Raw genomic sequence first — 61,142 nt, 5'->3', positions numbered from 1 at the left:
TTTTTTTTTTTTTCCCCAAGCCTATGCTTGTGTTGTGTTGTGTCTGTTTTCATTGCGTTATGCCCACAGAATACTGGAAGAGATTTTTCCAGGCTGGTATTTTTAATTGTGGGTTCTGTAATAAAAAGTTGCATGAAAAGGAAGGCTGTAAAATAAGGAAGGTCTGTGGTACACTTGGCATGAATGGGTTGTTTGTGACTTCACTGCAGTGCTGCATCTTGGAAAGGACCTGAAATTTTTTTCCTCATAACAACCAGGAGTACGACAGTCATCTGGAAAAAGGTTAGTTCAGTTAATTGCTTTAAGCAGATACAGTTTGACGCTTGAAAGTGAAAATATGAATTAATTTGATCCTGGCTGCCAGACTATTATTATGAGGTATAGCCAATAGATGAGTATGTCCTTGAGTTGAAAATTTGGGAGAGGGGAGCTGTTCCCTCATTCTGCTGTGCATGTAGATAGTCAAAGTCTTAAAGAAAGGCATCCTAAAGGATGTTTAGAATTCCACCTGCACTGCTTTCAGGAAGAGTTACCCAGCAGAGTCATATTAGGTGCTCCCCCACTTATTTTCTTAGGCTGCCAGTCAGCTTGGTTCAGTTCTTATTGTCTGTAGTGAACCAAATGTAAAGGTATTAGTCTGTGCTTGGTAATTACAGGCTATTATGCAATATATAGAGGCTAAGAACTGTATGAAAAGTACTCAGGTTAGGTATAAGGATAAAGTAAGCTAGGGAAATAACCTGGTTGCTACTGTTTTGGATTTAATGTCCCAGATGGTAAATCTGCCTCCTCTTAGCAGTGCTGGGGTCCCAGCTCTTGCAGAGAACGGCCTGCACCCCAGCTCACGCTCGCTCTGTTACTAGTGTTTGTTTCCTGAGGCTGGCACAAGTCCTTAACGCTACCTAGTGCCACCGAGCTCCTCCCGCCCAAACTCCTTGTTACTACAAGAGCTGCTCCTTAGTTGTGATTGTGCTGTGTTAGAGGGGACAGTGTCCACCCTGCACAACCACTTGTAATAACTCCAAAAGATTTTTAAAGGGAAATAAGCAAATAAAGACCCATCCTGTCCCAGCTACTGCCTGCAGGTGGCAGGATGCTCCCAGCAAACAGCCAGCTGCCTCCAAGCAAGGGAAGTGAAGGATGCAGAGCTGGCTGCATAGTCCTCAAAGAATAAGGAAAAATGGTTTGCGATAAATGAACTTACCTATACCCAGTGCGTACGTTATTTCACCACCATGTCTGCCTTACGCTAGTCAATAAAGATTAGGGTAAAAAAAAATGCTTGTTTTTGCTCAGTTGCATCCCAATAGCAAGGAAAAGCATTAAAGTAAGATAGAAGCCAAGTTACCTACTAGATTTATTTACATGTTCCAACACCTCAGTATATCTGAGGTGGTGAAGAGAGAGTCACTAGTGACAGGTAGCACTGTTAGTTAGAAAAGTGCTTTCTCAGGTTATCTCCAGACAGTGAGTTATTGTCTTCTCTAGCAAGAAAATAGGACAACTCTGGATCATTTTTGAAAATACTTAAGGTTAGCACCTTCACTACAGTTTATACTTTCCCTTTAAGCAGCTCATGTTGTGGCACTTTTTTGTTAAAAATGTTTCTATTCAGCATATCTCAAACTGCCTCAACTGTCAAGGGCATGGGCCAAAAGAGAGGGAACGTTGCTGTGAGCGCTGGGCTGCCCAGGGGAGCTCAGGAAGCAGCTGGTAGCTCTCTGGGCCCCAGGGCACTACAAATGTTCAGCAGAACCATCTTCCCGTAGGTCTCATGAAGGGAAGTGAGCCCTGCCTGCTAATTAGTGGAAATTACAACTTCATTCTGATAACATCTGTCCCTGGAGCAGAGGCAGTGAAGTTGGGCTGCTGGCTGCTTGGGGTTCCCCTAGCCCGCTCCCCGCTTCCTTGTGAGCTAACAAAAACATCTAGTGGCATGAGGGAAGTAACAGAGAGCCCTGTGAAGGTTAAAGGTGGGTCCCACCTTTTCCCTTATCAAGCACTCATTTCTCATAGTAAAAACCACAGTATTCATTTTTTGAGTTTTAAAAAAAAATCGTTTTGATGTGTTTTACTGATAAGAATCTCTCTTCTCCTGCCTTAATGTCTGATCAGTACATATAAACTCACGAGATTCTTTCTTGCAGCTAATACTGCTCTGTTTTTGGCTCAAAAAATACCACCTAGGGCAATATATGAATATTTAAAGTTCTATGGCTAATTACATATACTTTAATAAGTCACATTTTCGTGAAGCACTTGGAACTGCTCAGTGTGTAAGGGACAACTTTAATGAACTGTGAGAACTTCCATCATTTCCAGCTGTAGATTTTTGTTTGCAAAACATGCTCAATAAGATAATGCCACTTTCAGGCTGAGAAACCTGAACAAACTTTATGCAGGGGGTAGGGAGGAAGAATACCTCTCATGAATTGTGCACCCTGAACCATATTGAATGTGGTGCCCCACGAGAACTGTGGTCCCCCAGGCAGGCCCCACAGCTTCGGGCTCAGCCTGTCCATTACTTGGAGCTGTCTCACCCACCTCACACGCCTTGACGTTGTCCTTGACCCAGCAGAAGGGTGGTGCAGTAAATCCAAACATGGAAACAGTATAGACACAGAGAATGGTATCTTCTGAGCCGTGGATAGAAATCTTCTGCCCACTTTTCCTTGGTGTACTGCCATCTACACTTCCAAGCATTGCATTTAGCAGTCTATCCCAGTTGGTCCAAATGCTACAGGCACATGAAAAAGAGCAAGTGTCATTGAGAGCGCAGTCACTGCAGAATTACTCGTGATACACGAGTATACCAGGACAAAATGTGCATAGAGACTGTCTTTGCTAGAAATAGAAGTTTCTTTGCTGTACATGAGCTTTTTCTATTTGGGGCCTTTAGCACTTTGACTTGCAACAGTTAAACATCCTAATGTTGAGAAAAACTCTTCCATTTCCCTCTGCAGAAGCTGATTTCTCTTCTCAGCATCTTCACGAGCACGTTCAGAATTCCTCAGCTTTATTTCCAGCATTGTGTATTTCTTTCGTTCTTGGTCCAGTTCTTCTTCTAGCCTAATCACTTTTTTTCTCAGGTCCGCACTTGTTTCCTCAATTCTTAAAACCAGAGAGGAGAGAGAGGGAGGAAAAAAAAAAGAGCGCTTTAGTGGCTGGATAGAGACTACAGTGATGGCTATACCAAATAACATATGTTGTTCAACTTCTTAAAGCTAAAATATCATTGACATAATACAGGGAAGTCTCCTGAGGGAGGAGCCACACACAGACTCCTTCACTCACTCAGAGTGAAGGACACTCAAGAATTGCACGCCCAGGCCCTGGCTCCAGCAGCCACGAAGCTGACGTGTGTCTCAGCAGGGCCTTGGGGCCCATCTCTGCTCTGCGACCAGGCAGGGTGGGCCCTGCAGCCTCCTTCCCGGGCAGCCACCTCCCACACGATCGCCACTGCCACCCATTCCCCAACAATATTCCCGAGCTCATGCAGTTTTCCTCCCCTGAAAGACAGATACCAAATACTTCTGCTGCTGGGTAGGGACCAGAATTAGCATCACCCCAAATTCAGCAGCACTAATGGGCAGACAGACATGTGCAGCAGTTTGGAAAAGACAGCTCCTCTCTGACAAGGCAGGCTCTTATCACGCACTTGGCTGTCTGCAGTAACACAGCAGGACCCTTTGGAGGTCCACATGCCCCTCACTGCCTTCCTAATTTTTTTTTTAACTGCCTGCATATGTGAGCTACCCATTAAATGTTTTTACCACTAAATTTTAGGGGTCAGCTTCAGCAGGCTCTACTAGCTTTCCACTTCCTGCATTGCATATGTTTACAGTATTTACTGACTTTCTACATACAAAATATAATGGTTCTCTCCAAGATAGCTGCAGTTTCTTAAGAGGCCTAGGTAGTAAACTTGAATTACTGAAATTCAAGAGAAAATGCCTGGTAATTATACTAACCTTGAGGGAGAAATGCTCTGGAACAGACTGGTTACAGGAAGGCCATAAAACTTGCCTCCCTCTGACTAAGAGAGAAAAAATGGGCACTTGATAATGATAAATAACAGCTTTTCCATCAGCAAGTGCTCTTTACCTCTGCCCCAGGCAGGTACTGACTTTGCTTTCCCTCTGCTTCTTTATATGCCAACAAAAAGCTCACACATGCCCTGCTACGCAGATTGAGTTCTGCAAACCACACAAGCACATGTACAATTGTAAAGGAACTACTTATTACTTTGGGGGAATAAATTATCTTCAATAAAATAAAAGTAGGGAGGCAGCCCAACGTTTTCCTACCAAGCTGCCTCCCTTCTTTACTAGACTGAGCTCCTGTCTTTCCACAGGAGCAGACTTTCATGCTGCCTCAAAAGGAACATATTTCTGCACCTATAAATGACTGCACATGTACTAAAGACATTGTAAATTTCTGTGAGCTAAAAAACTTGGCTTGAAATGCTTAGGCTTGACAGGAAGCTCCTTAGGGCTGTAATCCTGAACAGCTGGAATCATCCTGTTCAATACAAAAGGCCAGTGATTGCATCTCACCGGCTTGTTCATGAAATATTCCTCCATGAGGTGTTTTAGCTGTTTTGCAGTGTAAGGCCTGGCCGGTTCGCGGGCTGCCGTGTCCCTTCCCAGCTGGCTGCCGACAGGGCTGGGCTGCTCCAGGGCAGGAGCGGAGGTCGGGGCCGCTGGCGCAGCCTGGTCGGCAGGAGGGCGGAAGCGGCTCCCGGCGCATTCCTACAGATTGTCCTGTCTCCCTGAGCCGAGGCCTGACCCGGGTGCTGGGCAGATCCGGCAGCAGCGCTGGACACACTCGGCTCCCCTCTCCCTCCCGCTCTGCAGCGCTTAACAAAGCGGGCCCCGTAGGGCCATCCTCGTTCTGTGGCTTTTCCAAGACTCCCTAGGCTAAACAGCTGGGGCTGCCCCTCCCTTCTCCAGCCTCGAACATACAAGGCTGGGGAGAGCTGCTCTCCCTCTCCATGAAGCCTGGTGGGAACCGAAGTTGCTCCGTGGCCTGGGTCTCCTTCCAGCCTCACATACCACAGCAGTGCAAGGCAGGAAAGTGGCAGAGCCTAGTGAGCCACCACCACAAGAAATCATAAAAAGTAGAGCAGGAAAGTAATCATAGGAATTGCTACCTTCACCGTTGGCCCACTGCAAGAGATCACAATTCAGACTAGCGCATTCCCACACAGATTTTGAGAAATTACTTTAACAAGAAAAAAGCGGTAACAAACTTAGCCTAAAGCTGTGCTACGCAGTCCCTGCAAACACTGGTATGAACTCTGGACACTGTGCTGGGGAGCCTTCTTGGACGTGGAGGTACATAAATGCTACCACACCGTTACTAATATAAGAAATAAATAAAACATGAACACCTTACTGCACAAAAAATATCCAAAACTCAACTATTCATAAGGAATGGGAATATGGGCCTTCTCCAATGCTAAGTACCAGGATGGTAGGCCCAGGTCAATGATTATTCTGTATTGTAACACACAAAATTGCATGGCATGTGTTGTATGCCTGTATAGTGATGCATATCTAATTCTTTTAAGCAATTAGCTTTATAATATGACTCATGAGAGTCATTCTGTTAAGCACTGAAACACAAAAAACCTACAGCAAATAAACACGACTGTTACTATTAATCTTGGCTGCTTCCTCCAGCCTTGCCCCCTGGTTATTTAGCAAATCAGCTCACTCTCTCGTGAAAACTGCAAGGACTTTTTTGAGTGCAAATTCCAAGTGCAGCATCAGCAGTTACAATTGTGCAAGTACCAAGCGGGGAAAGAACTGCTCAGTTCAGTTATGTGCTGTACAAGCAGCACCCTGAACTAGTGGCTAGCTGTAAGTGTAAGCAGACAAATGCTGCAAGCATGTCTGGAAACCTTGCTTTTGCTTTCCAGAGCTCCGTGCAAAATGGCTATTTGTAGCGTTACAGCTGACCTGCATTCCCACCAGAATAAAGGTGAATAAAATCAGTTTCCTCGAAGAAAGTTTCCCTTGGAAAAGCACCATGAAACCCTCTATTTAAGACTGATTTGAGACAACTTTTGTTCCTGCATGAGCCAACAGCATTGCTTGTTAAGGCCCAATCCACCCTGGGCCCCCTATTTCCGCCTTCCACAGCAGATATTATTTGCTGCACTGCTTCTCTCAGGAGAATGGCAAAGAGCAGCCTTTGGACCCATCTCAGCTGTTCCTATTTCCATTGAAAACATAGAATGTGAAATAATGGAATTTCTCCCTTTTTCCATCGTCTCTGTGATGGAAATTCCATTTTTGGATACTCTCTTTTGGCAAAGAGAAGAAAGTTGGATTCACAGAGCCATGGGGAAAGTACAGACCAAGACCTGCAGTCACGTAAACCCCAACTCTGGCTCTTAGCACTTCAAACACTCGGTGGCCCACACTACGGTCAAACTGGGGTAAGGTGAAGGAAGACGCCGTATCCCTGCAGATGACGTTACCTTTTGATACTAGTCTCATACTCAGTCCTCTGTTTGTTCAGTTCTGTCTTTAGCTCCACCACCAAGCTCTGTAAGGCCCTAGAGCACTTGATAGTGTCTCTGGAGGCAGCAGTGGGGTTGCTCTGGTCACTGCTGCTGCTGCAAGCTTCGAACCTGTCGATGCTGGTTTCTAGATCTGCAGTTTTGACCTCGCTGTGAGACAGCGAGCCCTGAGTTACCCACTCGGTTTTCAGAGAGCTTAAGGCAGAAGAGTCACTGGCCCGACAGGCCGGGCAGCTGCTGACTGAGTCCACCACAGAGATCTCACACGACGACGTGGACCACGTGGTGCTGGCCATGCTGTGCGTGCTAAGGGAGAGGCTGGAAGAAGGGACATTGTCATAAGTGGAGAGTCTCTGGGAAGAGCAGGAGTCTTTAACTCGCTCCCCAGAGGCTGTCCTGCGGTGGCCTCGCAGCGAGTACAGTCCATTCATCAACCAATTCCCACTGGAGGAGAGGTTGGGGATGTCTAAGGATGAGCTGCCCAGCTTTGGACTCACAGAGCGCGCTCCTTGCTGGCGAAGGGAGTATTTCCAGGGGGGCAGTGTCTGCATTCTCTTGCTGGGGCTGCTAGCAGGTTGAGTCAACTTGCTGCTGCGTTCGGGAGGAGTGGTGTTCCCCACAGGTCCAGGAGCGGCCTCTGCTGCCACAGCGTTGCTCGAAGGCAAATCCATGGGGTTGGGAACACCGCTCTCCGACCTGCCGTCCTCCCCGTCCTCCTCGGAGATCCACTCCACCGTACTGCGCTGACGCACGGGGCGGATTTCCAGCTGGCTCCCTGGCACATCTGCCTGAGGAACAGCGAAGATGCGCCCTTGTTCGCTTATCAGCACTGTCATCAGGTGCTGAACTAGTGAGGTGCCTGTGGGGAGGAAAGAGCAGCAAGAATTCCATGAGACATGAGAGACCTCAGACACTCATTTCCCGCTTGGGATGTCACAGGAGCTCCCTGTGAAGCTAGCGGTGGGTACCACAGTCCCTGCAAACGCAACCTCTCGGGGCCTGTCCAGTCAGGGCTGCAGGAGACAGGATGGTGCCCACCGCTGCGCATGGACAGCAGGAAGGAGGCAGGCAAGCAGGAATGGTTAGCAGCAGAGATAATAATTGGCCTATTTCAGGACTCTGTAGGTGGACACTGGGAAACACCCTGTTTCATGGTCTCAGGGCCCAGAGCTAGTGTTTGCTAAATAACCAGAAATTTTAGCTTAGACTTTTTGCTGCAGTCTTGATGATATAGAGAAACTTGGAGAGAGTATGACATCTGTGTGACACATGCTGCTTTGTGCAAGGAGAAAAAGAGGCCTTTTGTACCATCAATTTGTGGACTGCTATTCAATTCCAGTTCTAGTAAAACACTGCAGTTTGAAATGAAACAGAACTCAGGAGGGTCTGATGAAATATGGTCCAAGATGGAAAATCACAGATTTCAAATACCTATTACTGAGTCTCATGTAAATGCAGTCACCCAGACACCTCCTGGGTGGGAAAGGAGAACAGCAGGGCACCAAGCGCATCCCTCACAAGCTCATGGACACACTGGTCCATATCTCCTTTGCTGATGTGGAATTGAGACCAGCCAGGAAAGTTCCTGTGTGCTTCATTTAGAAGAAACTCAAGGGAAAATAGGGAGTTTTAGTATGGAAGCTGGCTTAGGTCACGGAAGCACAAAATGACTGAGCACAAGCCCTTTAAGAGCAGATGACAGAACAAAAACTGGGTTGCAGGAACAGAGATTTCAATAAACTTTAAAATCAGTTCGCAGAGTGCTGTAAGGGCCTGGTCTACTGGAATCATAGATTAAAAAAAAAAGACTTATCAGTTTCTCTAAAGAATCAACGTTAAGAGTGTAGCTGTGACTACCTCACTGTAGAGCATAACTAGAAGATTCACAAGTTGAGCAAGTGGGTTAACAAGGAGCTTCTCATTGCATTCACATGTAAGAAGCAAACACAGAGTGCACTTACTGCTATGTACAGCCAGAGAAATGAGCTGTCAGTTTTTCAGCAGTAAAGTAGACCATTATAGACTAACAGACAATGCCATTTATCAAACCTAATACAAAGTATTTTCTACAGACAAGAAAAAAAAACCTTAAAAAGGATTTTTTTTTTTAACACTGTGCGATAACACCTAAAATTAACAGTGATTTTCAGCTTATTCCTTGAGTTCTGTGAATTTCTGTCCCCTATAAAGTCTGCATGGAATACAACTCTTTTTAGACAGTTGCAGCCTGTGTAGCCCTGAGGGGAAAAAACAAACAAACAAAAAAACACTAAAATCTTTCACTGTGGACTGGATTTCTTTCACGGGAAGTTGTTAACTGTACCCAAATGCACTAATATTAAATAAAAGTAGTAGTTTGGTATTTGGATTTGATCCTTCTGAAGAGCATTTCAGTTTTCCTTTCAAAATCAGTAGGTTCATGGAGGATTTCATATAACTAACAAGAAGCCAAAAGCATCTCCATGTAGCAGAGAGATGCTCCTTAGATCCATGGTGAGAGGGGGTGACAATCACATGATACAGCTGCCAATGGCTACTTTCAACATGAGATATTCCTGTGGCTTCAAAGAAGCTTCAGCTCTGCCATCTCACAACAGGAGCAGTACCTACCTTCCATCATGGTTACTGGATCTTCCATTTTGGGTCGTAATATATTAGGTCCAAATACTGTAGCGAGATTCTGGACGCTCATCTTGTTAACACTGGAGTGAGCCTGAACTTCATCAAGGAACCTTGAAAAGCCCCCCCAGGAAAAACAAAGAAAGACAAGAATAAGTAAGCAGGCTCGGCATACCAGACTGCAGGCTTTTGGGGGCAGGAATACTTTTTGCCCAGTGTTTACACAACCCCAAATTCATCCTGATACCCTAAAGGTTGCGAGGAACTGCTGCAGGTCACCTGCTCAGGAATAGCCACTAATCCCTCCTCGTGCATGAACAAGAGAAGACATGATGGTTTCTGCCAAAGAGTCCCATCTATGGGATATCTAACTGCCTGCTGGGTATGAAAATACAACTTTTCACCTTTCAGTAGGAATTCTGCAGTTATACAGGGTGGTTTCTGACAGTTTTCACTCGCAGGTGGAACAGAAGAAAAAAAATTCAATTCATCATCTCATCCTAGAAGCAGCCTGTGGGAAGAGTTTAGTTTCCCAAATCTTGCAAAATACAGATTAAGAGGTAGCCCAGTGGTTCTCCAGAGTACCTCAGCTAGGCAAATACTGACACAACAAAATGACTCTATGCAAGTCAAGGATGGCACGTGAAGAAAATGCAGACTGGCCATCCATATGTATAAGCTGCAAATCAACATAAAGTTTCTAACAGTTAAATATTTGTAACAAGTAATTTGTAGCAGTTTCCCAAGAGCTATAGTCAGAGAAAGGCAAAGCGAGCACCTAAGTAACTTATAAACAGAGATTAGCCTTAACAAGGAGTCATGTAAAGGATTATATGACATGAATACCTACAAGAGTAGGAAATAAGACTAAGTGGCCTCAAAGGTGAACAGTCAGTACTTTATCTCCTAAATTTCTGTTCCTCTTTGGATGGTTGAAGGGTTTGGGGCAGTCAGAAAATCTTGTCATTCTGCACGGCTTGGCTGGCTCCATTTCCAAGCCTGCTTGTGCCTGGCTCCTGCGGCCATTCTCATGGTTTAAGCAGCCTCATCCCGCGACAGACACGGAGCTGAAATCCAAGAACCCCCAGGTCTTTCCTTTGCCAAGTTAAAAGTCCTTCACTTAGAAACAGGTATGATGATATTGCCCGACAGCATCCAGTCATGTTTTGAGATACTCAGTTATTAAAACAAAGGACCACTGAAGCACACAGGCACAAGAATTTTTTGAAACTATTCAGGAAAAAAAATATATCAAAAATGCTGTCTACCTATACATTTGTGAAGGGGTCAACATCTCTTGAATAAGCCCTGGGCTCCATGTCTAGTGCTTGTTACGTATGTGCAAATCCCACTGGGGATACAGGGACTCTGGTTCTTCCATGGAGAACATGTAAAGCTCACTGCACTTGTGCAGGGATAACGGGCCAGCTCCCAAGCCGCACTCCCCCCGCTCTGCAAAAACTGGCAGAGTCAACAGAGGCTGAGGAGCCCCTGGTGCCCCAGAGGAGGCCATTCCCAACCCCCTTCCGAGTACAAGCTGAGGCCACACTGGCTGTTTTGACTATATCTGCTGCCCAGCTTAAGTGGAATGCTCCAAGCATGCAGTGTGTGGGACAGCTGCTTTTCTTTCCTGGCCTTTAAGAGCTTCTGATACAAACAATATCATTATAGCATTAATGCTCACTGCCCGGGCTGCAGGTGACGGCAGCTTCCTTCAAGCAGGCTGCACATCTACCTCCACACATTTTATAGGAGTAATAAGTTCTGTAGAAGTGATTCTTGAATATTTGAATGTTCAGAGAGAATTACTTGTTCATTGCACTGAACTTCTTGAAACAAAGACTTTTTTTTTCAAGTGTTAATTAATTTCACTTACTTGCATATGTATTTGAGAAGGTTGTAGTTGGCTTGGGGCAAATTCTTCACCTGTTTAACTAGTTCCTGGGTTCCCTGAGGGACAGAGCAAACAAGAAGGAGAGTTATTAATATAAATGATGAAAGCTTCCGTGGTTACACTGCAGTGCTAAAAAGCCCTCTTTACAGAGTCAGATCCATTGGCAACGGGCCGTAGCACCGTGAGGATCTCCAAAGACCTAGAGCGGGCATGTTGTGTCACCTTGGGTCTGCATAAGCAGTTTATCCACTGCGTGTGGTGTGCATTACCTCTCAGGGAGAAGAGTCCTCCTGCTCCCAAGTTCCGAGCACCAGAAGTGTAATCCATTGCTGAGCTCAAAGGACCTGCATCAGCTGTGCTGTTTTCAGAGCTTTTGCGTCCAGTGGTGCAGGGGACAGTATCTGACTCTATTTAACAAAGTTCTCTTCGAAATCTAGTGCAGAAAGCCTCTGAGAGCATCATATTCCTGACTGCATCTTTAGAGCTTGCAAATACCCAGTATGCTGCAGACTTACATGAAGCCAGTGCAGATGTGGTACCCTCTGTGCTGGTGTGTCCCAGCGCTGTAGAAGTGAAAGCGTTGGGGCATGTGCCCTAAAACTGGGATGTGGGTATATAGGTAGGAAATACAACTATATCCCTGTTCCGGACACAGAAACTAAGGCAAGGGAGATTAATGGAATCCTTTCAAATGACAGAACGGCCTGGAAGAGGATCTCGAAGCCCAAGTTCACCATCCCAGTGTGCAGCTGTGCTCTCCACAGCAATGATTAAAAGAAAGTAAAAAACAAAGATTTACTGCTTTCCTCTAAGGAGAGACAGAGGCATGAGGAAAACCATTCAGGCTTTCATAGGGTTAGAGCCGCTGGCCGCAGTAAGATGGATCCACGGCGCGTGGTGTCCCGGCACTCGAGTCTCCAGACAGCCTCTCCGCACGAGCGCTACCAGCATCAGGCCGGGGATGCGGCGTGGCCGGTGCCTTTCCCCAGCCCCAAAACAAACATAGCTGGGGTTTTTTATTTAAAATTCCAAAGGACAGACAGAAAAAGAAAATAACCAAAAAAGTTGGGGGAGGGGACTCTCCAGAGTGAAAGAAAAACCCCCCACTCTGCAATCCATTGAGTGAGCAGGTTTGTTCCACAGCCTCCAAAAATCTTGTATCCAAAAGAAAAAGGTCGCAGAATTCTTGAAGTCAAACCACAGCACTGAACCCCTGATGTTCCATTCAGGTCGTAAAATCAGTGGAAAGTCTCCTGTGGAGTTCAATGGTTACTGGGGAGGCCTTCAGCTGGTGAGGCCTGCCAGTCTCCAGAGAGTCAGGACAAGGGAGCAGCATTTTTGCCTTTGCCGCACCCAACCTGTCTGAAGCTCAGAGGCCCCCAGAGCACAGTGCAAATCCACCCCTGCAGAGCTGAGCTGAGGCAAGTGCTTCTTGAAAAAACTAACAGCATCCCAATTCAACTACCTTTTTTTTTTTATTTTCTTCCATTTGCAGTCGTTTTGAGCTGCATCATACTTCTTCATAAAATCAGTGTTGTACATAAAAGTAAGAGATATCTGCATGAGGAATGACTTGAAATCCAAAAACTGCTTAAATTGTCCAATGGAAACCTTTGACTTTTGTCCTTCTAAAGCCTCAGTATCATTTGCTTTTTCCCTTCAGCACAGCCACTGCTCTACAGATCTGTTAATTTTTTGTAGGAAGACGAGATATCCAAGCACATTTGTGAAGCTTTGGGTTACTAATGATGGAGAAATTGAAAACAGCTGCTTCCAAGAAAGAGAAGCGTGTTTGCCCTTGGATTTCAACTTTTCCTCAACTTACTACAAGGCGTTAGGGAGAGTTTTTCTGTTGGGCAGCCTCTGGCAAGATCTGCAAGGTTCTCTGGTCCAGACAAAGTCAGAAACATGCAGAAAGCAGCCTCTATTCCTGCCTCCATCCTCAATGTCCTGAACGCACAGGCACTTCATTCTTGCCCCTGAATTGTCGAGCACAAAAAAAGTTATTCGACTGATTAAAAAAAGAAAGTAATACAAAAGGGCAGATTTTTTAAAAGTGATTAGTGTGTTTTAAATCTTTAGGTTCAAAACCATGCCAGTTTTAATAGCAGCAAAAATGGATTCACCAATAAAAGACTATTCACTTTTGGAAATATCAGTCCCCTTTTTGAACTTCTGAAAACATCGGAATCAAGGACAGCTGTTACTGAGGTGAAAGTTAAGGTCAGTTATTCAGGTCATCCACCCTTGTAGCGAGGATTTTGAGCTAGACAGTCAAGCTTACAGATCCATTTCTCTCCTGAGTCTTACTCTGGAAACTAATTTATTTCAAATTCTGAAATCAAAATGGCACTTTGTCACTGGATTTCAAGTGCTCTGAATTAAAATACCACAGGCCGTTTTTAGATGTGAGAGAGGGCTTTGCTGTGGAAATGCAGGCAGATGAGAACAGTTGGAAACATGACCTAAGGGCAGAAGATTTTATCTGAAATAATAGAAAAGATCTAAAAAAAAAAAAAAAAAAAAAAAAAAAATCTATCGCCCATGCTGTGTCACTGAGGAATCACTGAGGGCATCGTTGGATTCATCAAGGTACAAATGCTTGCCAGGTTAAAAAAGCTTCCTCTCATGCAGGCACCTCAGGAGCGTTCATCAGCTCTGCCGCGATCTGTGCCTGCTAACCAGCTGCCCGGGAGCCCTGCAGAAACTGCATCTGTTTGAAATGAAACTTGTGGGGGTTTTCTTTGTTTGTTTTGCTCTCTGATTTTTGAAAGCTTACCATTTTCTGCTGAAAAATAAAACCACATTTTTGAGCAGGGGTCCTTCCACGTGGGAGGAGACAAGTCGAGTCCTGCAGGCTGTGTATGACTTTACACCACAGCCTCTCTGCCCCTAGCTCCCTTGCCAAAAAAGCAGATGGACCTTCTGAGGGTCCAGATTTTCCTGACAAAACAGTTACAGCAGCTTAAAAGACACCTCTGCTATCAGCAGTGCCATATTTCATAAGCTTTCTTTCCAGCTATGTAGTTCTACCCACCATCCTTCCATCCAAAGAGTATGCAAGACAAGTCCTTTTAGTCTGGCCTTACTCACACAAAACCAGCCCAGATGTTGCTTTGCAAACAGCTGCAGCCTTTGCAGGCAAAGTCAGGCAAGCTGCACAGTCACTAAGCAGAACAGTGCTACACGCTGGCCCAACTGGCACCGCCTCTGCTCTTGTGCAGCTCTGCTTACAGGTCCAAAACATCCCACTCCGCACATCCTGCGACCAAAACAAACAGGTTCCAGTGCCTCAGAAATGCTGCTGCTCCCTGGGGGCTCAGGAGTCACTGTGGAGTTCTGCTGCCTGCTACATTGTGCCCTGCAGTGACCTGAGGTGAATGAGACTAAGAAAACGAGCAGCTTTTGGAGCCAGCGGATACACAGCTATACAAATTAAGAGACAGCACTAATGAACAGACACCCTGATGTGGTTGTGTCCAGGATCCACGTCATGTGGCACTACACTTCATCATGCTCAAGTGCTTGCTCTCCCAGAGTTGGCTAGAGCACACGCTGCATGAGCACAGATCAGCTCAAGCAGTAACAGACCTGCCCTTTGTCCACAGAAAACAGACACGACCAGGTACAGTGCCTTGGCTGCCCACAAACAGACATCCTCTCACAAGCATCAGCAAGGACTCCCTTTCCCCGCAGACTGTTGTCACTTGAAGGTGAGCCCCGCGCTCTCAGTAAAGATCAGGTTTTTACAGACCCCACTAGAGCTCAAGAGAAGAGCACACCCTTGAGGCCACACACACAAAAGATGGTAGAATGGGGCCCTGGGACTTCCAAGCCCTCAGGCCTCTGTCTTTAGCTGACACTTGCAGCAAGGCTTACACCTCTTCCAACCTCTGCAGAAGGTGGCACAGTCCTACCCACAGTAGACCAGATCCAGCGTGCCCTGCAATCAGCAAAGAGCTCAAATATCATCACGGGGGGAGCAACACGGATGGAAAAAATCAATCAATCACACTTCAATTATCCTGCTCCTCCCAGGAAGAGAATCAAAATTTCCACAATTGCCACAGACTTGGGAGGTTATTGTCAGCCCCCTCCCTTGCCTGGAAACCACACAGAAGTTACCACAGGAAGGGTCTGGCAAGGCATTCATAGCATTATTTCCCCCAGTTTGGTGCACCAACACAGACTGCCCTTTTGTAGTGCCTTTCCTTTAAGAAATTCAGCTTCTAACACACCAAAAACCAGAGTCAGAACACACTGTTCTGATGTATAATGCTGAAAACACAGAAACAAGTGACTGCATACAGCTTGCTAATGGAGCAACGGTAGAGCTGGGAAAGGAGCACAGGTCTCCTGCATCTCTTACTAGTTTTGTTACAGAACAACTTTGTTCAGAAAAAAAGTGCAAGGCTAAAAGACTTACTTCAAAGAAGCTCCTGCTTCAAGCAGAAGCCCCTGATAATAATGCACAATTCATAGCTTCAGAAAATTTCAGGGGAAGGTTCCCAGAAGCTTCACTTGTTTTAAATCTGGGTTTAAGAGTGAGAAGAAAACTATACTGAGACTTGGGAGCACCAACAAGGTAGGAAGAGGCAGACTGGAAGAACCACTGACCTCTCCCTCATCTTTTGAGAGTAGCTGTCCACAAGAAAGAAAGTCTTCGTATTTGGCAAAGGGGATGACGGGCTCCGGCAGCTCTCGGAGGTAGAGCTTCAGGAGGGACGCCACAGTGTGAACATCTGTGTTGCTGCAGGGAGAGAAGAGGGGAAAAAGCGGTTAGACACCCATGCCACTCCATGGCTTGCCACCTTCTGGAGGGGCACAGGAAGGCCCCTCTTGGGGAAAGGGACACACAGGGAGCCTGTTCTGCCACACGCCTGGGCCAGGCAGGCCGGACTACATGGCAGTAGGAAATGACCCCTCTCCCACAGCAGGAATGCATGGGGGCACGAAAGGTTTAGCGAGGCTGTGGCTCCTCAGGATTAGGAACGTGGGTGACAGTCCAGGCCAGCACAGCGATTCCTGTGATACCGACAGCAAAGCTCCGCATCCTGCTGCTGTCACACGGAGCCAGGCCTTGAGGCAGCAGCACGAGCTCCTCTCTTCCACCCCGTCCCTTCCGTCCCAGCGAGCGCCCAGCTCTGTCTCATGGGCCAGGCTCTCAGGGGCACAGGTGCCTCAGAAGGAAACAGAGGCTCCCAGGCTCTGCTGCCATTTGGCTGGGCCATCCAGCTTGGGGGCCACGTCTCCTTCTCCCCTTCCACTACGCTGGGATATCACAACTTGTCTTCTTTGCTCCAGGAGTTTCTCTCTGTCCTTCTCTCTCCTTCTTGTTGTGTTAGGGTGTCAGATCCCATGATGAATATGTACCTGTTCTTCCTTTTCCTTATTAGTAGTAATCAATTCTGCCTCTTGCTGATGCAGGATACAGACACAAGGAGCTCAACAGGGCCCCTTAAAAGACACAAATCCACCGGAGTGAGACTCAGGCGAGATTTATCTCTATTTAGCCAGTGCAAATAATGGTACTTTCTGCTTTAAGCACGTTGGGTGGAGGTTTGCTTATCTTCACGACTTTCTTCAAATCGAAATGACTACAGTTAGACAGAGGCGAGACATGAAAGCGAAATTTCTAGTCCTGATTAATTCCCTCTGTAGATACTCTTGTTCCAGAACATGTGTTTTCCAAAATAACTTAATTCACTTCCCACATCAATTGAGACAATTCTAATTCTGAATGAGAACATCCAGACACTTAGTTAAAGAACTAAAATTTTGTTTAAGAAAGGATGAAGCGAGAAAATTTAAAAATTTAAAACATTTTTCATTAAAAATATTTCTAAATATTTGATGTTTTCAATTATCGAGCAAGTGTTGACTGCGGTTAAGAATCAAAGAAAGGAAGTATAGGTGGCCTGGAAATGAGATGAGGGAAGAATGAGAAGATTTTTTTTTCCAATAAACTCTAGGGATATTTTTCCAGGCTGAGAGCAAGCACTGCCCTGCCCATTGCAGCGGAGCATGAAAAGTATCTGCAGGATGGAGCCGGGAATGTTGGGCTCAGACTACTTCTGCTCGAGCACTTAGCTGAACGTAGGCCGCAGCACTCAGCATCACACAGGTGAAAGCCCCCGGGAGTGATTCCAAGCAGAGAACATTGACGTGGAAGCACATCAAAGTGCAACGGCCACTTCCGCGTCCTGTCTGTCAGATTTTACTTGCCCGAGGCAAAACGGCCTGGATTTGGTGATGCCAACTCACCTGTCGAAGAGGGGCTTCTCTCCGCAGTCGAAGGAGTCCTGCAGGTCTTTGACGAGGTTGGCCTGGCCCGGCATGCGGAAGAGCCCCTCCTCGGTGAGGCCGCGCTCGCGGATGAAGTCCACGCACTGCTCCACGAGCAGCGGGGCCAGCCGCTGCCCATACTGCCTCTCGTGCTGCACCGTGTCCTCCAGCCGCTGCCCGAAGATGCCTGCCAAGAGACAGCAACAGAGAAGCTTTGCTGTGAGCTGCACTTCTCCAAGAGCTGCTGCATAAGGCGCAGGATGAGGGAGTGGAAACTGTTTCACAAGATGATGAAGTTGGCACGGAGGTCCTGTTTTTAACACATTTAAAAAAATACAATGATTTTTAAAAGAGGCATAATTAACATGCTGAGAGTTTTGTTCCATTTAAGAGCGCTTTGACCTCTGCCCTGGGTCAGTTTTTACCCATTGTAGCCGAACAAGACATAACAGAAGCACCATTGCTTATGGTTATCTGCAGCTGTGCGACTGATGTGGCATGGAATAAGTGATTATACTGCCATAATCTTCTGTCCCAAGGCCTCCAAAACAAAGGCTACGCTGGCTTTACAGGACATAATCCCTTTCTGCATGCATCCAGCACAGAGCTAGGGCACAGCCGTCCTCCACCAGTTTGGAGCTGCATAGCCCAACAGATCAGATGAGAAGCAACCTGCCAGGGGCTAATGACCATGACAGAAAACAGCTGTCAGAATTAAAGCTGGCTGTTGTTAAAATCTTCCAGCATCCTGCATGCTTTGCATTTCTATTTATTTTCCTTTAATTTAAATCAACCAATAAAAAAATGACAGTGAAGAAAAATTTAACACGCGGAAAAGCCTCAGGCTTTCAGACCCAGGGGTCTTGGTTCAATCTGTGCCTCTATGGGACTGCTGCATCCAAAACACTGCTGGGTAACCCACTGTGCAGCCGCAGCTGCAGCACCCTGCAGGTGTGGAGGAGCCAGGGAGGCTGTCACCTCGGGTACCACCAAGCGAGGCGGTATCGCCCACTGAGGTTAGCGGCGAGGATCGCAAACAAGATAAACCGCAGTTGTCAGAAACCTCCAACCTACTCCATTTCAAACAAGGTCAGAGTGTATCAGAAAGGAAAATCTATTCAAATATCACTCAAAGCATCAGGAAACTTTCCACTCATTTCAAGGAGCTTTGGATCAGACAGCACTTAATCCTGCAGGCCTGGAAAAGCAACAGCATCACCAGTGCTGGAGTTACACCATGATCACACTGATGTGCGTGCTTGCACCAGGGCAGAGGATTTGCTTATTTCTTAGAGCAATTCTTATCTTCCTGAGAGTAACCACATTTTCCGTTTTTATTTTAGTGCTATGTTCAGGGGAGGCTGATGACTCGTGGCCAGAAATCTTCTAACCACCATTCACTATCCTCCACGGGATAAATCATATCAAGTCAGACCTGCTTTCTGTATCCAGTCCAACCCTGCTAAATTCTTGACAAAACAAATTTTCCACCAACCTCAGTTTCAATTCTCTGAATGAAGCGTGCAAGGAGGATCCGAAGTCCAAGTCCTTTCTCTGCCAGTTTGTGATACCGCAAAAGACAGGACCTTTCCCTACACTTCAGTCTACACAACTGCATTACAGTATCAGAGCTGGAGGAAGAGTCTTGAAGGAAATTCCTTCCATATCTTCACAAGATACTATGCCCTGGAGCGTGGGAGTGAATTATTTTTATCACTGTAAATCCTGGTTTTCTTGCAAAGTTCTAGTTGCTAGTTCTAGTTGCTAATCTGCTTATGAGTTTTCACTGAGGCGCGTGTCTCTGCAGTTACTTTCTGGGCAGGGAATCTCCCTGCTTTTGCACAGATTACTTCATCATCTCCCCAGGTAATCCCTGCTGTCATTAGAGGGCAAAGCAGCACAGCAGGACTGCTCGGGATGTGGGACTCGGCATCGCCCAAGAGCTCCCAGGGCACAAAGACATGCTGGGGGCCGTGAAGCACAAAAGAGTAACCGAGGTCGCAGGAGCTGCGCGGTTGAGCACAGGCCCCTCACCCGTGCAGGCTGAGCAGGAGCACCCGTCCCACCTGCCGCCAGCTACTCTGCGAATACCCCAGTCTCCCTGTTCCACCCAGCTGCATGCGTGATCCTGGGCCACGGGCCAGTGCAAACCAGGGTCCTGCAGCATTAGTTACAGCAGATTTGGGCCAGACGCCAAGCTCTGCGCCCTAGAGACAAAAAAAAAAAAAAAAAGAAAAACAAACAAACAAACAAACAAAAAACCTCCATAGGTTTCCATGTTTCCTTCCACCAAATCTATCTATTTCCTCAATGTGGTATTTGGTATTCACTTTTCTGGGTGTAAGGCATATGGGTTTAGTGTCACGGGTTTGGGTAGCTGTCAGGGCGGTCACAGGACAGCAACGCTGGTCTTCCCAACCTCTACTTGTAGGATCACGTCCCTGTTTGCCAAAGAGTCAATCCGGAGAACGGCTGGGAAGGAAGCGCCCTGCACGTACAGGGCACGGAGTTACTGCTCCTCCAGCAGCCCCCGTGTGGCTGCTTCACGCTGCTCCCTAGCGAGGGGAGGCAGCACGGGACACGGGCACAGGAGAGCGGCAGGCGCAACGCGCGTGCGGCTCCGCGCGGGCTCCCTCGCGGGCCTGCCAGGGCCAGGGCCAGGGCCGCGCTCTGGTGCTTGGCAGGCAGCATCGCTCTGCGCCCACCCAGGCAATCGGGTCCCACGCGTGGCAGCTCCCTGCAGCTATAACCCATGTGTGGGGCTCCTGGCCAGCACGCTGCCTGCAGCCCAAAGGACAGACGCAGGGTTAGGAATGGGGCTTTAAACCAGCAGATGGAGAGGGAAGGTATGGAGGTTAGTAATACCCTTTTCTCCTAGATAGAAACATTACTCTTTGGGGGATACCAAAGCACTGTAATGCTCTTTTACTGCAATACTCACCTCCCTATGTCTGCACTATTTCAAATACATAAAAAGCAGAAACAGCCATGAAATGAAGACTGACAATACCAAGGATGAAGCTGATCTACCCCAGATCTGAGTGAAAGGAGCTGGACTGGCACAAGGAAGGAAGGACCCTGTGCAACGGTGGGTGCTGAGGCCCACAGGCCTCCCAGCCCTGCGAGGTGGCCGGGAAAGGCCCTCCAGCCACGGCCAGGCAGACGGACCAGGCCAGCTCTCTTGGCAGTCCCGCTCTGCTGTGACAGTCCCATTATGGCAGATTGACGTTTTCTATTTCAAATCTGAACCCTAATTTTGCAAGGTAGTGCGAGAAAAAGCCCCCAAGCACTTCCCAGACAGAACATTTCTCCTAAAACAAGTATGCTGACAGCTCTGTCCTCCCTCTGCAGACCCCTTCCAGCAGCACGTCACCCGCAGCTCTACGCTTTGTCTTTGGCTCAACCCAACCCTAATCATTTTGTGGGTCTGTAATCAAGATCCTCCAGCAATTGCTCTGACCAAAGACCTCTCCTAGCCCAGGTCTCCATGCACGTTCCTTTGATAGTTGCTCTCCAGACACCCTCATACTGCAACTCTGTGCCTTCCCTTCCTCTCAACCATAACCCTAAATCTCTGCTCATGTTGCTACACTGCTTGGCAGTAAGAACAGTAGGGTTAGAGTTTATTTTGTCTTTAGAGAGAAAGTATAAAGTGGAAGAGGGCTGCCAAAGACAAGCAGGGATGCCAAGGGAGCTGGGCTTGAAGAAGCCGTTTATGTGTGCGCCTCATTTACGGCCAGGGAGAAGAAATGACACTTGGGTCTAGGAAAAAGTGCAGACCGAGCAGGGAATGGGGCAATCTTTGCAGTTGGGCTGACCCAAGCCAGAGCTGCTGACAGTCCTGGGCAGGCAGAAATCTTCCATCTGGGCATCTGCTGGGGAGCCTTGGCTAAGCCTCCCCGCAGGAAAACCAGCACTCGGGCTCTCGGCCGCGCTGGCAAGGGGCACAGAGCACTCACCTCCCTCAGTGCCTGCGCCAGGCAGGGCAGACCGGGCAGGCTGGGCCCTGCCAGCCAGGCCCAGCTCCTCTCGCCCTGCTGGGCCTCTCCGGGGCTTGTGAAACCGGGGTGGCTAAACGCCCCTGGCACCGGCAGCAGATCCCTGCGTGGCTGGGCCGCCGCTGCCCCACGCCGCGAGGGAAAGCGGACGTGGAGCCCACGGCTTCCTCCGCATCCGCCGGCTCCTCGAGGCACGGGCCTGTTTTTAATCACGGGGCTGCAGCTCCGGCCGAACTTGGCAGCGTTTCGCTGCGTTCGATGAGCCGCCTGGAACCCATTACAGCCTTGTTCTTCATTTAGGGGAAGGGGAGCAAGTGCCATCCAAACACAGTCCCAGACAGGGGGAGCCTGGAAATGATGCCAAAAGCTACCAGCAAATGAAGGGTTAAAGTTCCTTGCTATGGCCTTATCTAGAGCTAGGCACTGTTGTTTGGTTTCAAAGCAGGGAAGAGGACAAAAAAAAAAAAAAAAAGAAAGCCTGGGACTACATCCTTAATCTCAGAAAGATTCAACAGATACCAAGCAAATGGGCTAGCAGAGCTACAGGATTTTGCTCCTCCTCTCCAACAAACTGTCTCTGTTCTTTAAAGATTTAGGTGGCTCTTTGTGGAAAACGCGAGCCAGGAATGATGTACTGACTAGGGCACAGACAGGCTCTCTGTCCTGGCCTGAATAGCTCACCCACCAGCTCCAGGCATACAAAGCCTATACATTCAGCTATGCTGTCCAGACATGCAGTGGGCAGAAAAATATATGCTCCCTGCTTAATTTTTCCTCATCAGAGCCCTGATTTCAACCAAAATAAACTAAAGACAGAGATGATAAAGGCAGTCCTTGAAGAAGTTTTCTTCACAGAGAAGGCAGAGGACTCTCTACGTGCCTAAAGCAGGAAAAGTCCAGGAACACTTATGCCAGCTGTACACATTAATATACATCCATTAAGAGATGTGCAGGAAGATAAGGAGGCAGCACCTGGCTGCTGCTGCTCGGCAGAACGTGCCCCCTCACCGCGCCGCAGTCTGTGGGTGCACCAGGCTGTGTACGTGCTCACCTGCACACGCAGGCTTCTGCTTCCACCTTCCCACATTCGTGCCTGGGCTCCCACTCATGTGTCCCGCTCACACATGAAAGCAGAGAGAAACCGTGGCCAGAGGTGCAGGGCGCACACACACCCGAGCTCTCCTTCCCCTCCCACGAGCGTGTCCGTGCCCAGCGCCGCAGCAGCAGCCGCAGAGGCAGCCCCGCCGCGCCGCGAGAGTTACTCTATAGGAACTAGGCAATCCAGCCTGACAAAGTAGACAAGAAGTGACCAAGGAAGTGACAGGTGATTGAGAACCAAGAAAACCACATTAAGTGACATGCCCAAAGTCACACAAATGAGTTTGTGGTGGAACTTGGCACACAGTGAGCCCGTTTCCCACAAAGATCAGCCTTCACACGTGCTCACTCTCATCCGCACATATGCATTTAAATATTCTGGGTACAAACACAGACACACTTTCCCCAAACCATCATTAGATGGTAGGCTGGAATCTGACGGTATTTTTGGCCACAGACTGAGTCCTTCTCACTCATTCCCATTCATAAAGACGGCTACTATATTTAGATACTTAGCCTCTGCCTGAGCATTCCTAAGTCTCGGCTCAAACGTCTGCTTTTCCTCCAAGACAAGGAAACCGTAACAAACTAAAACCTCTGGAAAATCATCTCATACCTCTCGTTCTTGTGCAGCACTCCGCTACATGACAGGCGCTGAGCTTCAAGCAGAAACCAGGCAGTGTCAGACAGCAGGAGCGGCAGAAAAAGAAAGTCCTGACTTCAGGCATCAGACACATTCTGAGTCCCAGCGCTGGCAACTTTCCATTCACGCGGCGCTACGGAGCGGAGAGCAGCCGATCTGCCCTGGGAGATAATCTCAGCAGCACATCTGGTCTCCGCTCCACAACTCGGCATTAATTATGACTTGTGCAGAAAGCATTTGAAATATCCAATGAGATGCAGAGCTCCCAGGCTCCCTCCGCCCGGGGAAGTGGAGAGAGGGAGACAGACAGACAGGCAGGTAGGGTCTTGCCCACCCTCGAAGCTGCCGCCAAAGTAAACAGCAGCTAAGCATGGGTCACAAGTTTTAACAAAGGCATCCCCCATCGGCTCTGTAATATATTCATGCTCTAATTGCTTGTCAGATCTATTCCTGATAGCTGGAAGAGCGGAGCAACAGTTGCTGTCTGCCTGCCACGCTGGATCCCTTCCTGACACAGGCTACGCTGGCTGCGCTGCCGGCAACCTGGTGCCCCGGTCTGGCCTTGGAGCTGCTTGCAAGGAGCCACAAGCAGAGAGCCCGAGTTGGGAGGGGAAAGCTCCCCCGCACCGTTTCCTTAGGTCTCAGGACATCTCTGCAGCTCCGCGTTGCGCTCCGGAGCTTTACACAGCCTCAGACAAGCCACAGCCTTTCATCCGGTGCAGCGTTTGTCTCCTCCTGGCCTTACCCCGCCGCAGAGAAGTCGGCTGACGGGGCAGAGCTCAGCTAGGTACCTGCTGGGGGAGGAACTGAACGTGGCTTCTGCGGGGGCCGGTCCCCAGGGCTTGGGCAGGGCGCCCAAGAGCCCCCTCAGCTCCCGGCCCAGGGCAGCGCCCGGGGTCAAGGGGAGCCTCGCGCTGCCCCACGCCGTTCCCAGCGGTCGGCCCTTCGTCCCGTTTGCAAAACGTGCTCCTGCGACCGCAGATCTGCAGCAGCCAGACCCCTTGCCCCAGGCTTCTGGGGGATTTTAACCATTCTGGCTAACTTCATTCCCCTCTGCAGAAATAAGTAAGTTTTGTCCCTGTCTGCAGCTGCTCATGTGCTTCTAACATTAAAAGATCATGTCTGTGGTCACCATACAGATCACACACCCCCGAATTTGGTGGCCTGCAGGCACCAGTTGCTCAGCCGCGCTGTGGCTGTGCTTGCATGCGCACATCAGAGAGGACAACGAGGCAGCAGTCAAGCTTTGAGATTCCAGCCACCAGGACAGCACTGTTCCTCTACCCAGGAAACCAGAGAGCAAACCTTTGTTTTAACCAAAAATTGAAGAAATGGCATCTCTCACCTCAGATAAAGGCAGTACCAGGGTTCAAGGCTCCAGTTCTTGAAGAGTGAGTTGGCATTTTAGAATTAGGTATGAGAAGCCCAAGCAATATGCTAGGTAACACTTAAAGCCCAGTGAAAACCTTTGCTAAGTGATACAGATCCTTCAAAGGTACAAATGAGACTCCGGATACCCTTCACCCTTGTGTTATCATCCTACTATGACCACGGCAGGGTAGGGAGAGGCTGCCCACAGCCCCAGCTACCAAGTGGAAGCAACCCCCTCCTGGATGCGGGACACACCAGCAGGGTTTCTGGCACCACGGCCTGGAACGATGCCTCAAAATGTGTCACACCTGCTAATAACATTACAGAGCCTGGGACTTGATGCTTGGGGTGGGAGCCCAGGAGGCAGCAAATGCAGATTCTCACTCTTCCATTCAGTTCTCCATTTCTGTTTTTCCATCTCTCAAATCACACAGATGCGAAGGCATTCAGTGAAGTGGAAAGTCAGATTGTTTTAAATGGATCCTTTTGTACTTAAAAGTGCAATTAACCTATGGAATTCACAGCTTCTCTGTGGCCAAGGCCACAGCATGATCCAAAGCACGAGTAGATGTCAGCATGGATAAGAATACCATGAGTTACAAGAGAGATGACAAAGAGCAGGTAAAGTCCTGAAGGAATAAACACACCCTCTACGAGAGAAAAAGGCAGAAGGAGTAAATTCTTGCTCATACGAACATCACGACCAAAGCAGGAAATGTCAACTGCTGCAGAGTTGCTCCCTGCACATGGTAACACTGCAGGAGCAGTGCAGCGCAGTGCTGCCTATCTACACACTCCACAGTTGAAGTCTTATCTTCTTGACTGAAGCAAGCCTGAATCCATTCCAAAACATTACATCAAAAATCATGACTAAGGCTATGAAATATGATAAGATTAAACAAAAATCACAATGTATACATACACATTGTTTGTACGTATGTATAATTTGTCTTCCTTTTTTCTAATTTCTAGGTCATACTTAGATTAGATATGGCTTCACCTGTTTCCATGTTTCTTAAAAATGAAATGCAAGATTGCAGAGACAGCAGACTCCAGAAGCACTCTCGATACTGCAAGACTAGCAATAAATTCCAGAGTGTCAGCCACGCTGCATACAAACTGTCACCAAAATTGACACCTGGAGATCTCCCCCACCCTTGTGCCAAGGACAGAAGGGGCAATGGAAACTGAACCCTCTTTTCTCCAATGTGGAAAAACAGGGATTTTTAGCTGCAAGGACATTTACCACTGTCTGGTCTGTTCTTAGTTTCCTAAAAGAGGATGTAGGTTTCTAAAGAAAACCTCACATGAATTTTCTGCTTGGGAGCTGGCAACATTTTCTTCCTCGGTGCCACTGTGTGGAGACGGCTCCTAGCAGAGAGCAGGGCTTTCATGAACGAGCAGCTCCACTGTTATTCTGCTGCAGGTACCAGAGGAGGGAGAGAGTATCCTGCCTCTACATGTCACTACAGGCCTTGAGACTAACTGGAAAATTCACTGAAGCTCATGCAACCCCTGAAAATTCAGGAATGTTTCAGGCTTGGCATCCAACTCAGGTCAAATTCAGTCTTGAATCTGGCTGCAGCAGACAAGAGTGGTGAACCCACATGAACCCAGAGATCCCTCCCCAGCTCTGAACAAACCTGCTGGCTGCTAGAGCTCTAGCACATGGGGGTGCAGGTATTTTTAGACACCAGCTTACACACACTGTTAGCTAATATACAGATGTACTCAGGAGGATCTGCCTGAGGATGCTCTGATCCAGGAAACTGCTTTGCCTATTTGGAGAGAAAGGCCTTATTCTCAAAGTTAAAACCAGAGTTGAAGTTCCTTAGCTTTCAAGTAAGTTGAGCCTTAAACACACTCATCCCTTAATGCAAGCACAGGCAGCTGGAACATCTCCTTGCATCTATCAAAAGCTGGCAGTGAAATGGCTACAGGTGATCAGCCAGGGCTGAACCTGGATGGAAGCCCTTCAACAGAAGTATTCCCCTGGGCAGAAAAGTTCCCTTCCACTTTCTGCCCTCTCAAACAGCTCAGATCCTTCTCTGAGCAAAGTGAGTTCCCTATATCTTTCTCCTATACTGGGCCGGGGACTCAGCCTTTACTGCGAAAATGAAATCCTTTGGGAATCGACAGGCTTCTGCCACCTGACAAACCAGCAGGCGCCAGGCAGAAAGGTCAGCAAACAGCAGTGTCCACCTTGGCCTTGCAGCAGCTCCAGCCCAACTTGTGCGTGGTGCTTTTCCATCTCTCTAAGATGTGTCAGGAAAGGAGCTGTCTGAACAGCACTGTGAACTACCCTGTAGTGGACTCTGCCCAGTTTATGCTCTAAACTGAGATTATAACTGTTTGCTCACCGAGAAAAAGAGGATAAACAGACTTAAAATCACTTAACCACAGCATTCTGAATCCAGAGCCAAACCCACGCGTTTATTGGTCTATTTCTCTGTAAACAAAGACAAGAAGCTTTTGGAGATCAAATCATCAAGAGCACCAAAAATGCCTTTTAATTTAGCAGGCAATAATCTGAGCAAACGTGTCCTGGAAAGCTTCTTTCTACCCACAGCATAAGAACATATTCTGCAAACTTTTTTATTCACTGAGTTTTGCACATGCCTGTCTTCATTTAACAGAGACCTTCCAGACTTGAATGAAGCTGATTCTGCAGAAGGCATCTGACTGGCAGAGCTTCTCTCCCAGGTGGGCTGCATACAGTTTTCCACACTACACAAGAGGGCTTTACAAAGCTTCTGAGTGTTAGTAAATATAAAATAGTTATGATTTAGCATATTTGCTACCAGCCTCAGCACTAGAGAAGGCTGAAGCCCAGCCTTGGGCATCCAGGCCTGTGAACCCCAGCCTTGACTCCACACACATCGATCACGGAGCCTGAACGCTGCCGTGATCCTCATCTCCTGTGTGCCAGGATTGCGGAGCATCCTGGGGCCTGGCGAGGCCTGCGAGCTAGAGACACAACTAAGAGTCATAGCATAGATCAGACTAACAGGATCAACACTGAACAGATGGATTCTTATCCAAATCAACTCCACCATAAATATCTCTGTCAATCGGTAACCTACAACTATAAAACTTGCTACTGAGGGAACTATAAAAGGTTTCACTTTGTTGCTTCCTCAGACTCAACCAATGATGAATATCCTTTAGCTAATTCCCATACATTTACCTTGATCCTCCACTATCTAAATAAAAGTCTCAGTGAAAACAAATGTTACTTACACATTTGCCACCCAAGAAGCATAAGGTCAGAATCTAATTTCTAGCAGCAGCTGAACCTGACTGGTTTTGCTTAGAAAGGGGATGGTATTTAGTTCCAATTTGTAAAATGAATAAAACATTTCAGTAAATGTGCCAACCTTTCAGGAAAGGAAAACTTCTAGCAGAGGCCAAGGGCTGAGTGTTCCCTCCCTCTGCTTGGGACTCAGAAGGTGCCAGGGGGAAGCTGCAAGGTTGCCTGCCCGATGACGACAGATAGAAGAGGCAACCACAAGGGATAGAGCAGTAACTCTTGGAAAGGAAATAGGAAAAGAGAGGCAAGGTGAAATTCCTTATTTTTGGCTCCTAAACAGTTAACATTACAACTTGAAAGGAGCAGGCTACCTTTCCCCTTTAGTAAGCACAGATTGTCATAATAATCATCAAAGGAATAACCCAGAGAAATTAAAATACTTGCCTGCAAGCTGAGAAACACCACAGGAACATGTTTGTCCCATTAATCATACATTGCCAGGACCTGCAGTGAGAACCATCACTGTTTTAAGCTTGTCAGATTTCAAACACCAAGCATGAACAGGAAAGGCCTCACTGGAAAAACCACCAATGTAGCAAGAGGTGCTGCTCAAACCATGGGCCACAGGCAGTTGGCACCAGCAACATAACAAATCCACAGCCACTGCTCTCGCCATGGCACTTGCTAGATGAAAAGAAAGGGATGTCAGTCTGCTGCGGAGGAAAGCACAATCCCACCCCCGCTTTATCCGAAGCAGGACTGCTCTTAGCAACACAGGGTATAAGAAGTTTAATGACTCCATCCAGACCTTTTTGTTTTGATAGTACAGATGGATTTATCTTCTACCGACTCATCTAATCCCATTCTCAACCCATTTATTACTTTGGCCTCCACTACATCTTGTAACAAAGAATATTGTAACTTAATTGTGTACTGCATCTTTTTTGGGGGGCTTAAACCTGATGGCTGTTTAGCTACTCCTGATATTTGTAATTTTATCCCTTGCACCTTCCTGAAATCATCTCTTATCCAAGACCCTTTTCAAAGTCACTTTTATGAGCAAAGGATTTGAAGCTGGATAAATTTTAGGTCTTAGCTACACAACCTCTGGAATTCATAAGCAATTCAGACAGAGTTCGTTTTAGAAATTCTCCCCTGAACCTGAGAAAGGCTGCCAGCACATGCTTCATTCAAACTGAAATAGTCCCATGCAAAGTTTCAGTTCATTAAGCAAATCAGACTAAGAGCTTCACTCCACTCACCTGCACATGTAAAGGAGTCATTGCTATTTGTGGTTTTCCTCTATCTGCTACCTGAATGAGCAGAGGCATTGAGAAGGACTCTTGATTAGAAGCTTTTCATTTCTCAGGTCCGGCTTCCTGCCCTCGACACCCAGGACTGCCTGCGCTAACGGACAAGGGGCTAGAAACGTATCCACCTAATGTCAAATGGCATCGGCACTCAGAAGCACTGGAACCAAGCTGTTAATGCCAGCTGAACATGCAACATTGCAATAGCAGAATCACCCCTGCTGCCTGGGCATTTGGAAAGAGGGGCAGGAGACCTGCTCTCTGCCTGCACGTGCCCTGCCACCGCGGCTGTACACGGCGCTTCAGGGTGCTCTAGACCACCCGAGGGAGGTCTGGTTGTCACTCAGAGATGAGCTGAACTTGGGCTCTGGTACTGAACATCAGCTTGAGCCACCAGCTCAAAGGTGAAACACATGCAAGGAGTGAACTTAAGTGAGGTGGAAATTACGAATCCTCCGTGGATGTTGACCAGCTACCTGGCTTCTAAACGTAAGATTTTCAAAAGTCATTGAGAAACACAGACCCCAACCTTTTGCCCTGCATGCACTGTAGTTTTGCCTTGCTGTAAGAACTGCAGATGTTTTCAGAGCGAGACTGGACTCAGAGCTCCTTTCCACAGTGTGCAATCTGTCTCATCTCCCTAGGACAGGTCAGGCAGGAATTGCAGAATTGATTAGGCTGGAAGACACCTCTGAAGACCGCCTAGCGCTCCAGCTCACAGCAGGGCCAAGTACAGCAGGCTGCTCAGGGCTGTGTCCAGACAGGTTTTGAGCATCTCCAAGGAGGCAAACTCCACAATCTCTTTGGACAACCTGCTCCAGTGCTCGATCACCCTTACAAAATACATTTTTTTTGTATGTTTAAACAGAATTTTCTTTATTTCCCTTTGTGCTCATTGCCTCTTGTCTTTTCACTAGGCACCACTGAGATGAGATGAGTTTGGCTCTATATTCTTTACTCTCTGACAAGTATTTACACACAGCAATAAGACCCTCTGAGCTTTCTCTTCTCCAGACTAGAAAGAAAGAAAGAAAGAAAAAAACCCAACATACCTCTCAGCTGCCTCTCATATGTCAGCTGCTCCAGCCTCTTGACTATCTTCATATCCTTTTGTTGGATCCTAGCATGTCTATGTCCTTCTTGTACTTGGGAGTCCAGCCCTGGACCCAGGACTCCAGATGTGTCTCACCAGCACCAAGCAGAGGGAAAGGACCTTCCTCAACCTGCTGACAACATTCTTCCTACTGCAGGCCAGGATGCTGTTGGCCTTCTTAAGAAGAGTGGTGTTCCTTGTCCCATTCAATTCCTTGCCCCATTCAGTAGGGGATCCATGTTCTCCTGGTCTTCCCTGGTCTTCCTTTTGCTGCCGATACATCTAAAGAAGTCTTTCTTGTTACCCCTCATACCCGTCACCAGATTCAACTCCAGATGGGTTTTAGCTTTCCTAACCTCTTCATGCTCACACTGTCAATACATTCCTCTTGGCTCACCTGCCTCTGCTTCCCCCTCTTGTACGCTTCATTTTGGTGTCTGAGTTTTTTGTGAGGAGCTCTGCGTTCACCCATGCAGGCTTTCTGATGCCTGCACATTGGGATGGACCATTCTTGAGCCTGGAGAAGGTGAACCTCAGAAAACAACCAGCTTTCCTGAATGCTTCTTCCCATGAGATTCTTCCAAGCAGAGCCAAGAGGCCAGAGTTGTGGCCTCAGGCCAGAGTTGTGATCCTGCTATTTGCCTTGCTGAAAGGTAACTTCAGGGCTGCTCTTTGGAAAGTCAACGTGACCAAGGGCAAGCTATTTGATTGCCCAATACCTCAGCTTTCACCTTTAAAAATGTACCCCTTTAAAAAAATTAGGACAATAGCTTTTCTATACCTCAAGGCTGCATCATGATGGTAGAATATGTTAGAAGAAGAGCACTAATGGAGACCTTAAGGTATGTGAGGGAGATAAGTCAGAAGAAAGAATTTAATCAGATCTTAGCAACAGACTTCTAACTTTCTCTGCTGTAAGCAGCCAAGGCAGTAAGACCCACTCCCAACTTCAGTTTATTTCTGCTCTGTGCTTCAGTTGCTACATCCAGACAAGTGCCTGTAACTCTGCCTGGGTAACCTTTGCTTGGGATGGGGCTAACCAGCACCTCCTCTCAGAGGATTCACGCATCCCCCTGTTCCAGGCAGATACCTGAAATCATGACCCTCATCCTCTCTCCCCCTCTCCCGGTGGTCAGGCCCATCTCCCAGCACTAGACCACACTGGAGGGCCAACACTGATGAACTGTGCCAGGCACCAGCTTCTCTGTGCAGTGACAACAGCACGTGGGGCCCAGCAGACACCTGGGGTCACCCCCCACCCTGACGCCTAGCGAGGGGGATCTGCACGGCCCAGCCAACACCTCCCCTGAGACAGCAGCTCTAGGAGAGCCCTCTAATAAGACAGGGACCAGCAACCCCTTCTCTGTGCTCACACTGAACGGATGCCAAGAGCCACCCCCCCAGTCTTTAGTCCTGTGCTATCTCAGTCCTAAATTCATTAATAGATTCTGTGCCCGTGGTGGTCTCCCTAGGAAATCTCCATCCTATGCACCAAGAAACACAACACAGGTAAAATGACTCACCCTGGGTCACAGGGATTGTAGATGCAAGAATAAAATCCCAGGTCCCCAAAACCTAGCATAATGTTCTAGCTCCTTGAACTGTCCATCATCCTGGTGGACATGTATCTAAGAACAATATAAGACCCTTCAAAATAGTCATGTTTTGCTCTCGTTGAGATGCTATATAAAAGCCCCTAATTAGGCCCATTACCAACCAAGACATAAACCTGAACAGTGAATTGCACCACAGAGACTTTTTAGCTCTCCCCTGGTACAAGGCATGGTCTGGACATGGGCACAGACAGCAAGGACACTCCCCACGCCATTCTGCTGGCAGAAGAAGAAATGATCCATGTATCCAGATTTACCTATATGGAGAAGTGGCCTGGAGTTAATGACAGTAGCGTGGGCATTTCACCACGTCCACTTTCACAGTGGACATTTCTTCCCACCAATTAAAACTGACTGCTCCTCCAGAGCAGAGAAAGCCTTTACAGAGTTCCTCCAGAAAATTACTCCATCTTAGGGCAAAGCTATTCTTGTTTGCTTAAAGGATGCACATCCCTTTCAACTGCATCACCTCCCTTCATCACAAGGAACTGATGAAAACTTAGGATAAGGAGGAGGAAGAATTAGGATAAAATAATGGAAGAAAGAAAGGGGCTATGACACGCATTTTTGGCAGAGGAGCAGAGAACAGCTCATGGCAAAAATTAGAAAGTAAACAGAGGAAAGAAACAAGTGTAACACAAAAATAAGCACTGAATGATTCTGTGCCCATGAGTGCTGATCAGCAGCAGAGCTTTACCTATCAGCGTCTAGCTCAGGTAGCATAAACTCAGCTTTTGTACCTCATGACCCAAAAACCCATTCCATACGCATTATGTTTTATGCCTTCTGCAAGAGAAAAAAAAGGTACACCAACTGAAGTTGGCAAGAGGTGTCCTAAAAATCGCTGTAATTCTCTTGCCTACAAATGCAGCCCCTCTTCTAGGGGGAACAGTGCCCCCTTGCCTCACCATAGCCACGCTGACTACTTTACACGTCACCTTGGGAGGATGTTGGCAGCCTCACTCACGCCGAGGTTACACCTGAAGCAGTGTGGCACTGCCCCAAGCACTCCACAGTGAAGAGCTGCCACACAACAGCATGACTGTAGGGCACAAAGGGTGCTCCAGGTAGTGTAGTAGTGAAGAATGACAAGGTGCTAATTCCAAATGTGCAGGTCTGGGTGTGCTCAGACCCACTGCGTAAGGGCTCTGTCTCAGTTTTGTAGGTGTAAATACAGAAAAATTCTGAGCTTCAGTGGAGTAAACTCAGCAAAATCTGTCCCTTGTGGAGTCAGGAAGGATCAGAGGGAGCAATTTCACTCACCCGCTATCAGAACATGCTGCAAAACACACTTTTATCAAGACACTGTAAGAAACTATTCCTAAAGACAAAATCAAAACACATACCTTACTTTCAACTCTCTGCTCTGAATGAGATGGACTAGACTCAAGAATTCAGGAACCTGAAACTCGGGGAAACTTGTTAGAAAGCATATTCTCCACAAACAAGCTAGCTCCTCTTCAAAAGACTTAGGAACCCCTGGATTTTATTTTAAGGTCACATTTGAAGTGCATTTCAAAGCACACATTCCATATGGCTTTTAAGCCTAAATGTGTCTCTTATTAATGATCTGGGATCTTCAGCAGTGTTGGGGAGTTTTCTGTTTCATTTTAAGAAGCCTTTGCTGTTCACCTCTAAGCATAGTTTGTGTGCCCACATCAACACGTAAAAAGATACCCTCAGTCTTTTTGATTCATAAGTTTCTTCAGTACATCAGCAAAGATTAAAGTGTGGCTAAACCTCGCCTTTTATCTTGGCATAATTCGTTTTTACATCATATCAACCTTCTCCAGGGTTGGATATTTACATATTAATAATGCAGACTGCTTTTTAATTCCTCCCCCTTCCCCATTCCTTTAGCTTTGTATATTAAAAAGTGTCGATAGATAAGACTTGGCTCTCAAATTAGCAGTGCCAGCAAAGCAGAGTTCAAATTATTCAATTAAAACACAGACAGCTATGTTTACAGTCCTCCCACATTTGAGCTAAGCTGGGATTTCACACACAAAGAAATTGCTCTGCTCTGGCGGTAAGGGAGGAGGAGGAGGTTTGATCACTTCCCCAAACCTGCTAAAATCATCTGGAAATAAAGGTTTTAAAGTCTTAACTATTTGATACTGACTGTGATTCCTATAAACACTTGGTGAAGTGAAAATAGACTCAAGATGCAGTTTCCTGGTTCTTTAACCCACTTGTGGGCTGCAGATAGTAAGTGTGGGCTGCGATTACAAGGAACAAGTGAGCTCTTCTCCGCCTCATCATCTCTCCCCAGTGTCCTTGTTGTGCTGGAACTGCTGTTGTTCCTGCAGCTGCACAGTTAGCAGGGCCAGGGAGCCAATCCACCAAAAAATGTATATATTTTTTAATGTCAGCTTTCTGCCAGATCATTTCCTACTGCACAGCTGTATAATCAGTAATATTAGCAGAATGAAACGTGGCTGGGACACATGGTTGCAAGGTGGGGAAAGACTGCTCCCTCCGACAGCAGCTAGCACTTTAGCCAGCTCATAGTAGCCATGAAATCGTGGTGTAAGGCTCTGATCACACAGCTTCAACTGCAGAGCAGACAACGATGCTAGCTTTAGACTAGTGTATTTGAGAACCAGGGCAGAGAGCTCAGGCCAGGCTGGCAGCCCAAAACGTACCTACATTCTTGAGTAGTTTTTATCCATAGATAGATAAAGTAGAAGAAGAAAAAAACTGCATACACAATGGCAGTTCCTTCCAAATCTGCAAACTGCAGTGATTCTCTTCTACAGGGCCTAAGCCAGCTCTCACCAACATCAGCAGCAGTTTTCACACTGACCTCCACAGGAACCGGATCAAGCCTGCAGCATCTGAGTGCAGCAACGAACAGCAGCTGCTGCCCTATTGCCCTCTATACCATTGTGCTCCCATGCCCTCCTAATTTTATTCCCTGCCTTTTGACATTTGCAAAGAAGGTTAAATAAAAAAAAAAAGATTGATTTGCACAATATTGTTTCATAAATAAAGAATAAAATGAAATCCATCTCTGGTTTTATGCAATTTTCTTTTTAGTTGTTGGTTTTTAAAAACCTTAGGATCAGTGATTAATTAATTTCGTAATAATTAAAAAAAAAAAAAAAAGATCTGGAGCGACTCCAAGAGATTGACAAAAATACATGAACAAGTTTTTGCACTGGTACCAGCAACACTGACAACATCATGCCCTGAAGAAGGTGGCTGTTGCTGAAACTTGTACCACTTGCAGTCACTGAATGTCTCCTTTTTCCTCACAGCATATATTTGATACACACAGCAAAGCTGTAACACACGCTCTAAGGACTGGTGTAAGTGGTTGCTAATTCTTACTAAATTCTGACATTCTGAAATCTCTGCAGGAGCAGCTTCAGAGTCCCGCACTGGGCTCAACACATAGATGTCTCTCCACAGCAGCCTGTATGTCAGAGGGAAGGAAACCAGCACCTTCCCTTGTCTGGGGAGAAATCATGACAGATCGGTTCTCACTAACGAAAAGCGCTTGTTCTGCACGTAACAAAACAGCACTTCATGGCACCTCTTAGGTCCAGGTACGAAGCTGCCTTTTCTCTACATGCTCTTTCCGCTAAGTGAAAGAAGAGCCTGGAAAAAATGACATCATTGGTGGAGATGGTATCTGCTCCAGACAAACCAGGAACTGCTACCAGAGACTCCAAATCACATGGGGTATTTAAAAGCAGAGGATAAAAAAAAAAGGGGGCAAAAAAAAAAAGATAAAAAGACAAAAGATACTAAGAAATACCAGGTCTCCTCGGTGACCTTGCAGATTTTTTCAGTCTCTCCAGATGCACTATGGTTATTTTTTTCCCTCTAGACCCAGGAAAAACAGTAACTTCATTTCAGCAAAAGTAACAGTGTTACCTAATCCTTATTTGGCACTTTTTACCTGTACCTCCCAAAAGAGGTTGATATCACCATCTGCATGTAATGGCATGAAGTCTATCAGCAGAACACAAGCCACTCAGAGGGTCCAGGGTCCAGTACAAAGCTAGGAGTTGCAGCCATCAGCAGCATACCCAGCAGAAAACATCCACGAATTCCTGCTCTATGCTAAAATGTAAAAAAAAAAAAAAAAACACCCGCATGTTCTGTCTGATCTATTGACTTGAGAATTTGAAGCTTCTAGTATAACAACAATATTTAGAGTCTGAATATTTTGTTTGTTTTAAAGATAGGAATTGTGAATGGCTGTTTTCTTACAGGTGTTCACTCAGCCTGACCAGGCTGTTCTTCTTCAGGCAGCACAATCACTGATGCCAACTCTCTTCCCAAATGAGCCCTAAAAGAGTTGGATGGAAAGCTGCCTTTGGCTATATGGAAGTTACAGGTGGGCATCTGTCTGTGAGGCAAAAAACTGGAGACACTCCTTTCTTTCCACTGGGATAAGACCGACCCACAGAACAGATAATAAATACCTGTAAAACGCTGAGAACTGGCAATAGTGCAGTGTTAGAGATCACCACCCACTTCTGACTGAGAGTCAGTTGTACAGTTCAGATGTGCCCTCCCCTCCATCCCTGGCAGAAAAAAAATCACAAAACCCCCTTTCTGTAAAACACTCTAGACAACCAAGAGCTTATCTAGGCATCTCAATGATTTTACAGTGTTACACATATCCTAGTATCACAAGAATATGTTTTACCTTGAGGCAAATGTTTTAATTTATGTGCATGTGAGCTATTTGCAATACCTCCACCAAACGGAGCCCATATAACCCGTCGGATGGCTTTCACCCAGTCTTCCATTTCATTCTGGGAATTAGCCATAAGCAGGAAAGCTTCATGATTGACAGGCATCTTTTCACGGTCCCCTGCACCACCTGAAAGACAGAACACAAATCGCTTAGAATCTAGCTCAGAAGACAGCAACTGATACTTAAAACCACAAAAAGTCTGGATCAAAATCATCAAATGATCACTTTAATTGAGCATTTTTTACCTGCTTTCTACTGACATGTTGCACAGGCAGACAGAAGAACAAAACTGATGTAAAAAACATATGGTTCGAATGTGGGAATCTGAAGCCTGTTGTTGAGCTCCTGATAAACTATGGGAGAGCACAGGCAGTAGGACCCCACAGGAGGAGCCCTAAGAGGTTCACATACCTGTGCTGAGGTAAGCAGAGGGTATTCCCACAAAGAAGGGGGCAAGGGCACTGTGAGAGACTTAAACACTTGAGATGAAGTCTCAAGATCATGTTACTTTCCCCAAACTCCTGGGAATTTCTAGTCTCAAGATGGAAAGAGAGACACACATTCTGATTTTGGATCCAGCCCAGGAACAGTATTTTGAAGGGGAGTTAAGATTTGGGAATATAAACCTGACTTCCACTTGAAATAAAAACTTCAGGAGTCACTAATGTTGGTGGGAAATACTACTGGAAAGCATTGACCAAAATATCACATGTACTCAAGCTGCCCTATACATGTCATTTATGGATGCTGCAAGACTTGCAACCCCTGAACCCTTCTATTTCCATTTGCTTTCTAGTTCAGCATCCAGTCCACTTAAACCGTCCCCTCATTTTACGCCCCTGAGCTGCACGCAGCCCAGCAAGGGCTCCTGGAGCACATAATAGCTTCCTTGGAGCCGTCCAACACAGCAGCTGCATCACGAGAGGCCTGGAGATCCCGCCATCACCATGGAAACTGCCTTGGACTTTCCACGGAGATAGTGTCCTCGTTGTTGTGCTGCTGTCACGCTGACACGGGCTTTAGTATCCACGGGATAGGTGAGGGCTGCCCATCTGGGCTGCGCGGCGGAGATTGCCGCTTCATGGAGTTCGGAGATAAGAGCGAGATCCTGGAACGTGCTGGTTCCTGGGGAGCTGACTGACTGTACACGCAACACACACCTCCTAAATCCTAGTTAATCCAGGGAAAAGAGCAAGCCAGTACTTCTCATTATTAATTGTTTCCTGGCCTAGAAACACTCGTGGATCATACTCTGGTTTTGCTAAGCATAAGGGGTAAAATGAGACCCGTCTGGAAGGATTTTGTGGCTCCCTGAAAAGCAATTTACTGAACCAAGAACCTGAAGTACCAAGAACCTTTTGGTAATGTACAGACACAACGGGCCTACGCCCACGGCATGCTGCATGAGGAACAAAAGCCAGGACCTTCCTTCCCTTCACATATCCCAGTTCTGACTTTCTGCGTGTCATCCTCCCAGCCCACCCTCCCACCTTGGATTTACCAAACAATTTACATCCACGCAGCACATGCAACAGAGCAGCTGCCCCAGGCAGGCACCAAACGCCAAGCCCTGGGACGCACAACCCCAGGCGCAGGAGCACAGGACAAGCAGGGCCTGCAGCTTTGCTGGGGATACTCTGCCAGGACATGATCGATGACCATCTTGGCATTACCAAACCCAAAGCTCCACAAACCCATTTCTTATCTATCCCGACTCTCCCTCTTTCTGCTCACAAAGCTCAAATTCATGGGAAACCTTTTCTCCATGGTCTCCCTCCATGCCTGCTCTGAAGAATTCGGTTTTATCCCACTTTCCAATAAGCCTGGTTGAGTTGCAGGGTTTGGGGGACCTCAGTGCTGCAGTGGAATGAGATAAGTCCCCAAAGAATCTGGCTCACCCCATAATTAGAGTCTTCAATTTATTTCCATCTCTAATAGCTCCATGCTGGCCCTTCCCACCTCAGGCAGACTCGCATCCTTCTGGCTGACCATCAGCTGCCCCTTGGTTCTCTTCACGGCACTGAAGCCTTATTGCTGCTACCAACAATGCTCGCAGTCATCTTCAACACAGCTGATAGGAATCGTACAGCTGGGACATTCATAGCTGCCAAGTGAATAATTTTACTTTGATATTCCTGAATTTGCAAAATGAGCTGTCTCACTTAAATTTGAATTTAAGGGACTCATCTGAGGTCTTGTCTGCCCCAGGTATGAAGAAGAGAACAGAATCTTGGCTGAGAATGAATTGCTGACTGCAGATTTGGTGAGAACAGCTGAACTAAGCTGAACTAAGGCACTGCCAGTGTAATAAGCAGAGGAGGAGCAGGGTTTCTTCTGACTGAGCTTAAGAGAAGCAGTAACTGGACTTGAGCAGCAGTGCTGCTTCAGCCTCTTCCCACTGAATTACTGTCCCACAGAGATCTAACTACAACTCGCCTTCCCCTCAGATGTTACTTTGGACCAGCCAGTTGCCTTCTCAGCCTTTTGGGGCCTTTTTATGCAAATATCTAGGGAAAAATATTTATATTTTTATTAGTCAGTAAAAAGAAAAAACTGGATGGGAAAAAAATCCTGTATACATTGCAGAACTGAAGCCTGAGACTCTGCCAAAAACTACATACGCAGCTCCTGTGTGGCTGGCTCTCCCCCACTGATACTTTAAATAGGAGCAAGGTCATGATCCTAACGAGCTGCCTGTGGGAGAGACAACGGTGACCAGCCGCATGAGCACAAGCAAATACTACTCCACACACAGGCACTAGCTTGGAAAACAGAACACACTTTGGGACTGCTTTTTAAAGAAAGCCACGTATGTTAGCGTGGGATTGGAAATGCAGTAGCAGAGCAGGTAGACCCACCTATAAACAATTTCTTCTTTTAGGGCATGACCATGTTCCTTTCCCTGCACTGTTGGCACCTTTCACTGCATCCCGGAGGCAACGAGCACAACTGGAGAGTTCCCTAAAGGACAGGGCCCAGACTTGCCTCCTTACACTGTTAGTTACACTAGCCAACAGATTCTGAGAGCCTCAGCATTCACAAAACTAGAAACAGCTAAATTCAAACTCTCAGATCTTCTTAAATAAACAAACAAGAACTCCCCACGTTCTTTAGAAGTCCAGAATTTAACCCAAAATTCACACATACTTTCTTTTCTAGGCCCAGACCCAAAACAGGACCTCCTCCTTCTGGGAGCTGAATTGGCAATGCAAACACTGTATGAATTCAAACAAACTGGTCTTTAGCAACTGGAAAACCAGTTTAAACCTCTCTGCCTGGAAATGTTTAGATATAGAATTTTACTCTTGCCTGCCATCGCAATATGAAGTTTGTTTTCAAACGCTGCCATCAGAACTTCTGCCCCTACCTGTGCGGTCAGCCTGCGCTGTCGCAGCCGCGAGGCTCCCGGCCTGCGGGGCCTGCGGGGCCCAGGCGCTACCGCCGCTGCGCCAGTCCAGCGGGACCCTGGCTGCTCAGCACCGTGGCTGAGGAAGAAACACTCTGCTAAGCGTTCTGAACACAGACAAGGGCTTTCCGTGCCCTGAACAGAACTTCTCACACATCCTTAATCAAGCTCCTGTACAAACAAGACTGGTCCTTGGAGACTGTCGCTGCTCAGCTCAGGCCTGCCAAGGGCAGACATTCCAGCCCTTCTGCTCACAGTTACTTCCAGCTCTAGACTGAAGGAAAAATAAAACCATTTGCAAACACACAGTGCAAGCACCTCAACATATGTGTAAGAAGCAGGGAGCTTAACTTGGGGGTAGTTAATCCAACAGCTTCAGCACTTGGGGTTCCCCCTGCATTCAACTGCCTGCTCTGCTGCAGGCCTCCAGCACGTTGTTTTAGAACACACACTAGGTTCTGTCCCTACCTGTGAAACACATGGGCAGCACTGTTTGTTTCCTAAACAGGTGGAGAGAAACAACAAACACTTTCAAGATTGTGTAACATGACAGCGACCACCCAAGCACATACGGGAAGGCCTGGGAGCACTCAGGCACTCATTCTGCTCCTGGTCACCATCCAAGGCTGCAGACCCCAGCAGATATCAGTGCTCTGCCAGCCCTGCCTCTAGGTACCTCTGTAAAGCACTTTATTTAGCTCCAGACTGCCAGCTCCAAAGTACGAACGCTTTCCCTTCTGGGCCCAGACTGGCAGGGATGCTGTTAGAAATTGAGTGCTACTGAGTGGCTCCTATAACTGCATCTCAGATGTCCTTGGATCCATCTGCTACTGTCACCTGTATGCCATTTACCTCAGAGTAACATGTCGCCTCCTAATCCTTAATAATTGTCATCCTTCCAGGCTCCGTCCCAAAACAGAGAAGGACAAACATTGAAAGACTGGGATAAGCAACTAGCCCATGGTCAGATGCAGCACTGCAGCAACAGCAGAAATTAAAATCCACACAGCAAATCCCTGCTTATTGAACAAGCCTTCCTGTTAAGACTATTTTATTCTGGAATGCATGCACTGGAAAGTGGAAAACATACGGTTGCCAATACACCATATTTACCTGCCCTGCGCTTCAAAGAACCTGTAACAGGAGATCTTTTGCATCCATCCCTTTCTAAAATTGTTTCCAAAGAGGAAACTTCACAATTGTTCTTTTCCCTAGAACTTCATATGCCCAGGAATGACCTTTATCGAAGGATGACATTTGTGGCATCAAGCCTCAGATTCCCTTTCTTTGTGTGAAACCTGAGACACGGGACCGCACTGCCTGTCAGGAGACACTCCTGTCCCAAAGCACAAAGAGTGAGGAACTTCCTTATTCTCAACTAAATCTGCTATCAGGTTCTGCTGAAGGTTGGCAGCTTCCTTTTCGATCAGGTTCGCCTTCCTCCCTAATCCATACACACATAAACATGCAAACAGGATCAAAAGTGTTCATACATGAAACAGATGTTCAGTAGTACAACAGGCTGAATAATTTTTGAATTAAGAGATTCTGCGTTTTTGGCTCACAAAGTAAGCTTGCCTTTCCTCCCATTCTTACACAGTTCTGCTTACTGATGTGCTTGCATATTGTCAGTAGTGGGAGGACTGAAATCAGAAACCTTTACAAACACTTGCATGTAAGTATGCATGCACATGTGCATATATTTACCTATGCTTTTACCGTGTGCGCAGCAGTGAATGGCAGTCCCAAGGCTGAACTATCAAAGGGGTCCCTGATGGGCCCAAACGACTTATTTGCCCTCAGTACTACAGCAAGTAGTGACAGAAAGCCTTTGATTACAGACAAGCAGCAACAAAGATCTTGACAAATGGAGAAAAAATAGCATCCACGGCTGAAAAAGAACAATCTCGATTCATCTTCCCTGACCTGCTCCTGATGGTTGTCTTAAAGGCAAGCATCACATTTGGAGATCTAAGATCCCACTGCTAATGAAAGAAGGTGAAAAATGAGCTGAAGGAATTCTGTCAAGATTAAGGGCAGCTATATTAAGGGAATCTTCTTCTGTAAAGCAAGAAGAAAAACATCTTCCATCTTTGGATTACAAGACACAAAAGAAATACCAATGAGGAAGCAAAAGGTCACTGAAAGCGCTTGGAAAAGTTTCTTGAAAACTGAATTCCTCAGTTCCTGCCTTTGATTCTGGCTAACCTTTGTCCTGAACCTCTCTCCTGAGCCCTCTTTTCCTTCTCCCTTAAAAAGTTTCCAAGAGCATGATTGCTAGAAATAGACCCAGTCTAGTATATCTGCATCTTGCGTCAACCTACCACCATGCAGTCTCAACTTGGGTACACCCAATAACTCTACTTCTTTCCTGCTATTTTTTTCTGGATGAGCCTTTAACAGAAGGGAATGATGTCTGGGAATAGCAACCTGACCTTGAAATGCTCCATTTAGGCTATTTGAGAACACAAAAAGCAGTAAGAAATATCTGAAGAGCCAAGGAATGGGGGTTAAAATTAGGAATAACTGGCAGGAACTACAGGGACATGATTTGCAAAGATTCAAGCAGTAAACAGTGATGTGTGCTTGCCATGATTAAATGCACACACTCACATCTGTAAAGTCTGGCAGTTGAGAATCAATTTGTGATCTCATTCCAAAAAGCTTATAAAAATAAAAAACAGTTTTGGCATTTACTATTACGCATAGGGCAAATAAAATAAATGAGTTTTGGATCAAAATCTCTCTATTTTGTTTCAGTTCCCAGGTCAGTATAATATCACTTTTTCCTAAAGAAACATGCCCCTTTGCAGGTGAAGCATGTTTTATTTCCACAGTTTACAATCACAAATGAGGAATTTCTCATATTCAGCTTTCATTTTTTGCATGATTATTGCAGAGAGAAAAGTGAAATTTTAAATACTTATTATTGTACAGGATAAGTCCAACTCATAAATTGAGCTGGTTTACGTTTACTTAAGCCAGAATTTACAACTGTGCACTAGTTTCTCATTGACTTTTCAGTCAAATATAAATGCCTAATTCCCTTCAACACTTTTAAACTCAGCAGGCTTAGTGATGGTTATAAGTAGGAGAGGATCACATTTTCAGCTAACAGTCCTTGGAGGGGGTTTCCAGGAGTCCCTGACTGATTTTGGATCCCAGATTTCAGGCGTTACCCCAGAGGACGATGCAAAGGCCAGCCAACATGCCAAAGCCACTGCTATCTATAGACTACTCCAAGGGCCTGTGCTCGCCTCTCTTCCCACCACAAACACACCCAAACACACCGACCTTCTGCGGTGTCAGAGCCACAAACCGCTTTAAAGAACCACCGAAGGGCTGAAGCCTCAAAACCGTGGTTTCATATCCAAAAGTTTGACAAGACTTAACAGGAACAGAGGCCCAGTTTTTCTTGTACTGATACAGAGACTACAGAAAACACTCAACATTTTAAGATAGTACTGCATTTCAGTTTTCGGGATGAAGCATGTAACTCTGAGAACTATAAGATATTAAAGATTATGTGATTTTTTTTATACACCAGATTTGTAGCAGGTTGTTTTGACTTATTTTTTTAACTCCTACCTGAAGATGCCTATCCTGGTATATGTGTGATCAGTATCGCTCTAGTCATATCTATTACTCAAAAAAGTAAATTGAAAAATTTGTTAAACCTATGGATTACTTCAAATAAATCTAAACCTTGACAGTGAACAAGTTCATATTCCAGGTCTGTCATACACTATAAATTGACCTCACACACAGGAGCCACAGGAAAAAACAAAAGATGCAATATAAAAAGAAGGGAGAAAGATCATTTCCAGTGCTCTTAAAGTAAGAGCAAGTAGCACTGTGCACAAATGCCACCTTAATCCCTGCTTATAAAACCTGTTCTCAATTACTCAGCACTTTGCACTGTTTAAATCTACATAAGCTGAAAATTTTCATGCCCTTTATCTACCTCAGGCTGAACTGTGAGAAGTTTCATTATAAAAAAGGTCCAGACACTTTTAAGTTACACCTCTGGCACAACAACAACAAGGTGTTGTAATTGCTCAATACCCTCAATGTCTTCGAGGACCTGAGGCTTCACAGACAGAACTGCTGTGGTGCTGATGGGCTGCTCGCCGCGGCTGGGAGGTCGAGCTTCGTGTCGGCCAAGCTGAAGGCACCGCTGCGGGAAGGCCTCTCTCCTGGAGCAGCCCAGGCTCTGCAGTTGGGATGTACACAGACATAACGTGCAGCTACTCGGCAGGTAAAACGGAAAAGTTGCACAGCCTTCTTACTAGCACCAAGTAGAGGCTGCTTTCCTTAATCCCTCTCCTTTTCCCTGCTCCAGAAAACCGACTCTTGCAGTTTCTTTCTCTCCAATTTGTTTCCAATCTAAACAGCTAGAACTAGCTCAGCCTATCCAGGCTATGACGTATGCAACTGCTTGTGCTAGGCAAAGCTCCCGGCCATCCCAGAGCAGCCTGATGTGCGCGGGAGGGATATGGGCAGGGCCGTCGCGCGGGGCAGCGCGTGCCGGGCCCCGCAGGGCACGCTGCAAGGGCACATCGGCAGGAAGGCAACCGGGAGCTTGAGGGTACAAAAGCAATTACAAGGGTACGTACCCGTAAAAGAGTGGCACATCTGTGCAAAGCAGGCCACACAGCTGCGCGTGGCCCTCCAAAGCGACAAGTGTTAGATGCTTCTAGGAATGTATCCAATTATATACCCCAATTGTGGTTGTGTTTACATGCTATTATAACAGAAGTTGCTTCTTCCTGACCCCAGATGATGATCCTTCACGCTTTGAAATATCTGAATGAAAACAACTGGATTATTTTTATGCATTACCATGCAATCACAAGCATTTTCCTCATAAATATTTCCTCACTTCTTTAACACTGAAGACAAGAGTGGAGTGAGATCTTAAATCCTGGAGAGAAATTAGTCACTACAACATCAGAATGACAAACTCTGATCTATTTTTCTTCAACAAATCCACACTGGAAAGATCATATCCAGCTTACACATTCTTCTGGGAGTGCTATTGTGCTCACATTTTCCAAAACCCTCGTTGGTAGGAGTGGAATGGCTCTCGTGCCTTCTAAATAAGTCTCACTGCAACTGTTTTTTCCTCCTCCTCGCCTCTCATTAGTCTGAATTTTCTTCTCCTTGCACCTACTGCACCATGAAGTTAGAGACTCCCTCCCTGTATTTTTAAAACACAGTGTGCTTGCTATCTTAGCCAACACTCTGGACTTTGAACTGGGAAGAATCAGAGTGAAACCACAGCTGCTACGGCATAGGCTGAAGACACCAGGCCTGTTGCTGAGCACGTACAGACCCGCATCCTTTGTAGACTGAGCACAGAGTTCTATGTACAACATCAGTTCTACAAACATCAAGTTACAAACATCATTATTTTCTTCAGCAAAGTGACTTAAGCTTTACAAGCACAATTTTTGGCAGAACTAAATAGATGAATATCATTAAACTCTCAATACTTGCTGACTTCACTTTTACGAAAATTAAGCCATTTTTAACATTAATGCAGGGATGGGGTTGAAATATGAAAGAATACTTAATGTAAACCCCTTGCAAAATGTTGGCAAATTTGGAAAAATAAAACTTTGTTCATATTAATGACACGACAATGTTGATGGTAACAGCACCCATCTAAACTTAAGAGTTCGAGGATATTCTGATCAAAGCCTATGGTCAGCATAGTCAGTCTATGCATAGTACGGCACTCCTATAGCAGTCTGCTTTTTTTTTTGCCTGGTTATTTATAGAGTAACCAATGAATCTTCTAAGCATGATGGATATCACTACTTTTCACGGTGCCAGCAATGCTGTTTAGCAAAAAGGAACATTTCTAGCTGTCCTTTGGGCTCAGCGCTGCAGCCGCTCAGAACACAACTGCGGATGGTGAAAGGATGCAAAAATCAGGGCCTAATTTCTTTGTGTCCTAGGGCAATTGCCAGTGAGCTGCTGCAAAACAACCACCAAAACAACCACTTCTCCACCCACTGGCAATGGCAAACTCATATAAGCAATCAGGAAGACCATAAAAGGTCCTCTGAAGTGGCTAATCTTCAGCAGACGTAACGCCACTTCTCGAGAACATGCTGGCTTGGACAGCTTAAACAAGAAATTAAAAGTAAACAAGTGGGTAAACAATATCTCATCCTGAGAGATCTCTTCAGCCAGCGGACTTGCTCCCACTGAAACAAAGGGAAGTGTTGCACAAAATGCCCTTCTCTGAGATGTCTCCCATAGAAAGCCCTGTCTGCAGCACTGGTTGCCATTTTGGCACGGCGGGATGCTACAGATGGACAAGCACCAAGAAGGACTGCCTTGGGAGGGGACCTCTCCTACAGCACAGACCAAAGGCCTGCACCTAGGTAGTGCACGGAGCCATGGAAATATGGCCAAGTTCTGAATGTGGATATGTGCAGCAACCAGGTATGTTAGGACAACCTTCTCCTGGCCTAAGGGTGTATTTGCAGCGTGGGTGCTCACACTGCCATGCTAAACTCTAGAGGAAGAACCTCTTTCAAAGCCTCAGTGATGAATCGTTATGGAACGTCTCAGTGCAGAACCTGGAAGCCGTGTAAATGAGAGCCTGAACTTTTCCTGATTTTAGATACAAGTACCAGGCAGCAGGTTTACCACCTGCAGTTACACATGTCAGTTGAGGACCACAAATTCTGGGTAAATCCAGACATCTGTACATTTCATGGCATCCAAATGAAGAAGATGATATTCTCCCAAGGAATCTAAAGCCTTGCTCATTGCATGTTGTGATAAGGTTGCCAGTCTGACTGCTTTTGCCAGTGTGGCATTAATTACACAAATCAGATCTAACAAGGCCATGAAGATCTAACACTTAGGTAAGACTAGCTGAATACCAGCTGCATTGCTTGCAATGCTCTGTGTAGGCCCTCTAGTCAAGTACCTCTATACTTATAGGCACATAAAGTCCATTTTGACAATGCTGATGTTGGTGGGCCTGTCCCACAAACACTTTTGGTCCAGATCATCCACTGACAAAAGTGAGAGCAGGAACCAGTCCATCTTCTTTGTGAGCTCCCTCTGATCTGAGGGCACAGGACTGACTGCAGCAATCACAGACAGCAAGTGCTACAAGAATTTCTGTCTGCGTGGTCAAAAGCAGGATAGCAGACCATAATCTGCTCAGTCAGGGATGTGGTATATTAAAAAGCCTTCCAGCTTCTGTTTCAAAACAAAGAAACCTGGATAAGCCTGAAGCCAGCAGCTGCTGCCAGCATTATGCTGCCTTCCTTACCTTGGGGACACCTGCTGAGCTGCTGCCTATCTAATATTACATTAAAAGACTGGCTTTCCAGATAATGAATTATGTATCTGCAGAGAAGCTGTGGTATGCAGGGAGCAAGAGGACAAGGCTTGGAAAGGAAAGAATCATTTGGGTTAATGGTTTGCTAGGCTGGAAAGAAAATGACTGATGGTTTTGGGATTGATCTGAATCCCAAATCAGGGAACAGAGGGGATGAGAAGGGAGATGGCAACTTCCTCCTCATCCCTTCTGCATCTTTTAAAGAGAATGACCAGGTAAGCTTGAAAGTCATCCCTAACAGATGAGAAGGAAAAATAACAGAACTAAAAGCTAGCACAAAGCTTTTGGCTGCAGACAGTTGTACTAGCCTTGCATTAAAGGCATGGGATGCTGCCTTTGCCCATTACTCTTATTTAAATGGTGCAGTTTGGAAGTAAGAGCGTGTAGATAGCAACAAACTATTGCCTTGTCCGTCTGGTCACTGCCTTGTGATGCAGATGTCTCTCTTCGAGAGGAAACTTGAATTTTTGTCTCTGAAGCCAATCTCCAAGTGCTTGCTAAACACAGATAGCTCCTCCATCCTTCCGTGAAGGAGATTTAATACTTTTCTTCCCTTGTTTAATTTAACTTAGATATGCTGGGCACCTAAGCAGAAAAGCTTTAGATAAAAATTATTATTATGAGCTTGCATGCATATACATACATATACACAGCCAAATATCTTTGAGCCTTAAGTGTTCCTGTTTGCAGATGTCTTAGCCTCATCCATGTTAAAGTCTGAGGATGAATGAAGCCTGACTAAAGGAGGAGTCGGACAGTAAAATAGCTCTTCATCCTGCACGCCTTAATCCAACCCAGTTTTGATACTTCTGTCAAAATAAAAATATCCAAAACAGCTTAGACTGTCCTTTTCAGATAAGAAACACTACCACCACAATGATTACAAACAATCTTATGACAAGGATATGCAAATAGAAATATTTTAATTTATGCTTTAGCTAATAACAAGTAAAGGAAAAAGAAATCATAGAAATGCAGCATTGCTGGAATACTTCAGTTTTAAACAAGAGAAAAGAGGTTAAAAGACCTTCCCAAGGCTACACAGTGCATTACTGGGAAAATGCTTTCTCTGTATTGAAAAAAAAATAGCCTTAAAATTCTACAGTAGGAAATTCCTACATACCAATGGGGAACTGAGATACAGAGAGACTACATGACTTCCAGTATGATATTGGCAAAACAGTAGCAGAGCCAAGAAATAAACAAGATCTCTATCATCCAAGCTTGGTTAAACCCCAGTTTAATCATACACTGGTTATGTATAGGTGCAAAGGCAGTGCCAGTCCTCGAAAATATGAGACAGAACAAGCCGAGCAGCAGGAAGGTTGCTGCTCCACACGGGATGGAGAGCTGGCCACTTACCAAAGCAGCGTGCTGGAACTGGTAAAATTGCATGAGAGATGGGGAAGGGGCATGAGTGCTGGAAAGCTGCTCCTTCGCTCCATGGCCTCCTGCCTCCTCCTGCACCTGGGGCCTTCAGCGCTGTGGTCGGAGTCCGCACTCACTCCCAGAGCAGTTCCAGAAGCCCAGATACTGGCTGGATAAAGCCCAACTCCCCTCCGATTTTAGCAGCACTGATGAAGGAGGCTTGTAGCAGAGCCACATGGCTCTGGAAGTCATTTGCTGAGTGACAGACACGTCTCTGGGCCCTGCCAGCTCCTGCTCTTTTCCTGTCTGCAGGCCCATGGAGCCCTGCACACCACTTCCAGGAGGCTCCAGCTCCTGTTGGAAGGCAGGACCTGGGCTGCCAGCAGCCTCATCCTCTACCAAGACTTCTTGCCGTAATCCCAAATACATCAGTGCGGGATGTTTGTCCCTTGCTGCATCCCAAATGAGTTTATTTGTAGTAAGAAGTTAACATTGCTGTCCAGCCTCCTCTCGAGAGGCTCACTGTAAAGCTTTTGTCCTGTCCTAGAGCACCCACTAGGAACATACGGAGGTTGGGGAGAAAGAGCTTAAGGAAACAGAAGGGGCCGTTTACACAGGCGGGGCTCTGGAGTGGGAAGTAAAGCCCCAATGCCCCAATTCCCAGGCCCCACTACCACGGAGCTAATCAGTTCCTCCTCCACCAGGTCCCCCCAGATCTCCATGGTCTGTTTTTCCAGGAATGCTGTCAGCAGCAGGGGGCTGGCTCTCCATCTCCCTCTGCAGCGCTTCCCCTGCAGCCCCTGCCTGGGCACAGACCATGGCCCACACGAAACAGCAGCCCCACTTCGAGCAGAGACTGCTCGGCTTGTCTGGCTACAAACCGAAACCGCTCCTCAGTCATCCAGCTTTGAAGTCCAGTAAATCTACAGCTGCAGCCAGCTAAGTTATTGCCACTTGGCAATAACAAATGCATTTTTTTTTGAATTAAAGAGGAAAAGGCTTTACAGGAACCAAAACTTACATTCCTCATCTCCTCCTGCCCAAGAATCAGGGGGCAGGTGAAAATCAGTGGTAATTTGCCAGTTTAGAAACAATTGCGACTGCCATACATTGTACAGCCTGGTTTGGAGCACTGCTGAGCTGCTGCTCAGGGCTTAGCCAAGGGACAGCAGAAATATTGCTGCAGGGCACAGGAGAAACAGTGGGGTTTAGTGACAGGCTGGAGAAGGTAACAAATGTTTTCTGTGGTGACGGGGAAGTAAGGGCGCCTGTATCTGTGTCTTTCCAGGCTCTGTCACTGCTGTGGGTTTCACAGATCAGGCTGAGCGAGTGTCACCAAGCGATTCCTGCTGGCAATCCCCTCTTGCACGACTGCCTCCAAAGCAGAGGGCCCAGAGCAAGGGAGAACACCACGCTATGGCTGGACTGTCTATTCCCAGGGTGCCTGAAAGATCTCTCAGGCACCCTAAAAATGGAGAATTAACCAAGAAGCACCCCAGCCTCCTCTGGTTGGTAGGGAGGGGATAAAGTGGAGGATGGTGAGAGTAGAGAAACAGTTGTCAGATACAACTGGGAAGAAAACTGTCCTAATGGCTACGAGGTGAAGCCCTACACTGCCTGGGACTGTACTCGGTAAGATTTTGGAGACCTGGGTCCCCATTGCTAGCTCTACTGCCCATTTCCAGGCAAGCCCCCTCACTAAGGCTTAACCAAGAGGGTTAATTGGGACTTCTCGTTCCCACATGACCAATGCCACAGGCCCTGCACTTGCCCACAGCCCAGCTCCTGTTCCCAGGCCCTTTGGAGCTGTGCAGAGGTCATGCAGAGACGTCGCTGCCCCTGCTGGCTTGTTGCTGCTCTGTGCAGAGACACGGAGAGCCGCGAGCAAGCACAGACCCGATGGAGCCTGGCACTACCATGGCTTTATGCAACCGCACTTCTGATGCTAAACCCAGGGCACTTTATATCATTTAAGGCCTTTTAACAACCACATTTACTTATAGAAAGGGATGGAAACCTCTTTATTCATATCATTGTAAAAGTCAGCAAACAAGGAGCTTTCTGGAGGGGAGCTAGAAGGGATTGTCTCAAGTAACTGGATGGAAAACAACTCAGAAACTGGCAGGAGTTCAGCCTCTTCAAAGCAACATTAGTGACAGACGGACACTGAACGGTTCCCTGCCCTGTCGAGGCCTCTATGCCCGGACCAGGAGACAGTCTGAACAGCTTGCTGGATTTCACAGAGCAGAAAGTATTCAGCAGAAAAAGGCTCAAAGATGCAACAAGATCTACCCTCTTTGGTCCAGGAAACAGCAAGATGCTCTTAGGCAAAAGCTATTTGGGTGTTCAGCTAGCTGAAGATTCCCATGTTGAGGACAGGTTGCTTTTGGCTGAGCTTGACCTGTCCATCTCTAAAGGTCCAGATTATGGCCATGCTGACTCTGGGTTGAAAACATTCACTCGTTATTGCCCTCTTCCTTGCGTGAGCAGCAAACTGCTGTTCCCTGCTCTTCGCTTTCCTGGCTGCAGAGCCTGCCACATACCCGGATAAGGCAGGTGTCCTTAATCAGCATCTGTCTGGAGGGACATTCCTGCTCCAGCCCATGCAGTAAGGGAGGAAAACACTGCTCAGCTGGGTGCCCTCAGCAGCTGAGCTGAAAGAGGGGAGCAAAAATGAGCCTAGGGTCCTTTGTAGAGTGGCACGGGTACATAGAGACAACCAAACTACGACACAACAAGAGCAAATCAGGAATCACTCTCAATCTTGCTGCCTTTTTCTAATACATTGTTTTCTTGACAGGATTCTATTCTTAAAACTTCCTGAATGATTCTGCAATTTTGTGTACATGTGCACACGCTTTGCTATGGGTCAGCCAGACCCAGTGCTCACCCCACAACTGTTAGCTCTTGCTGTGTGCTCCCTTTCTAAAGAGAGCCCAGTAGGAAACAGATTTAGTTTAAAGAAAGCAGATTTGCATTTGCTCAATATCCTTTCTTCAGCTTTAAACCTCCAATGAAAACCTACAATTCCCCCTTCTAGATATGCCTTAGAAATGATTCATGTTCAAGCGAAGGATAAGGGAAATGTAAGATATCAATGCTTAGCTAGGTAAGCAAATCGGATCACCAGGAATTTATGCAGGTCCCAGCTACCAGAAATCCCTGCTGCTCTTTTCCATGCAAAGCCCACATGTGCACTGCTGGCTACATAACAAATGTCACAATAACAACACAAGCAATGGAGCAAGAAAATACAAGGAATGTGTTTTTAATGTATTCCTCTATTAGGAGTTCACAGCAACGTTAATCAATTTTTATAAAGCGAGAAGCAAACTGCTCTCATGAATGGTTTTGTGTCTACCTGGTGGTAGAACAAATACATTGCCAGGAAAAGCCCACACAGCCATTCTCAAAGCAAACATCACAACAACCAGCTAAAAATCTATGTGGAATCATGCACTCTGGTCCCCTTGCACAGGAAAGATGCCGAGCAGAAACATGCTTTTCCTCACACAATATTACTTGTTTTAAATTATCATCTCAACACAGATTTAAAGAAATTATTAGCACAAACAAAAATACTAGAGCATTACCCAGCCACCTACCTAACTCATGCAGAAAAACAAATGCACACAGAGGTTCTGTTGCTGTTTTGTTCTGCATTAGCAATTCAACCCATGTGCAAAACATATGCTCCATGTTTAAAGGGTTAAACATTCTCTCGCTTAGCCGGCTTTACTGAATGTAAAATGCAAGATAATAACATACACTGTATCTTGAACCAAAAACGCACCCAGCATAATAAACCCCCCTGTGCTAACCGACTGGCAGTATGAATAGATCCCTTCCCGCTGCTTGTTAATTCAGAATAAATCCTTTGCTGTGATTTAAAGTAAAACAGACAACATTAAACACACCAAAAATACAATGACTTACCCTTTCGGAGACACTTGCTTTTCTTAAGGTATTTGGCAGTAAAAAACGGCATTGCTGCAATACTCAGGTTTCAGCCAAAGCTGACCTTTTATTACCAAGTGCTAAGAGCAAAATGACTGGACCAAAGAGAGAAAGCAAATTATTATACCAGATCTTTAAAATGCTCAATGATGAGCAAGGGGAATTCAGACTCGGATAAAGTATGTCAAGTTGCACGGTGGGGATTGCAGATATCTTTCTGCTCATTAGCACTGCTGTTCGAGTTATTTAAAGTGTGCTCGGGGGAAATGAGGACAATTTCCATGACAATATGTACAGTATCATATAAGGAGGAAGCATTTTTTCAGGCAGAACTTCTGCATTGCTCAGCTGCTGCAGCAACTAGCAATACATTGAAAAGGAAAGAAAAAAAATCAGGTCTGAAAAACATTAAAAAATGACTCTGTTAACCAGTTCTTGTCCAGAGCGGGAAGTGCATTGCTCAAAACCTCCCATGTCTTATTACTGGGCGATCCACTACCTTTTTGGAAGGTTTTTTGTTTGTTTTGTTTTTCCTTATACTTCTGGAAAATGATGCCTTGCTAAGTGATTAAAGAATTCATCAGGAGATTTTAATTCCAGATAGTCTTGAAAGTCGTCTCTCACCCCAGTACCTCATACCTCAGTTTCCCTGCCTTTCAAAGGGGGTGACAGCCCTGCCATACCTCACCAGCACAATGTCATATTTTTTTAATAAAGACCTTGCAGGCTCCTAGACAATGGGAACTATAAGAACCAATGCTTAATTCCACAGGCTTTCCTGCTCCATGACTAAGACTAATTATTTTCCCCAGAGTGTAAAAAATGCTGCCTCTAAAACCAAAGGCCACCTAGAAAACTTTTGGTTTTAGTCTACCCAGATGATGAGATGTGGAAATTCAGCCTTATCCTTGTCATTTCTGCTGCCCTTCTGGAAAACTTCTGGCATTTTGGCATGACTTGATACCCTTTTTACTTCCACGAAATTGAGACAGTACCTTTAATGCAAGTAAATTTATCCATATCAGACCTCTTCCCAGTCACTACCTATAATTCATCTAACTTGGTCGTGTATCCCTTCCACTTTGAACCTTGGATTACAAAGGACAATTCTGGGGATTTGGCTACGCAGACTTGGGCACATCTTTTCAGCTTCTCCAGACCTCAAGGCTTCCCATGTGCAATGGGTAGAAGACGAGATTCATTCCATTAAGAGCCCATGGACTGGTCATGGAAAATATGTTAAAGCAAAGGCTTTTCTGCTCTTGGATTTTATTACTTGTACTCTGTGACCCTGAGATTCATCACTGGCTTGATATGCAAGTAAACCAGTCACCTAAAAGGAAGATCACTGCTAATTTGTTGCGTAAGTGATTGGATTTGAAATCAGCTATCCAGAGTAGTAGAAGATCTGACTGCTATTCGCAAACTGTAACGAAGACTGCGTAACTCTCTACAAGACAGATAGTAACTGGGGTTTTCCTCAAGTCATTTGTTTTCAGCACACAAACACTTAAGAAAAACAGCTTTCATACTCAAGGAAACTCCATTCCACATTGCACAAGAAATCTGAAAACTTTACTATACTTTAGTCTTCACAAACCCTGCCATGCTCAATGGGACACTGTTGCTACTGCCTCACCAAACAAATGCAATTATAACTATGTTCTTGTATAAATGCTTATCTTGGAGGAGAAACTGAGAAGTTTCTTCAGAGTTTATCCCTGAAGCCCACTTCCCCGTGGCCCCTGTGCAGGCCATGGGGAAGGATGTAAAGCCCAGGCAGCCTCTGGACTTTCCCCGCTCCTGGGCTTCCCCTTTGCCCTCGGGCACACAGACCCTGCAGTGACACACCGGCTGGAGTTTCGGCTGAAGTCACTCTGGTGGTTTTGCTCACAGTAAATTTTAAAAATGCCCACAGTAGAACCACAGCACTGCAAGGGAGTTCCTCTCCCTGCTGGTTTAACCCCGTGTCAGTGACCAGCACAGCAATCCCCTCCCGCTGCCCAAGAATCCGGCCCTCCAGAAGTGACCGTGCGCACAGACCTCCTGCTTTAGCTCCGGTCCCTGCATCCTGCCTCGTTTCCAACTCCCTCTGGCCCTGGAGCTACAAGCAGAGGCTGCTCTGCAACTAGGCTTTGATTTCCAGGGAGAACTTTGAACACATGCAAACAAAATTTGTGTGTCGAATCCAGGACAATAAATACAGATTCTTTCCCTTTCACTCCCCACTACTATCACCACAACCTGCTTTGAAGGACTCTAGGGCTTTGCTCCTGGTGCTGGAGGAACTGCTTCCTCATCACCCTCTGGTGTTTCTGCTGCTCTAGCACAGCTTTGCTTAATTAGCTTTCTGCAAACACAAACATCAGGCAAGAATCTCTGTCTTGATGAATCTGCAGATGCCAAGAATAGATGGAATTGGAACCAACTGGAATCCTCAAACCTGTTATTTACTCAGCATAAAGTCTGTTTCCTTTAATAATACTTCTAGAAAGGACTAGAGAAGCAGGGCTACAAGAAAGCTAAGCATCCTTCTGCTAACATATCATCTCTCAAAACGCATGAGTACAGACTCATCAGACATGTTAGCCCCAAACCCTCCAGTTTCAGCCCGTTTCACAAGTGGGGACTGACTGCAGCAGTCACACAGTTACTAACCAGCTAAGACTGACTAAGGCAGAGAAAATCCAATACTCTTATCAGTGAATCTAAGTTTCAGCATCAAGTTTCAAAACACTTCACTAAAAAAGCAAGCATCATATCCCCCATTTTACAGAGGGGAACTGGAGAAACAGATTGAGACTTGCTTACACTCATCACAAGATAAAATCCAGGAGTGAGGATTTTCTGAAGGTGCATAAGCAATCAGCACATAGATTTTTGGTTCCTTTTCCCTCTACTGTGGCACAGAGGGTTTTGCTGCCTTACAGGAACAGAGAAGTGATCAAGAGCAGGCATGAAAATTGCTTCTTTCTATTAAGGGCACTTCGTTGTGGCCACATGTGGGAACTTTCCACTGAATTACAGAGGGACTTTCTGCTGTTATTTCCTACCTGAACAAAGCTAATGTAAAACTTGGAAAGATGGGGAGACTCTACCTTGCGAACGCTTGGTGAGTGCTCGCACAGTGAGGCTACGCGCTTCTCACCGCCCTCCAACACACGGGATGCCAGGGAGCAGCGGGAAGCAGGCGGAGCGGAGGCCGGAGGCTGCCGTCCAAGGCCCAAGAGGCCCCGGGGTGGCTGGCCGGGATGCAGGAGCAGCCGGTCGCTGCACGGTCCCTGCGACGGAGGCTGGAAGGGGACGCAGCTTCTGCAGCCCGACGTGGTAAATGAGCAGGCGCCTGGCAGAGGGCAGGGATAATGGCCACATGCTGGGCAAGAGCGCCGTGCCATGCGAGCCCCGAGGCAGCGGGATCGCGGCCTCCGCCTCGCCGCTGGTCAGACCGAAGGGGCACGCATCCAGGGCCCCCTTTGCAGAGATTCCTCGCCACACAGAGCGGCCAGGACATGATCCCCATCTCCTGCAAGCTGGGCTGATAAGAGCACCCTTGTCTGCTTTCAGGTGTTTGAACTCAGCCTGCTCTAACACAAGTAGTCTGTGACCACACACAAAAAATGTACCTACAGAACAAAGAAATTTCAGGTCAGTTAAAGAGCTCCTGTGGCTACAATATTTCTCAGGGAAGATGCCATCTACATATCCTTACTACAGCCACATAAATCTCCCCAATCGTTCGCCTTGAGCAAGCAGTTGTCTCTGAGGGCAAGCACAATAATTATCTTTCCAACATACTTGCCATCATTAATTACATCCAGGATAGGCACGTGGAGATCAGGCCTGGGCTTTGACCTGCTTGTAGCCCTTTAGCACAGCTGCCCATATCAGCTTTTTCTTGCAGTGGTGATATTGACATGCCAGGGCTCCATGAAACCAAGGCACTCACTGATGAGCCAGGTAAGATTCAGTTGCAGAAGCACTAAGACCCTTCACACTGCCCCTGGCACGAGAGTCTTGTAAGGACTGCATAGTTTATGCCTGCACTATGCACATATCCATGCAGCACTTGCCCTATTCCTAAAGGGCTCAATAAGTTATGTTGTAAGGGAGAAAAGACTTGCCAGACATGAATGCTGGGAGTTGCAGAAATTAATGCCAAACCTCCACTGAAATTCAGAGGGGTTTATTGCTCCTTTGCCACCCTTCATTACCTTTGCAAAACCCTATGATTTTAGTGTATGAAGATGCAAAACCAACTTCCTAAAACAAACCAAAAAAACAGAACCCAAACTCTGGCCAGTCTCCTGCCTTTCTCACTCAGCGAAGTCTTCCACTGAAATTGAGAGGAATTTCCCTGCATGAAGACTATAGAATTTGGCCTACTTTCTTCAAATTTAAGAGAAGGGAAGAACAAGAGAGAGAAAAATAGGAAGGAAAAAAATAGACACCCTTTCTCTAGTGCATCTCTATTTCTTTATTCTACTCACCAGGCCTTCCTAAGCTGAAGAGGATGATGTGTGGAAAGACTCTTTAATACAAAGGATTAAGACATACTGCAAAGTCCGGAAAGTTTTCAGTGGCATTTTTAGCTTGTTTCATTTTTAAATATGTTTCTAAAGTAACAAACTGTAGTTTGTCAAGCAGTTCTGCACAGAATCTGGCTTCTGAACCACTGCCTCCCCAGGCACACACAAATCTTGAATCAGCTTCCCAAAATCATGAGACCAGCTTCAAATCCACAGCAATTTTTAATTATTTGTCTTCTGGTTTCTGAGGCTTTACAAATCCTCTTTCCTAGCTTTATTTTAAATGCACAGGCAATAAAACCAACTTTTTATTAGCACAAATTTTACATAATCATGGGTCTCAGTTTTTAAAGGGAGAAAAGCATGCATAAGGAGGCAGAGCATGGGAATTCAGACCTCAATGCTTCCCTGTGGGCAAGGAGGTTGGGACACTGTAATAGTGTCCTCCATAAGGGAAAAACTCCAAGAGAGTAGATCTAGATTTTCTGAATGGTCAAGACCAAAGATTTTGGTTAGGCCCCCCTCATTAATGTGTCTGCCTGAGAAGGGAACTCAGCCTGGATTAGGTCCAGCCATCCTCGAGTTACTGCAGCTCTGTCAGTGGAGGGTGAGTCCTGTGGTTCTCCGAACTGCAGTAACCTCTATTTCTATAGGACTGTTTCTAGGGGATTTATGAGGAATAAGTTCCTTAGTGAAAAGCAGGCTGGTCAGCACGGCACGTGGGGTAAACCACAACTGAAGGCCAGCCTGCACAGTGGGCTCGAACAGAATAGATCTGCAAGAGAAATGTTACCCTGTTGTCCATATATCATTTGAGATGACCTCAATGAAGAATAGGAGTTTGTACCTAAAGTGGGGACAGAAGTATAACTATGGTACTACAGAAGCAAAATGGGACAATGTTGTAAATCTATAGTGCTTTAAGAGATATCAATACAATTAACTTGTTCAGTGACATTTTTACCTCTAAAACTCAGTGAAAAGCATAGTTTTTAAATGGCATAGAGTATGAAATAGGATAGGATAAATCACAGTAAATCCTGAGGAAGCCAAGAGCAGGGAAGGAGCTTCTGTCTATTTCCTCAGCACCAGAAATCCTGCTCCTCGTCCTCCTGGCAGAAAGATGCCTAGCCCTGGCATCCGTGCTCTCCTCCGAACCAGGACAGTGAAGATGCAGATGGGGACAGGGCAGCTGAAGAGACACCAGACACACAGCTGCAATGTGAGAGCAGCACGAGGCTCTGCGGGTACCGCTAACCTGCGGTACCGGAGAACAACCCTCCAGGGAGACGCAGCCGCGCGCTGGGTCCTCCAGCACCACAGCCGAGCCGCCCGCGTGCCGTCAGGAGCATGAAAGCCCCAGGCAGCAGCGGAGAGGGGCTTTTTTCCCCTCCTCAAAGTGATTTTCCTCCTCATTACACAAGTGCCACTCCACAGTGCCCCCTCCTCACATACATAATGCAACACAGCAATGCCAGCCTCACCACACAAACCTCCCCAGGCTGCTATAGGGGCAAGGGGGAAGGAAGAAAAAAAATGGCAAAATGCAAATCAGCTACATAGCGAATTTCAAAGCTGCCTTTATTTACAATTTCTTCCTGTTTGCCTGGGTGTTGTGAGCATTGCTCAAAGCCACATTGGTAAACAGAGTCCTGATCATCTTGAGCTAACTGAAGTATGTTACTGCTGCCTTAGCAATTCGCTGGCTTCTAATGGGAGCTGAATTCTAGCCTACAGTCAGGCCCTGCACTTCAAAATTTGCATTTTCACTTCCTTGCATTTGTTGGGAGACTGAGACAGAGAGACTGCCCCATATTGCTCTTTCATGAAAGAGAATGAGTAAACAGGAACATGCAGGTTCCCAGAAAGACTATTAAACCAAGGATCTACCTTGCATTGCAGCTCATCTGATACCTGCACTTCTGTCCTGAGCTTAGGCCAGGATCCAGCCAGGCAGTTCTTCCTCAGAGTAGCACATCGATAGCTAATTTGCTGTTTTCATTTTCTCTCTTCCAGAGCTGACAGCAGGTAAACATCCTCCTTGAGGAGAGAGGATTACAACAGGAATTGTTCTAACTAGAACACAGTCCCGTTCAGTCAAACAAAAGCTGCCCTTATTTTAAGGTGCAGTAGGGAACACACACAGTAATAAGACTGGGCCAAATTCTCAGCAATGCCAGCAAAACCTCCGTTTTTTTTGGAGGTTCTGGCTCCATTTCTTTGCACATCTACAGCTGAGAGTTTGGGGCCCAATAACTGAGCTTGAGGGCTACATTTCTACCAGGCTGTTTCCCCATGAGGCTGGACAGACTTCAGTACGTAGCAGAAGCAGCATTTTATACATGCACAACTCAGACTAACAAGGCTGCAGATCTACTGTCACAACCTATCTCTAGTGCACACTGGTCAAAACACCTCATGTGAAGATAATGACATATGACCGTGTTGACAGAGCTTTTGCAAGGAAAGCTGTGTTGATCAGAGACTACCTCTGTTTCCACACCTGACCAATACAGCAACATTATTTTTAAACTGATGTGCTTTTCATCTAAAAGCTGATCTACATCAAAAGAAAAGTTTAACAAAAGCACTAAACTGTAAAACTGAAGACATCAGGTTTGTAAATCAGCAAATTGTCTAAGAATGACCTTTCTTTTTTGTAGTTTCTTTGCTAAAAATTAACTTGAGCTTCTCCGCTTCATTTTCCCTGGGAAGCCTAAGCCAGTATCTTTTCCCAGACCTCTTCTCCCAAGATCATTATTTTCCCAGTGAGGAGGATGGGGGCAGGGGGAAGCACAAAGCCTGCTTTTCTCAGTAGTCTCTGGTCAAGCCCTAGAATTCACTTCTGCTCAAAAAGGGCCCTGCAGCTGACAGTGCTAGCAGGGCTCAGGCAGCTCCTTTCCTGGAAGAGCAGGAGACATTTGCACTGTGCTGCAAGGTGAACTGCTTCAGTCCATCAACACCTACCAGCTGAAGAAGCTTTCACACTGCTCAGCTTCACTGATAAGGACTGTCAAGGACTGTCAACATCCTAGTCGTTCCTCTAGTGCAAACAGATCCAGAGGCACAGTTTTCAGTTTTCCTTGTTTTGCTTTATTCATTCCCTCTAGGGAGTTAAACAGAGTCTTTCCACCTTTCATAATGGCTAGGATAGTTGTAGGGCTTGACATAGATGTGAATTCACATCCGTGTTGCTTCAGACTGCATACTGATTCCCTCCAAGTTTCCCCCCCATTACATTGCAGAAAAACATCTAAACACACCTGAGGCTAAAGCAGCATTTTGGGTATACACCCAAAGATATAAAATAGCCTGAACTTACAGTTTGAAGATCCAGGAACTGAGATGTTAACTCTGAAATCTGTGAAGACGATGCAGATACCCATAGCTAACAAATTAAGATGTTTTGCTGATGATCACTTGCACACAAACATCCAGGTAACACATTTAGCCCCTGCTACTCCAAGCTGCCTGCTGCACCATTACAAATGTCAATGGTCCCTTGTACAACAGGGAGATTTGCTCCCTACATCTGCCAAAAACTGGTATTTTTCCACCAGTGTTCCATGAAAGACAGAGAATGACATATTTAGACAGAGAATTCATTACTGATCAGTGCTGGTAATGGCATCAACAGCACACAGGAACTTCTATTTTTCTTTTATAGCATGCCCTCCTACATGCCAGCTTTGCTTTACATTATCCTAAATCGCTTTTAGATTTTCCATTTTATCATTTAGATGTTGTGTTCTTAGGACAGGAGGCAACTGGAAGAGGAACTGAAACAGTCCCCAACACGTATAATGAATGTAGGAAAAACTTCTGGTATTCACAGGGCTAATGACTAATCTGTTCTCACTGGAAAAGTTAGACCCTCAGTAGAAGTGGGGACCATTTCCCTGATGTTCCCCTAGCAGGGTTTGACAATCTGCCTCAGAATATCAGCATCTTGTTGGTACAGATGTGGGGAAGGGAAGCAGAAGGTTTCCTCTTCGTCTAAGCTCTTTGCTTTGCCATGGGTTCTTCCCACTTCGTCCCATAAATGCTCAGAGCTTAGAAGTTACTTGTGGCTTCACAGAAAAGCATCAGGATGTCTGCG

At 46.3% G+C, this 61,142-nt stretch overlaps 1 protein-coding gene across 1 annotated transcript; it reads right to left on the bottom strand.

Moving 5' to 3' along the window:
• Positions 1 to 2,757: 2,757 nt before the first annotated feature.
• Positions 2,758 to 52,943, bottom strand: ARHGAP22 (Rho GTPase activating protein 22). The gene is made up of 8 exons (XM_088528743.1): positions 52,497 to 52,943; positions 36,415 to 36,543; positions 17,307 to 17,514; positions 15,660 to 15,792; positions 11,025 to 11,098; positions 9,140 to 9,261; positions 6,488 to 7,388; positions 2,758 to 3,111 (listed from the first exon to the last, which is right to left on the bottom strand). Exons 1-8 carry the CDS (start codon positions 52,546 to 52,548, stop codon positions 2,883 to 2,885), a joined length of 1,848 nt encoding a protein of 615 aa, XP_088384869.1. The 5' UTR covers positions 52,549 to 52,943; the 3' UTR covers positions 2,758 to 2,882.
• Positions 52,944 to 61,142: the final 8,199 nt, after the last annotated feature.

This window comes from Tinamus guttatus, unplaced genomic scaffold, assembly GCF_059628265.1.
Source record: "Tinamus guttatus ecotype Peru unplaced genomic scaffold, ASM5962826v1 Tinamus_guttatus_pri_ptg000314l, whole genome shotgun sequence".
NCBI classification, from domain to species: Eukaryota; Metazoa; Chordata; class Aves; order Tinamiformes; family Tinamidae; genus Tinamus; species Tinamus guttatus.
Note: the sequence above shows the minus strand (reverse complement) of the source record. Positions and strands in the feature narration are given on the sequence as shown.

Excerpts from the sequence above, each read along its gene's own strand:
- ARHGAP22 (XM_088528743.1), bottom strand. The coding sequence starts at position 52,548 with ATGCCGTTTTTTACTGCCAAATACCTTAAGAAAAGCAAGTGTCTCCGA. Across the intron at positions 17,515-36,414 it reads ATGGGCTCCGTTTGGTGGAG|GCATCTTCGGGCAGCGGCTG; the intron begins GTATTGCAAATA and ends GTCTCTTGGCAG. Across the intron at positions 11,099-15,659 it reads TCTCAAAAGATGAGGGAGAG|GGAACCCAGGAACTAGTTAA; the intron begins GTCAGTGGTTCT and ends TCTGTCCCTCAG.